Source organism: Ixodes scapularis, unplaced genomic scaffold, assembly GCF_016920785.2.
Source record: "Ixodes scapularis isolate PalLabHiFi unplaced genomic scaffold, ASM1692078v2 PGA_scaffold12__126_contigs__length_90152505, whole genome shotgun sequence".
Taxonomy (NCBI): Eukaryota; Metazoa; Arthropoda; class Arachnida; order Ixodida; family Ixodidae; genus Ixodes; species Ixodes scapularis.
Window position 1 is genome coordinate 25,197,736 of NW_024609838.1, and position 72,089 is coordinate 25,269,824.

A 72,089-nucleotide genomic window follows, 5' to 3' on the forward strand; every position below is an offset into this window, starting at 1 on the left:
TATCATATTACGGACTAGTGATCCGAGAAAAGATCATGCAGCCATCGGCCACTAGGAACTTTGTTTACTTTATTCTCCTGCGACACTATATGCTATTCCCTCTTCCGCTCTACCTTCATCTCTCTCTCTCTCTCATATATATTCCTGATATATATCCAGAACAAAAACATGTTCAAGCATTCCCTTTCTGCGTGGTAGTGTTCTGTGGCTAGCAAAAATCATTTCCTCGCTGAGCTCACGATTATGGCAAAATAGTTGCCGGAAACCGCAGACGACACTCGTCGCTAGTTCTGGCAAAACGGCCGATACAATCTTTTTTTCGCATTTCCCCGCTCGCTGTCAAGGACAAGGGGGTTCGCTTCAACCAGCAAAACATGGCCGCCGACGCCTGTTTACTGAGCAGTCATGCCTGTCGCCATCTCACTCGCTGGCGTCACGGGCGATAATATCAGGCACAAAGGGGCACACCAACCGGCAGCATTATCCCCAAATACTCGAGCCTCGCGTAAATACATTGAGTGTAAACGCTGTCGCCATGTTGTCGTAGTAAGACCGCCCCCCCCCCCCCTCCCCCAACGGGGAACTGCAGTACGCGACGGCGTACTAACACAACGGCGACGATATCGACATCGCGGGCTCCGAATTTTCCCATAGTTCTACTCCACGGGCATTTCTCGAAACGCTTGATATTGTGTACGCCCGCCTGGAAGGATTTCAGACGCGTAGTTAAGATAAGGCGGTTCTCCGCGGCAAAAGAAAGCAATTTCACAAAAGCTTAAAAGCGGCGGCGGCGCGTGTGCGGTGAACGCTTGTAGTTTTGGTGTAGACAGGGTGTGTGTGTTCTCGTTGTTGACACCAGCGGCGATAAGGCACTGCAGGCGGTAGCTCAGTACAGCAAGGGCTAATCCGAGTGACCATCAACGTAACCCCACCGCCAACCCCTCGCGAACCGGTCGCCGACATGGCTCAGGCTGTGTCATGAACCACGTGGTAGAAGCTTGGGTGCTTTCATATCAGCGCGTGGAGGGACGACAGTGCGATTCCGGAAAGTCTTTTTCGAAGGCCGCTGACCACAATTTTTTGTCTGGAGACTTTCCCTCTTTCTTCCTTTGACGTGGATCAAGCTTTGCCGACAGCCTCAGTTGTGACCTCTCTTTTCAAATGTACGTTTGCAGTGAGTGAGCTCCTCAGCCTCGGACTTGTCACTTGTGCACCCAGTAGTTCTTTCACTTGGCAATTATATGCCATCAGTTCTGGTTTAATTTCTATTATTTATGTATACATTATGAAGACGTCCTGGAGCTCCGAACGAGTGTTTTGTGCAGATTACTTTTGCAAACACAAAAAGACTATACCAAAGCAGCGGAATTTTCGAAGTGTTGGCGAGTTGGACCTAAACTCGTTGAAGCAAATTCTTCCGCCTGACTGTTCCACCAAAGTGAGTGCGACGGACTACCTGTGCTACCATTGCTTCATGCACATCACTAAGGAGATCTCGATGCGAAGCTCAGAGCAGTGCCCTGACATATTTGTGCCAGCTGAAGAAGCAATTGAAGATCTAAATCGCAGCATAGTACCTACAGATGTGTCGCCGCTGAGACAACCAAGCGTCGTAAGAAGTCGGGACAGGCCTGCCTATGTCAAGAGAAAGCAGACAGAACTGGAGCAGGTTGCTGTCAAGAATATACGCTCAAGGCTACGTATTGCGTACGACAGGGACGCACCATCGGGGTCGTCCGAACCAACATGCTCCACATGCACTGAGTGGGTGGACAACTTTCGGCAGGCCTTTGAAACCGCCACCTCTCTCCGGGAACGTTGTCAACTGCTTACACTTTTGCCGTCAGCACTGACGAAGAATGAGGTTCAAAAGATGATTCCACAGGCCTCAATGTACCTCATCAGTAAATCCCGAAAACTCAAGGAAAAGCATGGCGTGTGGTATGAGCCGGATCCTTACACGAGGTGCAAGGTGAGCCCTGAGAACCTGTCTGCTGCCCTAGAGTACTTCACGAAAGACGAGCTACAATGTTCGCGCCAAAGTCCCAACCAGAAGGACGTCATCTCTGTCATGCTCAACGGAGAGAAAACGTTCGTGCCAAAGCGCTTCATGACACGCTCAATACGAGAGGCCTTCCGTATATACAAAGACAAGCATCCCGATTCCGGCGTTGGGCTAACGAAATTTTATTCGTTGCGCCCTAGATGGGTCCAATGTATTCCACACCAGGAAGTGTGCGTTTGTGTGCGCTGCGCCAATTATTATCTTTGTATTGCCGCTCTAGAGAACGTTACAGGCTCAACATTCAACACTGGTGAAATGAACTCGGCATTTCTGTGCGACCCAGCAACAGAACTGTGCCTTCAAGGAGACTGTGATCACTGCCCAAAAGGCCAGTTTCTTACACTCCAGGAACTTGATATCCCGGAGGATGAAGAGATTGTGCTTGCAACATGGGAGTCCGGCGACCTTGTGAAAAAAACTTTGGAACCTGAGACTTTCCTAAAAGTCATCCATGTGACCGTTGGAAGTTGGGTACTTCACAACCATATCCGGCAAACGCAAGGTAAAGCGATCTACGATGAAAAACAGTGCATGCAACGCGGGAGCATTGTCTTTCATTTTGACTTTGCTGAAAACTGGACCATCGTGCTTCCTGACGAAGTGCAAGCATATCACTGGAAAAAAAAAAAAACAAGTTTCGATATTTACATGTGTAGTGACGACAAGAAAATCTACAAACAGCTTTGCCATCATCAGTGAGGACCTGTGTCACGACGCGGCTCACGCTTGCTTGGCTCTAGAAAAAGTGAAGGAGTGGGTTGAAGACAACGTTGCGGTATACTCGTACGTGACGTACGTAAGTGACGGCGCCGCCAGTCATTTCAAGAATCGCTACCAGCTTCACCAATTTGCGAAGGACGATTGCCCACAAGCCCAGTGGTTATTTTCTGCATCTGGACATGGGAAAAATGCATGTGACGGAGTTGGCGGACTCGTGAAGCACCAGGCCACGCTGAACAACCTGAGAGAACGTTCAGTAAGCGCAATTCAGACGGCCAGGACAATGGTGAGCGTTCTATCAAAGAAACTGAAAGGCGTGCATCTTGTATATCTGGACGAAAATGAGGTTGTTCGGTATCGTGAACAAAAAAAAAGAAGAGTGGCTGACGGTGCGCGCCTTCCCTGGCATTCAGTCTTGGCACGCGTGGCGGCTCAGCAAGTCATCAACAGAAGGGACCTGTGACGTATATGTAGCACGGACAGTCGGATCTGCTTGGAAGCAACTTTATTAAATGGGTACAGCGAGGAAAACCTTAGCGTAAAGTGCCGAATTTGATTTCCCAAGGACTGCTCATTTTGAAGGCAGGGACATCTTATTTATCACATTTTTCTTCACGGGGTACTTAACCTACTGTTTTTGTTGGTGGTTACTAATAATTTTTATCTGATCACTATAAAAAAAAATCCCAAAATGTTATCCTCGAGCAGGATAAAATATATCGGCTTGCCACGATTCATTCATACACCGAGAGCATCGAAGCTGCTCCAGTTAGGCACTATGGCATCCGTCACCTGAAATTGTTTGTAATCGTAAATACACAGCCAACCTAAATATCTTACTATTATATCTTTGTTTTTGTGTGTGGAAGTAAAGTTATTTATTTTACTCTAGATGTAAAATATACCGGAAGGTACAACTTCACACTGCATCATCTTTTCTCAAATCATTAGTCTCTAATATGATACCACTTTGTACGCTTATGTAAAATGCTGTATATAGTTTCTCCTCCCTTTTACTGTGTGACCGATCGCTATTTTTATCAATGACCTCATCTGAATAAATGTATATAAAAGATTTGTGCAAGTTTCATGAAACTGGAACTCAGAGTCACTTCTTGTATAGGACACTGCTAAGTGTAGGCTTTGAAAAAGGACCCTACTTTGGGGAGTTGTTTCTTCTTTCACAGTGCAATGATGCAACATGTTTTTAATAGAAATGAATGCCGAAATAGATTATAACAGGGTACCCAAATTTTAAAAAAATCGAAGGCGGTGTTTTTTTTTTATTCGCATTGGAATTTTTCTTTGTTTGATTTTTTTCCCATGTTTGCCTAAATATATTGTAACTATTGTGTCACTCAGATAACTTATTAATTTTTTCAATAATAGCCATATATTAGTAAAATAATGTCTGCAAGTTATGTAATAATGATTAAATTATTTCATGAGATACAGATTTCCAAAGTTTGCCATTTGTCGTTTGAGCAGGCATGTTTGGCAATTTTTAGAAAACTAAATAAATTTTTAATAAATATTATTACTTTATATTACAAGCAAGTTGTACCAATAGTTTGTTTGTAAAAAGTTTTAAAATGCTCCTTATTTTATTGTTTTAATTATTCACTTTCAAACTTGCCCCCTCCATCAGTGCGCGTTATTGCAACTGTCCACCTCTCCCTGCCTTACGATTTTTCTTGTCTCCAAATTTTTTTTCTGGTCAAAACTAAGTGTGGATTCGTTTATACCAGACACTAGACAATGTCATATAAAAACATCAGTTGATTTAAAAATGTCGACCAGCCACCCTTTGGTCGATCTTATCTGAAATCACCCTCCTACTGTTCGTCCAATACTGGTTTCGGCAGCACTTTGAAGCCTCGATTTTTTTTCGCCGTGTAATCAAGGAACACGACCGCTCTCACTGATGTAACGCCAAATAAACAAAAAATCGTTTGCATGTAGGCATGTATTTATTTTTGCTCGTAAGCGCAGGCGCCACAGAGAAGCATGCAGCCCGTACAATGAATTCCTGTGGGGCCCGTCTAGTGGGGGTGATGATGATAATGCAGTGCGATATAATGTGCGGCAGTGATAATGAACATTGGGGCATCACGAAGGACGGGTCTAAATTGATCGTAGGTGTGTGGGAGCTTCGCGACAAAGATGCACGAACGCCTTTCTAACCGCTTCGCCGCGGCCAATGAGAGTGCCGCATCTGCCAATCAACACGGCGTGGGACGCATCAGGAGGTAAGACGCATGAGTGTAAAACAAACAAAATAAGCCCCGTCCTACCGTTGCTTAAGCTGTCACTTATCATAGCAATGCAAGTTTAAGAGGGTCGTGGCTAAACAGATGTGTCTAACCTCATACCTTTGTGCTATGGCACAGAACACCGGATGACGACAAATATAAATCAAAGCACTGAAACGCCTAAACAGATACTGCTGTTTCTTCGCGCATGCGTAAAAAACATTTATTTTGCAGCACAGAGTGGTCGAAAGCCTGTGAAACTGTGAAACTAGTTTCTGCGTTATTTCTCACGGGAGCTACTAGTAGGTTTGACGGCTGCTAAAACAAAAATGCTGCCCAATATTCACGGGGCACGGGGGAGGGGGGGGGGGGGGGGGGTGAAAATGTTCGTAAACACAGAGCGCCAGTCAGCACCGCCGTACGATTGAAATAACCTCTGTTCGAAGAAATTGGTCCCAAATTCAATCTTTATTCGCCGCCGTTGCCCCGGTTAATCAACAGCTACCTGTCAGACACGCCATTCACGCATAAAAGACACACTGTGTTAAAAAAGAACTGACGAGGACATTAGTGGCGATAATCGTTCTAAGACTGGAAGTGGCAACCCAAGGTATTTTAAGACTGCGCTCTTCCTGCTGACCCGTGCGAAGGCTTCAAAATAGAAACAAGAATGATTCAAATAAATAAATGAATTAATTATTCTTTCCTTTGACCATTTATTTTTGTTTTTTAGGCGCCGCAATCAGCCGAACGAGCTACTGCGTGTTCGTACAAACGCGAACGTTTGCAATGTCGTTAATCAAATGGACTAATCAAGCACCTGCATACAGGGTACGCGCCTACTTGTTCCATCGGAAAAATTTCGTTTCGCTTTTCACTTACCTCTGTTCAGTTTTTTTGTGGGCGCTCTGAAACGTTTTGCTAAATATGTGTCCCCCCTCCCCCTCCCCCCCACTCTCTTCAAGCCTGGCTTTTCTCCAATCGGTGTTTTTCGCCTTTTGCGCAAGCAAAAATGACTCCGCTAATGAAGACCTAAATTAATCAAACGGGCTTGGAAAGTGGGACACGCTAACGAAGCTCTTACACTCTCTCTGGCATAAGTCAAGAGAACGAAAAGCTATTTTCTTCTTCGCAGCCTGGCGACTCAGAGCACAGGAGGTGCGTGCACCAGGTATTGTATTGCATTACTATTAATATTAAAATTACCATTACACTTACTATTGAAGCTAAAAGAACTATTAGTATTACAATTACTATTGCAATTGCTATTATTGTTAACATTGATCAATAAAATTACAATCACCATTTAAATTTGTGAAGACTGACGTCCCAAGGGATCCCCGCTCGAAACGTCGATCCTAATGAATGTTGATATATTTGATCCTAATTAATGTTGATGATAAGTTAAATATTAACTCCGAGCAAAGCGTGTCCGGATTGTGGAACTATTTTAACAAAAGTTATATAAAGTTTTCCGTCGAACACTTTGTCCCTTCGAAGAAATTAAGTAATAAACGCCACAGCCCCTGGATTAACCGAGAAATTCTTCAAATTAAGTGAAAATTGAAGCAGCGTAGAAGGCATCATTAGACTGCAACAGAGTACTTCGAAGAACAACTCGTGGTAAGGTAAATTTAGCAAAAACACATTACTTTAATGTCACGCTTCCTGAATTCATTAAAATCGACCCACGGAAATTTTGGGCGTTATCTGGGATCAGTTTTAACAAAATTTAAAGCGGATGGGTATTTTGTAACTGAGGGTACGAACACAAAGAAAATTGTTTACCAATATTTTCAATGTTTATTTAGTCCAAAGGACAACATCTGGGCACCAGGCCTTCTTATAAATTCACTCGAGGTTTCGGTAATTTAGTTGAAGATGTCTTGTCCATGTTGGGTGAACTGAAAATCAAAAAGTGTTCTGGTCCAGACGGTCTACCCAATGCGTTTTTAAAACGTTAAGCGCTGCTGTAAGCTGATTTTTTTACAAAGGTTATTTTAAAGTTTTCTTACTTACTGGAGAAGTTCCAGATGACTAGAATAGAGCTCGAGTTGTACCGATCCACCAGAAAGGAGATAAGTTATTGGTGTCTAATTATCGGCCGATATCAGTTACTTGTAGTTGCTGCAAGGTATTGGAGCACGTCGTGGCCGGTCATATTAAAATCTTCTTATCAGAAAAGGGTATTTTATCGCCTAAGCAGCATGGATTCAGGAAAGGAATGTCCACCGTCACGCAACCCTTTATGACTGTTCACGAATTTCTCGCCATACTCGATGATTTGGGGCAAGTGGATGTTCTTTTTTTTTTTAGACTTCTGTAGGGCCTTTGATAAGGTGCCGCATGCAAAACTGCTTTATAAGCTTGAACGTAAAGGACTTTCCTCTTTTATGGTTGTTTGAATAAGTGCCCATTTAAGAAATAGATCCCAATTCGTTGATGTTAACGGCCATGTTTCAAATGTTTTAGCTCTCACTTCCGGCGTGCCCCAAGAAACTGTGTTGCCGACCATCGCTATTCCTTATTTACATAAATGATCTAACCGAAGTGGTTCCTCGGTCTGTTTTCTTAAGATTGTTTGCGGATGTTTGTATTGCTTTTAACGACATCAACGTACTGCTGACGGCCATTTTGTACTTCAAGAATCTATTATCGAAATAGAGCAATGGTGTGGAACTTGGGATATGGATGTGAATATTGAAAAAACCGTGCTTCTAAGAATTACATGAAAAAAATATATATAAGTTCATTTGAGTATCACCATCACAACATTGCTATTCTTGAGATTACTAGCTATACATATTTAGGTGTTATGATTACTCATAGTTTAATATGGTCTTCATACATATCAATATTTGCTTTAGAGCGTTCGCTAAATTGTGTGTTTCTAAGGCGAAAGCTCAAAAACGCCTCCAGCAATGTTAAACTCTTCGTACACAATACGTTAATCAGGTCAAAACTCGCATATCCATCAGTCATTTGGGATCCACATACTAAAAAAGACACCCACCAGCTTGAACTTGTACAAAGAAAGGCAGTTAGGTTTATATTTAGTAAATACAATAGATTGGACTCACCCACTGAACTTATGAGGGATAACCAAATACGACCCCTCAATACACGTTGGAAAATGAGTCGTATTTTATTTCTTTACAACATCCTGACATCTCAAGTAAGCTTAAGTACACTCCCATATCTCTATCAATTAAGTTCAAGAAAAACACGGATCTCGCATTACAGCCTATCTTCGCAAAATAAATGTCTTTAAGCACAGTTTTTTTTTCTTCCCACTATTTCGGATTAGAAATTAGTGCCAGAAACCAATATTGAGTCAGCCAATTTCATTCTGGAATTCGGACGATACATTATTCAATGATTCATTTCGCAGCAGTGGTCCCGTCTTCTTTTGTATTATTGTTTTGTGTAATTTTTTCATGTGCACCCATATGTTGCATTTTTTGCCCCCCCCCCCCCCCCCCCCCCCTTTGCTTGGGCCAGAAAACAGGCCTGCGTATCGGAAAATAAAGAACTAAATAAATAGCTATATAAATATTTGTATCGATCCTACTTTCCGTTGCTTACGTGCACATCGCGGCACCTTTTTGCACGTATATTATACATTAGCCGTTCAAATTAATCGCTCGATAGGTGGCGCAGGCCGCCGCCCGACTTGAAGACTACACCATTCATCCATCCATATCTCCAGCCAAATAGTGTCACGTGGCTATTTTTCGCTACACATTGGTCGAGATCAAAGGGACTCCAAATTCAAGATCAATAAAAAAATTAAAAAAACTAGTAGTATTATTTCTTTTTTTTGGGGGGGAAGCATGTTTTGGGGATTAAAAAGTACACATGCCAAAATAGAAATAAAAAAGAATCAAAGAGACAAACAAAGAACAACGTCGCGCCCCGCGTTCTGCCGCCTTCTTTAGTCTCTGTGGCTTGCGTCGGAACCTTCCAATTATGAACAAATTTGCCCAGCTATTTCTCTCGCTAAGATCATGGATTACCAGGCCAGGGAACACCGATACATCACGTTAATAAAATGTTTTGCCCTTATTAGGATAGGGATTCGAATATTTGACTCGTTAATTTGTTATTCGCAACACGCACCGCTCATAAATTTTTTTTATTCAAATTTTGCAGGGAGGTAGATAATTAGTGCTCCCAGTTCAGCTTGACGACCGCCTGTACCTCCCCTTACACATGCATGTATATACACATACACATGCGTGTATCTCCCCTTACACATGCAGAGCTAAGCAGATTAATAAGAAGCACCTGCATAAGATTAAACGCGATTGAAAATAATGCTAGTTATTGTCCAAAAGGACCTTTTTTTACATTTTTATGAGCATTCATAAATGATATCACTCTCCACCAGGAGTTCTTTAATATTTCTTCTGAAAATTTGAAAGTGACATTGAAAGCTTACTTTGTCTTCATTTTTATTTAAAAAGGAGGTAACTTGATTATAAAATTGTTGCCTTCCCCAATTGGTTCTTACAAGTGTGTGTGTGTGTGTGTGTGTGTGTGTGTGTGTGTGTGAGTGTTTGTGTGTGTGTATGTGTGCGTTTTTTTTTAGATATTTTTCGCGGTGGACGTTCTGAGCTAACATTCTTTGGGTTTAGGTATAGGGCATCAGCTTAAGTAACTTAAAGTAACGACAATAAAATAATAGTCTCCTTCGAAGACTATTATTTTATTATCGTCCTAGTTGTGGTGCCTCATACGCACCGTTTGACTGCGGAACCTGTGACTGCTGAATCTGTGGCACTTAGTCCAACGAGTTTTATTAACTGTTTTTTTTTATTAACAAAATGGTAGACATGAATCAAACTGCTATAAATTTAATTATGACAGAAATAAGTCATCCTACTGGGTGTTCTTTACTTACTTACGTAAGCAATGAAAACCCAGTAGTTTGGTTACCTGCAATGCTTATACAGTTTCTGCTAATGTAAAAAAGCAGAAAAGAAGAAAAAGAAACAATTGTATTCCGTGTGGGTATAATTTAGGACGAAATTGTTTTGTATGAATAGGTTATTAACGCGATAGCATTTGGTAGTTATTAGGTAGTTTTACTATAGCGCACAATAAAACTTTGCGTACGGAAAGAATTGCGTCGTTGCCACTGGGCATACGCCGAACGCTAACTGAGCTTCGCGCTTTGCGCGCGCAATTTTAGCGTACGCTGTTTTTAAAGGGATTGCATACTACGCAAAGAGTCTTCGCGCTCCTCCAAGAAGTATCCGGAATGAGAAGTTGGCTAAAGCCAAGACGAGCACAATTAAAAAAATGGCGGCTCCCAGGACCATGGCTGCGGTCGCTTTGGCGGCGTCGTGAGCCCTAGGTCGACGGCATCCTCACGACTGCGATTTTCAACACCGAACGACTTTGCACTCCTACGGGAGATGAAGTCGGAAACGTTTCGGAAGACCCAGCAAGGTGGGATACGATCGCCGGTAGGCGTAAAAGGCCTCTAACACGCCAAAAAAAAAAACATTTTTTTCTATGTTAGGCGTTTAAGTGGTGTATCAGGACATCACCAAAAAATAGTTTCACTTTAGAGCTGTGTAGTTTTTTAATAAAAAAATAGAAATACGAAGTCCAACTTAAAGTGCCCGCCAGTGCCCTGTGACGTAACGAAGTACCGCAAGATGTCAGGGCGGTCAGAAGGGAGGCATCGCCGGAAGTCACGTGAGTTGTATCACTCCTCGCGCTTACCGCGACCGCGTGTAATATATTTTTTTTAAATATTTTTGTTATTCTCCGCATTTTCGCGAGCAATTCAAGCAGACGAGGTTTTTTTTTATTTACTTTTCATCGCCTAATGTTTCTCTAAAGGAAGAAGAAGAGGAGCCAGTGAACCTAGTAAAAAAAGCTCTACTCGTGTTCTAGACAAAACACGTACTTTATGCTCGACATTTACTTGTACTTGGTACACTCACCCGCTAGTATTCTCTAGATGGCAGGCATCTTAAGCCTGGAGAGCATCCGATGATTCGACGATCTCGGTGTCTGACCCTTCAGCAATGCGATCGGGGGTGTCCTATGCTAGTAACCCTAATTTCTGCGAGCGTTCTAATTTTTTTTCAACACTTGATAGTTTGTTTTGGGCTTAGTATGGCTTTGTACCATCGGATTGATGGCCTGCACTCGTACACTAGCTTGTACTCGCAACGCTTTTTTTCAATGACCTCCATCACGTCGATTCACTGATTCTTCGTCCTCAACTTTTACAGCACGGAAACTAACCGACGGTGCAGCGATAAAAAGCTAGTGGAACTGAAACTGCGTTTTCTACGATCGCTCGTGGAAAAGACCAGAATAACAAAAAAACAAAAAAAAATCTTAGGCGCGGTCGCGGAGACCACGAGGAGTGAAACTTAGTGACTTCCGGCGAACCCACTTTTAGTGACGTAGGTCGATGCGTCCCCCTTCTGATCGCCCCGACACCTTGCGGGACATTGTTACGTCACTGGGCACTGACGGACACTTTGACTTTTTTGGAGACGCACATACGTTTTTCACGGCGAAGGTGAGGCCTCTGTTGCCGAGGCGACGCAAGCGGACACGACCGGTCGACCGCTCCCGTCGAATTCTCATATTTAAACAAATCTAAAATGTTACTATGAACAAAAAAAAAAAAAACACTTGTTTTTCACTTAAGCTACAGCATTTCGAATGTGAAATAAAAAGAGTAACTGCATCTTGGTGGCGTTGCAAGTGCGAGATACTTGGGCTTTTGCGTTGAGGCGAGGAAACCCTATTTTGAAACACCCTTGCAAATACCTTGCGCTAACCCAAGCGCTAAAATTGCGTACGTTATTCTCAAACTCTTGGGAACGAGCCCGGGTTGATATGAGAAGGCTTTCCGGCGGGGCCCGATACCGCTATCGCGTTCCACTCTTAAAGGCGAATCTTAAGCGTCCCCCAATTTTTTTTTTTTTTTTTAACTTGTGCAGTTTGGTTTTTAGTGGATTCAGCAGTTGGTAACACTAATTTCCATTCAACTCGTTCGGGGGAAGCAGAGAGATTAAAATAAACATCCCTCGTTTTGTTTGTTCGCTAGAAACGTGACTTCGTCGCGTTGAGCTTCGCTAAAGTCATATTACCATTAGGGTCGTCACGTGATCTAATCACGTAGTCACGTCCCGTGAACATCGCCCGCTAAGTTTAGCGGATGCCGTCTCTTCTGTGTCTCTTTTTTGTGCCGTTTTTTTATGTTTTTTTTTTTTATCTCGCTTGTCTATATTGATGTGTTCCTACACGGCCATTGGTATAACTGACTATGTTGGGAATCACATACGACCGTCTGCTTTTAGGGCCTACAAACCGTGCGGTCGTGTGCGTTCGTCTGCTTTTCCCGCAATACTTTGCTGGAAAAGCTGAATTAGTGTATAATTAAACACCACTTGAGGCTTCTTTTCTTTCCGTTAGATGCAGCGCGGAAACCTAGATTGGTGTAGACATACACACCAATTTAATTTTCCGGCTAAATCAATCTGATGACGTCACTTCCGTGCCACTTTTTCATGTTCCTTTTTTATGTCAGGCTCGTCCAACATAGAAGGGTCGAAAAAAATTATGATCTATTTTAACATTAAGTAAATCAGATTTGTTTAATGTAAATCATATTATCTTACATAGATCTAATAATATCCTTTAAATCAGAATAATTTGATAGCAATCACTGTAGTTTCAAAATAGTGATATCTATTGACTGGATATAGTTTACAATATGGCAGCTTGATTCATAAATCCGTCTGATTACTGAAAATAATGAGGGGAAAAAGAATTACAGTAAATTTAAAAGTATGGTTTAATTAACAACTCTTCATTGAATACACCCCGCAATAGTAAAGCAATAATAGCCAGACTTGTTTTGGTTATTGAATAAACTTAATTTGCTTTTTCTTTCGCCTTTTGATTTTTTAAAGGGGACATTACTTTTCTAGTTTTTGTTTTCTTCTTTCGCATTTTGATTCACATACAGTAAGACGTTGCGTTTGTGAATTATTTTTGTGGGAAAGCTTTCGTTAAAATCATCACCGTAAAGAAGCGGGCTGATGATTTCAATTACGATTATTGATTATTGATTATCTTGATTATTCTCCGCCTTGCTACGTAGCCGTTCTTAAAACGTACCGTACTGTGCTCAACGGAACGGAACGAACCAAGCGTGGCATCGTGCATGTACTGGTATTCTAGCGATGCCCATACTCGCTTTCACCACGAGAAAAAAAAAGAAAAAGGAAGTTTTTGCTTATTGTTCATAGGCCGAAGTAGTTCTCACAAGATTTGGTTGTCGGAGGAAGGACCGATACGTTCGGACTTCGAAACGTGTACGTCTTGATAGGATGACACATATCTGATCTAAAATGCAACCATATATATCTTAATTCTCTACATAGACAGGGAAATTAGTAATGCTCAGCGCGGAACGGGGCCTTTTTAACTACGATGGACCTTTTCGCGAATATGTGCTGCCACCTATGGGGCGATGGACGAACCTGAGGCGCACTGGGTTGGAGAGTATTTGTAGAGAAAACAACTTCCACGTTAGGCTTCTTGTGTGCTACCGGTTCGTTTTCTTATCATATGCCCCTCTCTTGCGGGACGAGCTACATCGGCCAAACTGGCCGATGTATAAAAAATAGAGCAAGGGAGCACGCAGCCTCGGTGAGAAGCACATCAGCAGGACATTTGTCAGCTCATTGCCGGACCTGTGGATGCGATGCCGAGCTCACCAGCATAACCGTCCTTCATAGGAACAAGAACTCCTTCGCGCGTGAAGTGCTGGAGGCCTTGGCCATCGAAGAAAAAGGAGAAGATTGCGGTCTGCCACACCCCGTTGAATACTAGGCTAAAAGGTTTTTATAAGTGTTCATTCTGCCGTTAGACGAAGAAAAAGAGATGATCTGGAGGACCAGCGTTGAAACCGACCGAGGGCTGACGGCCGTGGACGCGAGTAGCTAAACAGTGTTGGGACATAGTCCGGGTGTGCCTTGTTTAACGCCGGCTTCCCTGCAATTGAAGAGATTTGATCATCGCCCCACTTCGCAAAGCTCTATCGCTTGCAAAAATTACAAGTCAACTTACGGCTCTCCTGAGCAAATAAAGGTTACGATTACGATTACGATTACCTGTAATAGAATGGGCGCTACATAGTCTGAACAGCTGACTCGGCTTTCTGTTCTTCGAGGGGTCGGACTTGTCAACTCTCCTGACGGCACGAATCCAGGGGTGCTATGTTGCGCTTTTTGGACTCCCAGGCGACTAGGGAGAAGGAAGTGACGTCAACGACACAGCAAACGCAGATTGAATGTTGATTTCGTTTTCTTCTGTCAACATCCAACCTGCGTTTGCTGTGTCGTTGACGTCACTTCCCTCTCCCTAGTCTCCTGGGAGTCCAAAAAGCACACGGGAAGCGAAAAAAGCTAGTTCCACAACCCGGGCGATAATAGTTCCGACAGCCGAAGGCTACACAGTTCACCGGCATGATTGCGGTGCACGTCGTAATCTAGAACGGGCGTCGTCAGTACGATGACTCGTGTTCACCTTGTTCGCAACATCAAAACTTGAGTCTCGATGGTCTCCAAGGCGCGCAAAGGCGAGAAAAGCAAGAGGGCGGTTTGTTTAGAACTAGATACTCTCGAACCCAGGCGCATCAAATACTCCGCGCATGCGCACCGCGTATTTCTACAAAAGGTCCATTCTTGAGGTGAAAACGTGTATAGAGTCATCAAAAGACAGAACCGTGTGTGTGTGTGTGTGGGGGGGGGGGGGGGGGGGGGAGGGTTAGTCTACGCTAGAGCAAGTGTACATGCGCCTCGAGCGGAACGCATGCACGGCTAGCGCTCCGCTAGCCTCTCTTCGTTTCGTTACACTGTTCTAGAGGGTGTAGTGGCAAGAGCGGCGCCCGCTTACATTGAAGCGCGTGAAGACGGTCGATGTAGATACCGCGAGTGGCGCTGGAGTTCTGTGCCCTAGGAGAATTAAAGGCACGTGTGCGATGAACGAAGAAGACGACGAGGGTGACGCGGTACGCTTCTCCGAAATGTAGCACCGTAGAACTTCTTTCGCAGCTATTAAGCCCAAGTGATAGCGTTGCTGAACGATGTGTCAGTACTGGGGGGTAGTCGATATTAATTAAATAATGTCCCTCAAAACACGGGAATATTTCAAGTAGAGGATAGCACACACTCTATAGAGGCATTAGTCTAAAGGCAGAACTACAATTTACTATACTTCGTTTCACCTTATGTTGTACCGCAGCGAAGGCTAGAAGCGCGAGCTCATAGCGTTGGCAACTGCTCTTAATTCACGAGAGCGTGTGCCACCGAGATGTGCCCCAGAGCAAAGAGCTCGCGCTGGTAGCCTTTCCTGCGGTACATTATAAGGTGAAACAGAGTATACAGATCAACATTAGCAGTTGTTTCGCACCGCGAAAAGCTCCAGTCAAACCACAATAGAAAAAACGACGACGACGACGCTTGCGGAAGGACGATCGTTCTCATCGCTCCCGAGAGATCGTAGTATTTTTGATAATCAACAGCCAACGTACCGGCCGGAACTCCTCGGAGCATCGTCCTTCGGTACTCCAAAGATTCGTCTCCACCCTTCAAGGTTCAACGGATATGAGCAACCATGAAGCACCGAAGCCAGCATCCGCCGACGTCGAATCTGGGGAGCCCACCATCACTGACGATGATGCTTCTATGACGGATGAGCCTGACGATGGAGACAAATGGACGACTCAAATGACAAAGAAGAGACGCCATGGCTCTAATTCGAGTCAATCAACCATCATAAGTCAGCCAGTTCCAAATCTAACCGTCATTGTCAAGCCTACTGACCCAACAAAACTCGTAACCAACCTCAACCCCTTGGTTCTGAAAAAGAAACTGGAGGACGTCGCCCCTGACGGCATCATACAGATTAGACCGAACTATCGTCTCAATCTGCTGGCCCTCGACACACGTAATGTGGAATCCACAAAAGCCCTACTCCGACTCAAGAGCCTAGGTGCGGTTCAAGTTATGACGTATGAACCGCCTCCACCATCTGCTTACGTTGGAGTCATTCGCGGCGTATCCACTGAAATCGCAGACGCTGAACTTTGCGCATCTCTACGAGAAAAAGCGCCTGTAATTCAAGTAAGAAGATTTGGAACTTCGGAGGCAGTAAAGCTCAGCTTCTCCTCGGGAGTGACATGCGAGCACGTCTATATAGGACACACTCGATATGAAGTCTTCCCATACTTGGAAAAGCCACGACAATGTCCGAAGTGTAACCGCTTCGGGCATATTGCAAGTACCTGCTCTGAAGCGCAGCGCTGTAGCCGATGCGGAGGCGAACACGACATCAGCACGTGCGGAGCAGAACAACCTTAGTGCACGAACTGCAGCAAGCGCCATGACGCCACGTCACCAAGGTGTCCAATCTACAGGGTGGAAAAACAAATTGCAAATCACAAAAGCTCAAACAATATGGACTACACTCCAGCAAAGTCAGCCATCATCAGAAACCAAGAAACCCGCGGCGCAGGAAAGTACTGGACACCTCGGAGGCGTCCTCAACGCACAAATGAAGACAAAGGGATCACAATTCCATTAAACAGTGAGAATGAATTCCCATCTTTGAAGAAGCAGCCAGCCACAACGACGCCAAAGACACCAGTTACTACTGTAGAGCCTTCAGTATCTTCAAGCGCTGAGGAAGCTACTACGACCCGTCCTCTGAAAGATAAGCAAAACCCAACTAGGAAGTCCAGCATACAACCTACCTAAAAGAATTCAAGATCTGACGCAGCACCTAAGCCACAAAGCCTCGGGCATGCGCTTTCCACACTTACCACAATGCTGCGCACCTTCCTGGCTTCCCTACATTCTCAATTTGCACAATCATTAATCACAATAATTGACATTGTTGTACCACTCATCACCTCCTGGTGTCATTAGACTGCATCGGTGAGAAATCAGCCTAAACAACGGAAAAATACATGTAACAAGAAATAGACTTCCGTGCCCCTCGAAAACGAACTTCATCCCATCAATTATCCAGTGGAATGTTAAAGGAGCTGTGCAACGATATTAAATTGGAATGTTTTTCTCTCTAGACGAGCTTACCGGCACACCTGGGACTCAAGGATACTCACACGCAACGCCATTGGCCAAGAAACTCCTTTGTTGCGGTGTAATTTCAAGGACAAAAGCGATCATTTTCATTCAATCTCTCCTTTGCAAAATTTGATGACGTAACTCGGGGATCGCAGTACACCCAAGTGACGATATCTGAATGCGGTTCATAGATTGGACCCGAGCATTACGTGGGCACTCGACTTGGGCTCGTGACAATTGCTAGCTCGAGGAGCATTCGGGTTGTGACCCGTGTCCAATCGCTGCAACGACGACAACAGCCGAGCCATAACAATGTCTGGAACTCAGCGCGTGTCCTGCGCTTTGCCAACCCCAGCGCGTGGCTATGATCCACACTGGCGGCATATAATCGGCTCCAGATCATGTGGCCGCCTGTTCTGGCTGCGAGTTGAGGGGGTGAACGCTGCTCGTTTTTCTTAAATTTTTTTCTGGGACTTCTATTGCGTGGGGTGAAAAACGAACGCGTGTTTCATAGGTCATTAACGTTAGGGATCCGTTTTAAGCGGTATTTGTGCACAGTACAAAAATTGTTGCACAGCTCCTTTAACGGTCTCCGGAGACGAATAAACGACTTAAGGCAGCACCTACAAAGACACCAGGTCGAAGTGTTAGCGCTACAAGAAACTAACATTAAGCTGGGAGAGATCCGACTATCACCATAAGTCATATACAACAGCACGCCCCGAACAACTTCAACATCAGCAGATGTACCCAAGGCATCTTTGTACATTCACCGGAATTTACCTCAAGTACGAGTGGATCTTTCTGATCTCTGCGACCACAGAGCTGAATACGTGGCCGTGACAATCAACAAGGTAATTCAAACCTAACCATCGTCACAGCCTACGTACGGCCTAACGTTTCCTGGGACCCTACGATATTAGGTACAATACTCTCTAGGTGCGCACCAGTCGCGCTGCTGCTGGGGGATTTTAACGCCCATAACGAGACCTGGGGAGACAAACAAACGTCAGCACGCGGCAGATGTCTGGAAGAGTATACCACAGTCATTGGTCTCCGCTGCTTGAACGACGGAACCGCTACGTTTGTACGCCCAGGAGTAGAGCGTAGTGTACTTGACCTGAGTTTTGCTACCAACTCGATACGCGCAATATGGTCAGCGGAACCCGATAGCTGGGGCAGTGATCATATTCCTATAAAGATCACTTCCCTATCGAGCGCACCCGCCACACACAAGGCTTGCACGGTGACGAATTGGGACAACTATCGGATGTACTTTGAGCAGCTAATGTCTCTTGACAATGTCGATTACATGACAGCAATAGCTCAGGCCTTCTCCAAATCAACCCGAACTGTAACCATTCCAATATATCGACCAAACCCAGACCTGACATACATCAAGCTCCGTGCTTTGCGCCGAAAGCTACAGCGACGCGCACTCAAAACATCGCGACAGGAGGACATTTAACACTACCGGCGGGTCGACGCTGCATTCCGTAGACACACCAATCGCTTGCAACGAAGACAGTGGCAGCAGCGGTGTGAGACGCTTCAAACTCCTGGTGGTGGACGACGAGCGTGGCGCATGGCTCGTGTCCTAGCAGGGCATGCAATTCCCCGCTCACCTGCTCTTGGCATTGTCATCGCCAAGAACATCACCGTGGCTCAAGCGGCAGAGCTGCTCGCCGATGAATTCACTTCTGCTCCTATAACTCCTCCTGACTTTGTCACAGGCAGCACGACCTCCCCCCAGTCACCACCTTCGTCCTCCAGCGACTCGGATTTCACGCTACGGTAGCTTAAAAATGCTCTTCGCTGCACCTCTCGCAAACGGAGCGCACCAGGTCCTGATGGAATTACTTTTCAAGCACTGCGGAACCTTGACACTACGGCCCCCCCCAGTACTCCTTGCGTACCTAAACAGCATCTGGAGAACGTCGGTACTCCCTCCCGCCTGGCTGACATCTGTGGTCGTTCCAATACACAAGTCAGGAAAACCCACATGTGAAACGAGCTCATACAGACCAATCTCCCTCACTTGCTGCCTCGGAAAGATTCTGGAGCGAATGATTCTGAGACGCCTTGACTGGCAACTTGAGACCTCTGGTGCACTACCTCACCAACTCTGTGGTTTCCGAAGACATCGATCTACAACAGATGCGAATGGCGACCTCGTGTCAGATATGGAACAAGCTAAGGCGATGCGCCAAGCCACCTCGGCCATCTTTCTTGACATCAAGAAAACGTTCGACGCTGTTCCTCATACAACCATCATTGCTCAACTTCTTAAGTTTGGAGTATCTGGCCGGGCGCTGGCATCCATACGTGTATTCCTAAGTGGGCGCACAATGCGCGTTCGCCTAAACGGAACGCTCAGTTCACTACGCAACGTTGCTCAAGGCGTTCCCCAGGGCAGCGTCATAAGCCCATTTCTGTTCAACATAGTCATGGCAGCTCTCCCAGACGTCTTACGACGCATAAACAGCCATTCGCAGATTATCAACATGGCAATTTACGCTGACGATGTTGCCCTTTGGGCTACAGCTCCTACTAACGCATACAGCATTATGCAGAGAACGCTCCAGCAAGGCTTAACAGCAGTAGCAAACGAAATATCAAGACTAGGGCTTACGCTTTCCGCCTCCAAAACCGCAGTCCTTCAATATCATCCGACGGCCAGATCATCTATCAACAGGGTCTATACCATCAACGGGTCTGATGTGGCACGAGTCCGAACATACACCTATCTGGGGTTCCTGTTAGACGACCGCGTCTCCTGGCGCCCCGCGGTGAAGACAACCATCATAAGGTGTCGCCGGCATCTCAACGCCGTCAGAATGATTATGGGCAGTCGGTGGGGAACACCACAGGCCATGATGATGCAGCTCTATAGAGGGCTCATCCTCTCACGTTTACAATACGCCTTGCCGCTGGTCCGCACCAGCAGCACCCAATCCTCGGCTATAGAGACTCTTCAACGAGTCGCAATTCGTTTATGCTTGGGCCTACCAAGATACTCCCCTAATACCCCAACGTTAGTGGAAGCCAGGGTCAATCTCGATGAAAATCACGGCAGGGAGCTGACACGTTCGGCACATAGCGAGACAGTCATCTTGTCAATCAACAGGTCCACTTCTAAAGCGTTTTCATCAGCGTCCACTTTCGCACCTCGGACAACTGGCAGCACAATTCAGAGCACTCGTTGGTGACCCAGACATCATCTACATGACACCACCACCGTACGCTCCACCACTAAACATCAATGAGTCTGTTCCCGCTCTCAAAAGTAAACGGAATACAGCCCAACCTGTAGTCCGGAGCCTTGTTGAAGACCTCATGGAAACGTCCTTCGCTGGTTGGCTGCGGGTATACACCGATGGCTCTGTGCTTCATAGCCGTAAGTCGTCTACTGCTGCCATGTGTATCCCAGAGCTCAACATGACCGAGTCCAGGAAGCTAAGTTTTTATACTACGTCGACAACTGCCGAACTTGTGGCACTTTGGCTTGCCCTTGACTCACTTAGCAACCTCCCTCAATGTGGCAAAGCGTTAATCCTCACAGACTCTAGGATGGCGCTGCAACAGCTAGATCGTCTTGAAGACGCACCGCAATACGCTCGATTTGTCTCGCACGTAGCTAGAAGCTTACAAGCAAAGGGCTGGCAATTAACCTTTCAGTGGTTGCCTTCGCACACTGGCATCTCGGGCAACGAGGCCGCTGACCAACTCGCTGCTGCGGCTCATCACCTTGATGTCCCAGTGGTAACAATACCTAAAATACACGAAGCCAAACTACTTATACATCAAGATATAATTCTTAATCACCCGGACCGACGGGTTTCTGGCGGAAAACCTCCTGTACGTGTCCCACCGAAGCTACAACGAGCCAGCGCATCCTTGCTGCACAGGCTACGACCCGGTTGTGCCTTCACGGCGAAAGCCCTCCACCGCATAAACTCTGCCGTCGACCCCCTCTGCCCAACCTGCAATGTTCCTGAAGACTTCGACCACCTCCTCTGGGACTGCGCGGCGTTGACGAAAGAGAGAAGATCCCTCATCGACGGCCTGCAGTGCGCCGGCGTCGCACATGCCACTACAGAGGAAATTCTTTTCCCCCCGGGTCCGGCCGGGACCGCTTCTAAAACATTCGCACGTCTCCTCACATTTTTAGAAGACATAGAATTATTCGATCGCCTATAAACCACAAGTACCCGACCTTAAGTGCAGAGTGCCAACAAGGGACAGTCATCCACCCCTTCCTTTTGTTTTATCTCTCTCTCTCTCTTTCTTTTCTTTTAATCTGTCTCTCCCCTAACCCATTCCTAAACCCTGAACCGACTCGCCCCCATTTTTAGGAGTGGCCAACTGTCCAGGTTTTCCTTTCCAATAAAACGCTTACTACTACTACAAACCACAGTAGTAAGCGCCGAACAGCGCTGATGATGGGGCTGACGTGGGCGCGCTTCTAGGGCACTAGGGTGCCTACATGTCTGTCTGTCTCAGGGTGAAGACATCCATTGTTGCCCTGAATGTGCCAGCGCGTGACGCTCTCGCGTTTATCGGTGCGTGACTGGGGCGGTAAAATGGCGTTTATGCATTAGCCAAAGCTACTCGCTCGAGCTCAGTGACACCGGATTGCACGCACTTCAAAATGCATAAAAAAACAATTGGGCGGAAAAATGGCTCAGATGTCACCACTCAAGCAAAAGCGCGTGTGTGTATGAAGGCACTCTATAGGGCACAGAACAGCAGCGCCATGGTGTCGTCTACGCGCAAAATCTTCACAAAGCGGCCGCCGCTCTTGCCACTACAACCCCCTCTAGAACACTGTAGTTTCGTTCAGTGCTCGCTGTACGTTAAAAAGCGGATAGGACCGTTTGCTAACTTCTTCTGGCTTATAACCGTTCCCGTGTTTGTTTCTTTTCCCTTTTTTTTTTTTTTTTTTGAGACCTGTTTTAAGCTAGCCGTAACGGGTAAGCCCAAGTGTCGTATAATGTAGCCCGTTACGCTAGGGTCGTTGTTTCTTCGCAAAGTAAAGGATAGCAAAATAAAAAGACGAGGCTGGGGAATAAATCGTGATTAATGGAAGCACCTCGCGAAGCACGCGGGCGCGTGTGCACTGCGCCCGTTCCGCGAGTGTCGCCATTGTACCATGTTGCTTTCTTTTTTTTTTCTTTCTCAGGCGAGACAGAAAGTTGGGCAACAGAACGGCTTGCCGCTCACGCGGCGCTATCCCAGCTCCGAGACAAAGAAAGAAGAAAAAAAATGTTCCCCATGTTTTTCCAGAGTATGCGACGACACGGACAACAGCTTAAAACCCCGCGGGTGCGACGGGGATGGTGCTCCGACGAATAAACGGAGAAAGACTGGCAGAGATCTGTTTCGTGCTACGTATAGGAAGTATTCACTGGACGCCATATTTGTGGGCGCTGTTTACAGCGCATGCTCCGAACGAGCTCACATTAATAGCCTGCTAAGACCGGCAGTCTTGATGGTGCGGAATGCACGCTCCAAAAGGACTGCGGAAGCTCGCTGTCAGCACGCGCTCAGCAGCAGCGCTCACGGATATGACCGCCTGTGAATACTCCCTATACAAGGCTGGAAGGTAGGGTTTACGGAGAAAAACTGGGGGGAAACAGGACGAGATGAGATCGTACGGAGACGACAAAGCGCCGCGTTCTGATTGGAAGGATAGTAAGTAGAGGCAACGTCTACTGCTACCTCTGTCCCTTTAATACCCACCGTTCGAACGCATTCGGACGCCGAACGCTGGCGTCCGGCGTTCCAACGCGAGACGTTGCAGGGAAGAGCAGACAACGCTCTCGTTCGCTCTGGCCGGAGGAAGACGGTGAGTGGAGACGAAGGCTGCCGGCCTTCGCGTTGTCTACCCCCTATTCCTTCCAGTCAGAGAGCTCGGCGCTCGGAGACTTTCCCGCCACTCTCCATCTCCTGCTTTTTCTCAGTTTTTCGCCCTGTGTTCGTCTGTGTCCTTTATGACCGATTTTTGTGCCTGTGGGTTCGTTCGCTAGTTTGTGTATGTGCGCTCGCCCACGTACGTTGGTGAGTGCGTGCGCCTAGAGGGAGAAGTTTTTGCACATGTTCCCGACTTTCCTTGAGCCACCCGTGCCGATTGAATCCCTTTGATTTCTTCTTAGCGCGTTCGTCGTATACGCCATTGATAATAAGGCTAACGTTTCGGTGGCAATTTAGTGCTCTTCATACGAAACTCGAATCCGCCGCTTTAGACTCCACTCTCGTACTTCCGCCAAAAGTGTAACGCGAGCACGTACAACTTCCTCGGTTGCTCGGCGGCTAACGGCTTATCTTCGTCGACGTCTCGCATAAGCAAAAGAGCGCTGGATTGCGTCGCGACCTGTTCGAGAAAGAATGTTTGTCAGATTCGCCGCCCCAGCGTCAAACGGCGGCCATTTTAGGAATTACGTTGTAACTCCTAAATTCCAAGAAGCACCATTCACAGTTCCCGAGGAGGTGACGCCACCTAGCGGAAAATACGTATAGGAGAGAAGCGGGGATCTGCCTTCCATTGCTTTGTACGAAACTTGGTCCCCGCTGTATACCAGTTGACGGGGCTGGAGACCCGTCAAGCTGCTTTGTCTGCTTTTTTTTCCAGCTCCCACCATATGTGATATGGTGAATAAAGTTAATATTATATTATTATATTATCCTTGGTTCTGGCCCTACAAAAACGTAACCGTCAGAACACTTCAGTAAACACAGGAAGTCGCATTTCTGAATTGTAACTATTGCCAGTTGCGCCGGCTCTGCGCTAGACAACAAAATGGCTACACCAACTTTACAGTCGAAGAGTGTCCATATACTCTGAAGCATAGCTTGTTTTGTGTCTCAAGCTGAAACCAGTGATGTTCGCAAGCAGGGAACGCTCTTTTTAACGATAGTGAGACCACATGTCAATAGTAAATGGCAGGTGTCACCCTTCCTGTTTGGCTATCTCTGTTCGTACTAGTGTTTGGCAAAGTACATCTAAAAAGCACTTGAAGTAAAGCGCAAAGTAAATGAAAGGTTATGTACTTCAGGTAAAGTAGTAAGTACGCTGGGCACCATATACTGGAAGACTATAATTACGATGTAGTTTAAAAGTAAAGTGCAAGCGTTTTTTAACAGTTTTCTATGGTTCCCTTTCATTCCCAAATACAGTGTTTCTTTTTTTTTTTTATCTCATATGCATAGCTTCATGGCTATGGGTAATGCGGGGTGCATCAGTTATTTTCGGAAACAGTTGAGAATATTGGATAAAGTCATGCGACCACAAAGTAGTTGGTTGTTTTACTCTCTCTGAAAAACTGACGACTCAAAATACGACAGCGCGTTTTAACAAGACAATAGAACCTTTTTTTTTCCTTCTTTTTTTTCCAAACTTGTGCAATGTATTTTGTAGTCGGGAGCTATACTTTCCTCGGAAATTACCACAAAAAATACTTTGAGTACACGTACATACTCAGAGGGTGTACTTCAAGTAAAGCACAAGATTTCTAAATCAACCTGAAGTGGTACTTTAGTCACAATGTGCTTAAAGCACTTCACAACACTGGTTCGTACGTACGTGCGGGAAGTGCTCGCAGTCATTTAGGCTGCACTACATGAAGTTCGTCATACGTTTCATCAGTAAAGCGTTTGAAGTGTCAATTTTGATTCCCTGCTTACTACTTCATACGTACAGGAGTTTCAGTGTAAAGACGAGCATCTTAGCAGTAGTGTATCTAAAGGGACACTGACAGGATATTTATGCTCGCCAAGGTTTTTATTTGTACAGGACATATGAGAGCCCAACTACCCAGAACGCAATTGGCGGCTCGAAATTTGTTTTCTTTCAGCGCCGATCGAGAACTGGCCGGTTAGACTCGCCCTCACTCTCTTCTCGGTGGTCACGTGCCATTTTCTATAGTTTAGAAACAACCACCGAAGATAGTCAAATCGTGGGTCATCAAAGGCTCTCACTGAATACTAAGAATAGACAAAAATATGATATCCATTTTTTTTGGCTTCTCAAATACCGCAAATACGTTGATTAAAAAAAGAAAAAAAGTCGTACAGTCACGTCACTTTTGGTTGCTCTCCCCTCCGCTATGATTCGTCTTCTCCAGGCCAGTTTCGATTTCGGTTTCGAGCAGTTAGCTTTTTTTTTTTTTTTTTTTACTTTATTAAAAATATATGTTACGGTGTAGCAAAATATTGATTGGATAGCCTTCTCGCACCATAATAAATCGCCTGGCAAAACAAAAACAAAATTTTTGGGGGGTGTCAGTGTCCCTTTAATTTAAACATAAACATGTATATCATATACTCCTACGAACACCCTTCGCTCGATAAACATTTCCTTTGAAGTAGCTCTGTGCCACAGTGGAACAAGCAATTGAATACTTTCGACTGTGTTCCCAGAATAGGTCCACCGAATTGGACTTCACGGTAAAGGGTAAAAACACGAACACGACATAACCTTAGCCACTCGTAGCGCACTCGGCGTTCGTTACTTATGCATTCAGACATTATCAAGGTGCGTGTGCGTGTATCATCGTTCCACTAGTCTTAAGGGCATTACGTTTCTAGCACATTCACGCGACGCATCCGGGGATTTGCAACGCGTGCTTGCAGATTCGTGATCCCCGTCGCGCGTTGAACCGGCGAGGCCCGCGCGAAATTCGAGGAACGGGATTACTCTTTTTTTTCTATCCCCGTGTTTCACGCTCTCGAACTTGGGGTGATGATCTCAGTCCGTAGGAACTGCGGGATTTTAGCCGCCCCTGATACGATCTCTAAAGCTTCCGTGTTTTCTTTCTTGCGGAATACCGACTTGAGAACTCTTCCTGTTCTCGCTAGTTGCACGTATAGTATCGTTGCTTTCACTACGACAACGGTCGTGTGCGTGTACGCGTGTTCGTCCGCGTGCGCCGTCTGATACCGCACTACTTTCTCGAACTTGCGCTAGAACCCATCTGAGTTTTACTCAGTATTGAATCTTTGTTACGCTACGCGATGTGATTGTCAGTGATTGCCAGTTTGTGTGTGTGTGTGTGTGGGGGGGGGGGGGGAGGGGGGAGGTCATGTGTTTGTGCGCACGGGCGCGCTTCAAGTGTGCGTGCGTGCATGTGGTGTCTGTATGTGTGTGTGTGTGCGCTTGCTTGCTTTGTGTGTGTGTGTGTGTTTGTTTGTAATTATTTCCTTCCTTGATCCCCAGTTTGTCCCTTGTTCTGGGGTTCGTGGAAGACTAGTGATCATTAAGTGCTGGTGGTTGCGGAGACGGTGTCTTGAAGGGTCCGTTGTAATTAGCGAGGTTAATTAAAGTCGTGTTTTTTTCTTCTCCTACTTTTTTTCTTCTAATTAATGGCGGAAAAGCGAGGGTGTAGTTTGTTTTCGCACCTTAATCAAGAGAAGTTCTTCCTACTGGTTTCATATCCGAGGCGCCCACCAAACTTCTCTTTTTTTTTCTTCACTCTTTTTTTTTTCGAAAATGGCTTGCGGACTTGCGGGAAGTTCTCAGAGAAGAGGGCTTTGGAAAGTTGTGGCTCTGAGCGGAGGGAACTCTGAGAAATGGTCGCGAGGCTTGAGCCTTGCGCAATTGCCCGTTTTCCCGGCAGTCGTTTAATGGGAAAACGAAGGCAGAGTAATATATTTTTGTCAAATTACTTCTTTTTATTTTTTTTAACGTCGGTTGTCGTTATTTCCCAGGGTTTCCAACGAATACCCGGGTAGGCAGGGTCGTGGCGCTCCGCTCAATGTAGCCAGGAAAAATTTGCCCGCCAAGTTTACTGGAAGAAAGTTTCCCGCTATACTTCGCCGCGAAAATGCTACATACATTTTTATGCTACATTTAGCGGGGGAAATGCACAAATGCTGTCTATGTGCAGTAACCTGTGAGGCAATGTCTGCAACAGTGTGCGCAATGTGTGCAAAGCGAACTACGGCTGTCAAGGCAAGGGACCGGTATTTTCATTTGTCACTTTTGTATGACTTGTTTTCTTTGCTTTTGTTTGCAAGGCCGGGGGGGGGGGGGGGGGGCTATATGGATCTGGCCAACAGCAGCACCTCGATTAACCCATACCTGTGTTGGGTTTGGGTCTTTAATAACTTTCAGTAAAACTTGAGCTCTAGCCTGGCTGCAGACTTGTACGTAGTTCAACAACTCTACTCAAATTACTGTAGTTTGACTAACTTCCTGAGTATTTTTATAACTTTCAATTAGATTTTTATTTTCGTATTTTTTTGTAATTGGTAGTTTACTTTAATTACTTTCACCGAGTAACTTTTACTCAAATTACAAATTACTTTCAAATTTAGGGGTAGGTTTGCTTATAAACATGCAATCCTGCAAAAAAAGAGATACGATGTTTGAAGATCAGCTGATATTTGCTAAGTGGGGGAGCATGCTAAAAGGTTGTTTGGGCTAGTTGGTTGATGAGCACCTTGGTTTAAAACAGCACGACAGGACAAGGACAAAGCGTGTATTGTAGGCAAGGGGGGGGGGGGGGGGGTAGTGGTTTGGTAGGGCCGAAACTCCCCTACAATTTTCTTCTTTTTAGGGGGTAGTGGTTTGGTGGGTCCGAAACTCTCTAAAAAGTTTCACGAGCCTCCCACTGCAACAACCCCATACGAGGTGCGGAAGCGGACATGCCACAAATGAGGCCGAGTTACTGTGGGGTTAGCGCCGACTACTAGCCTTTCTTGCCGTCCCGAAACTTGAGACTTGACGCATTTGAAGAAAGGACTTGTCCCCGCTTCTCCCCAACGTTGGAACTCTCGCCCACTAGAGGAGGCGTACACACTGCATCCTCACTCAAAGGAGGCAACAAAATGCAGCACCCGCTCTGAAACTCATCTGGAACCCCCGTAGTTTGTGTACTACTTGAAGAGTCGCGTGCTAAAGGGCAACGCAAAGGTGACCCATCTGCCGTGCCTTTCCTCACAAGACTCAGAATATGAGGGTCTTCCAAGATTCGAAGATCGTTCGAGAAACCTTAGTAATTTCCCCCTACGTGTTTACAGAAAAAAATAATTATAAACAAGCAGTGTTGAGAAGTTAAGTACATGGTACTTAATCTACTACTTTTAGAGTGTTTAGAAAACTTGTACTTTGCTTGAAGTACATTCTCTGAGCATGTAGTACTTTACTAAAGTTTTTTTCCCGGTAGTTTATGAGGAAAGTGCAACCCCCGACTTCAAACCACAATTCCCAAATCTGAAAACAAATAAAATGGAGTATCGTCATGTGAAAACGCGCTATCGTCTTGCGAGACGTCATCTGGTCATTTCCTTGAATGAAGTAATGGCGGCTATAAGACCGATACAAATCAGTGCCTTAAAATTTGATTGTGTTAAATAGTTTGTCAGCTAGATTAAAACAGCTACCCTGTGACGACTTCATCTAATATGTGTCGCTATTCCCGAAAAAAACTTGATGCACCTTCGATTACCCGTAAAGCAATGCGTACCAGTAAAAAAAAACAAAAAAAAAACAAAAACAACAACAACATTGTATAAAGGACGAAATGGTATCTAGAAATGATAGAAATATTGTGTTAAAATGTGCTTGTATTTTACTTTGACAGTTCATTGTATTTACAGTACCTCACTTCAGGTACATTGCACCCGGTGTACTTGAAGCACATAACCTCTCATTTACTTTGTACTTTACATTAAGTACCTTGTAACTGTACTTTACGCAACACTCTATACAATCAAACACTTCCTGCAAAATTAAGCTCAGACAGTGCTAAACCTCAAAGTATAAACGATGCATCCGCAGCACATCGTTGTCAAAAAAAAAAAAAAAAAAAGTATAAAACTATTAGGCATGCGAGCAGAAGCAGCTAGCAAAGCATTTCTGTCGAAACACAAGCCGCTTTATGTTTGTGTACTTTCTTGTCACCATAAAGAAATATAAAAGGAACTTCAGAAGTGATTATCTACTGTTTTACGGTAGTTAGTAATTTACTCAGTTACCTTTCATTTGAGTAATTTCTATTCTATTTCTTAAGTAATACCTGCGCGTCTACTTACCCGCAAGACACTCGAGGAGCCAATCTCTGCAATCTATATGAAATCAGCTCAGGGAATGATGAGGCGGAACATCTGTTTAGACCTTTAAATGAAGTCTGCGCTGTGGCATCACGCCATGCAAAGCGTCATGCTTGCATTGCGTAATGCCACAGCGCAGACTTCATTTTTAGGTTTAAACGGATGTTTAAACCTAAAAACCTAAACCGCCTCATCATTCGCTGAGCTGATTTCATAGATCGCAGAGATTGGCTCTTTCGGTGTTTTGCAGGTAAGTAGACGCTCAGGCAATGCTTCGAGTGTGCTCAAATTACTTTTGAAGCCAATACTAACTTGACTTAATTACTTTTTCTCAGTAACTTGCACATGTCTGCCTGGCAGTAACTTTTTCTTTCTTGCTTTCTGTTTCTGTTTTTTTACCTTCTATTTTGTGTATAAAATGCAAGGCTAAGAGCTTCATTTGGGGGGGGGGGGAGGGGAGGGGTAATAATAAAATTAGGTGTCACACTTCACTGAAAAGTGTCACACCGGATCCCGAACGTTTCGTAGATCGTTCAATCGAACTTCAGTCGAATTTGTATATCGAACTTCGCGTTACAAATTTAAGAGAACGTCGAACCCGGTTCGAACTCGATCCGTCAGCAAGTTCGCGACACATCCCTAAAGTTATCGACACCTTACGAAACGCAGAGGTGTGGCGAATCCAGGGATCTTATTATCCTTCGTCGGTCAATCAGATCTGTGCATTAGGCGAGGATAATTTCAGAGAGCCAATCATGATGCGAGGAGCTTGATTATAATAATAGGCCTCACCCTGAGCTTCTCAAGCTATCGGTGAATATATTGTCGCCGATAGAAAAGGATCGACGACTGTGTTGTGTCTTGATAGTTATATTTTCATCAGTTCAGTTCAGAAAGCGTTTATTGGCATTTGGGGGAGGGAGAATGGGGCTGAGATCGGTGGCTTACAAGCCTGGATCTATGGCCAAGGGAAGGGGTTGAGGGGTTGAGGGGGGTTATAGATAGGCGGTGAGCCCCGCATCGTGGATGAAATCCACGAGCGTGGTCATAACTGCCCGACGTTTGTCGGGAGGGCCCTGAGGATGGACCCATTCCTCCATGCTGGATACGTCTGGTGGTATGTGTTTTCGGCGAATCTCTTCCAGCTCCGGACAGTCCCAGAGTAAGTGGCTTTGGTCGGCAAGAAGGCTGGGGTCTTGACAGAAGCTGCAATGGGGTGATGTAGGTGGCTTGGTCCAATGCGTCCTGCGTGCCGGTGTGCATGTGGTGTTTGTGATTATCCTCCGGAGCAGCACCGTTGATCCCCTGCCCATTCCGCTCGGGAGCGGATTTACGCAGGGGGTCAGGGCTGCCCTCAGGGTCTGTCTTGAGGATTCTTTAACGAGCTGTTTTGCCTCCTCAGGGTCGTAGTCTGGGTCTTCGCCATCGTCGCCAAGCTCAGGCGGGAGCGAGTACCCGTGTTCTTGTAGGTGACTTGGCACACTACTCGGCTCGCGGGGGGAATCCAGATGCGCGCGGGCCATGCAGTGAGCTTGTACGTTGCCCTGAATGTCTGCGTGGGCAGGTATCCAGGACACTTTGATGGTTGTACCGGCTGCAATTAGGTCGGAGGCCATCCTTCGGATTGCCTTAACTCGCTTGTTCGGGGAGTGGCGAGAGCGACATTCTATTAATGCAGCCGCAGAGTCAGTGAAAATCTGTAGGTGTGTCGGTCGGATTTCCTTCTCGATGACGGTGCGCAGTGCCAGTTGGATAGCTCCAAGTTCTCCGCCCTTGACCGATGTGCCGCCGGGCAATGTTTCGGCCATGGTGATTCCTAGGCGGGGAATCACAACCGCAGCGGAGCAAATCGGTTTAGGGAAGGAGACGAAAGCCGCATCAGTGTATACTGCGAGCTTCTCATTGGTGTCCGTCCACTCTTGGACGAGTTTGCAGTGCTGTCGCACTTGGCAAGCTTGCTTGCCAGGGCGACTGGGCCCGGCTCCCCTTGGTACTGGTCGATCGTCCACGAGGCACACATCGTCGCTCCATGGGGGGTCAACCTCCGGGAGAGGGGGAAGGGCTCTGATATCTGAGCCGATCATCTCTAGGATTTGTCGTCCGGAGGCTGAGTGTTGGAGTAGCTCTAGATGAGCTCGTGCTCTCTCCTCTACGGTTTCTCGAGCCGTGTTGAGCTTCGCGTGTGCCTTGAGCTTGTCTAGCGGTGTATATCGGGGGAGGCCAGTGACAATTCTAGCTGCGTTGTTGGTAAGGATTTCCAGTTTCTTCCATTGTGTGTTGGTAAGTCGGTAGTGGGGGGCACCGTAGCAGATGCGGGAGACGATGAGGGTTTTCACCATGCGGCGGGCAACTTCCTCGTCAGCGCCTCCTCTGGTGCCGCTGATCCTTCTAATGACGTTTAGTGCTGCCTGGCACTGTTGGGTGACCATTGTTAGCCAAGCCTTTGCGGTGCCATCCTCGTGGAATTGTAGTCCTAGGATGCGTACCTCAGGTGCTGATCTGATCGGTTGGCCCGCGAGAGTCAAGTGAAGAGTTGAGCTGATGTTCGCGTCCCTTTCCCGTCTGGGGGCTATGACTACGTAGGTTGTCTTATCCGGCGAGGCGGTTAAGCCTACGCTTTGGAGGTGACTTGTCACGACGTCGATCCCCCGTTGAAGGATGCGCTGTTGTTGCGGAACGTCGCCGCGCACTGTCCAGAGGGAAACGTCGTCCGCATAGATGGTGAAGTGGAGGTTGGATACCTGTTGCAGTCGACCGGGGAGACGCGCCATGGCCAAATTGAAGAGGAGTGGGGACAGAACTGACCCTTGTGGAACTCCTACTTTGTTCGGTTTTGGCGCTGCCAGGTGTTTGCCGATCCGGACCGCGAAGGTGCGAGTCTCGAGGAAAGACTTGATGAAATTTAGGGCGCGGCCTTCAATGCCGAGGGCGCGCGCTTCTTGGACAATCGCCCAGTGTGGGACTATATTTTCATATATCTGAATAACTTCGTCTTCTTCTACGCTATGCGTTCATTCACTTACTTCTTCCTCATCGTCATAATTTTGAATAGTCTCATGAGAGCAGCGCAGGTGATCGGACGTTCCTTCCCGACCCGCCGGGTCCGCTGAGGACTCCATGTTCTTTTAGCGACGAAGATGGACGGCGGATTCGGCGTCAAACCTCCTCAAGACTTCTTGAAGCAAAACAAGGAGGCCGGAAATTCCCTGGGAGCGATGGATTTCGCTCTTCGAACGTTTCATGGGGGCATTTGGCGCTCACGCCCTGCCCTCGGAACGTCGCCGATACCTGCTCCGCCGCTGCCTGGGGGTGGAGGGTCAACAGGTCTTCGATACGTTGCCTTCCTCCTGCGCTGCCGCTGTTCCGTCGCCAGCAACGACGTCGGCGGTAGCCGCTTCTAGAACTCCGGAGAACAGGCGTCTATCAAGAGGCTGTTGGTATACCCGTAGCGCGCACTTCAAGAAGTCGTGCAACATCGACCAGGAGCGTCACCGGTTGCGCCGGCGCTATCAACTGCCCGAAGGTTCATTCCATGGTTATTTGGCTGCCCTACGAGACTTGGCAGTTCCGGCCTATGTCGGTCCTCAACAGGACAAAACCATCCGGGAGAAGCTCACGGCTAAATTTCTGTCCGCTAACATTCGAGAGCGGCTGCTCCTGGCCAGCAATATTCCTTTCGAGCAAATTATCGATATCGTCATATACATTGAAAGGACCAAGATTAAAGCTAAGGAGCTGACCATTTCCACGGAAAACCAACTGACCTGCAACGTCACTCACGCCGCTCAAACGGTCGACCTCCGTCGACAGTCTTCACTTAGAATATCCTCTTCCCGTCAGTCATCGGGGCTGAAATTGTTCTATTGGCATGTTAAACGGCACATCATACCTTTTCACCAAGCCTCGCGTGAACGTTCTTTTCACCTCAAGTAAATCTTCCTACCCTGCCCAGTCGTACAATGACCAGCCATCGACTCCGTCAGGAGTAATGACTCCGGAGCATCAAACGTTTCGCGCTCAAACGCCTAAGCGGCGTGAGGCGACTCTTCGCGACGATTGGCTCTATATACGCGAATTGTTGGTTTTGTGTCGACCGCTGCCAAAGCTACGATACTTGTATGGCCCGAGTAAAGACGTGCAGTGGTTGCGGCCGATATGGACACTTCCAACGCACGTGCGGCCGCAGGCATAGACCCCTTTACCGCCAGAGCCATGTGCGAATTCAGGAAATCTTCTCGGGCGAAGAGAATGACGAAGAGGACGTCTACCACGCATCTGCGCCTTCCCGGAAGGGAATATACAGGGTGTCACAAAAGAAAATTTACACGGTATTTTTGACGGCAAAAATAAACTAGGCATCGCCGAACGCTCATTTTCCGCTCAAAGGTAGAGCTAAAGGTCACAATCAGATGCCAAAGTTTCAGCCCGATCCGATAACTTAATCAAAAGTTATCAGTGATTTTCTGAAAATTTCAATGGGAAAATGGAGTCCATTTTTGCCCGTTTTCGGTTTCTGGTGCCATAGAGCCCCATGTGTTTGAAAACTCCGTCAGCCGCCATTTTCCCATTGAAAATTTCAGAAAATCATTTATAACTTTTGATTAAGTTATCGGATCGGGCTGAAACTTTGGCATCCGGTTGTGACCTCCAGCTCTGCCTTTGAGCGGAGAATGAGCGTTCGGCGATGCCTAGTTTATTTTTGCGGTAAAAAAGACAGTGTAAATTTTCTTTTGTGACACCCTGTACATCAACGTTAATATCGACGGTAGACGTCTTCAGTTTCTTTTAGATAAGGGCTCCAAAAGTACTTTGGTAGCGATGCAAAGACCATTCCACCGCCGGTGACCCTGCTCAACTATTCCCGTCAGCGCATCGAGGTACTTGGAGCCTTCCACCCAACGGTGCAATTTAAAACTCGGTCAGCCAAGATTTTGCTTTGCATCAATAATTCAATAATACTGGAACATCGTTGTTGGGAATGGATGTTGTTAACAATGAGCTGCTATTACATGTAGGCTGACGATCCTGCAGTTGCATACGCACCAGGGGTGCTATGTTGCGCTTTTTGGACTCCCAGGAGACTAGGAAGAGGGAAGTGACGTCAACGACACAGCAAACGCAGATTGGATGTTGACAGAAGAAAACGAAATCAACACCCAATCCGCGTTCGCTGTGTCGTTGACGTCACTTCCCTCTCCCTAGTCTCCTGGAAGTGCAAAAAGCGCAACATAGCCCCCCTGGCTCTGACAGACACGGCGTGCATCTGGACTTACCAGTTACGAATCAGAGTTCTACAAGCACCTCTCAGCAGCACCTGGAGCCGACGACATTGCCTTCAACGGCTGCCGCACATGTCTCAGAACGAGACAAGTCGTCGGAGGACATCGAGGATGCATTGAGGTGATGCATGGTTCTCCAGGAGACCTTACCGTCTGCTGGATCATTGATACCAGCGACGGATTCTGGTTTTGACGGGAAGAAGCTTACACAAGTTCTACAAAGCCTTCTTATGTCTTTGACTAATTTCAAACATTTCTTCACTCTGGAATTCAAAAAGTGAAGATCCGGAGATTAGTGCAGCCCGTGAAACACAAAATACGTCGCGTACCACTGATGCCACGAAAACCTGGCTTCGAAGAAAGTAAAAGCCTTGTGGCAGCAGAAGCAATTGAAGATATGAGTGCCTCGGAGTGGGTTTCACCGATTGTTGTTCTCCAAAAGAAAGATGGATCAATACGGATGTGTGTTGACCTCCGAGATGCGAATAAGACTGTCGTCATTGACAGCTATGTTCTTCCTTATGTTGAGGAACTTCTCAATGCCGTACGGGGTGCAAAGCGCTTTTCTAAATTGGACTTGGTGTCAACCTATGATCAAGTCACACGACCTAAACACGTTCATAACGCACGAGGGCCTATTTCGGTTCAAGCGGGTTTGTTTCGGCCTCGCATCTGCACCGGCAGAATTCCAGCAGATGATGGCTACGGTCCTAGAAGAATGCAAGGGAGTCCTCTTTTTCCTAAATGACGTCGTCGTATATTTGGGAAGTCCAGAGAGAAATATCTGGAGCACTAGCGTCATGTTCTGCAGCCTACCGCTGACGCTAAACAAAAACTGAACAAGTTTTTTTTTTTTTTTTTACGTTGCCGAACTCTCTTTTCTGGATCATCATGTCAGCGGAGAAGGAACTGCTACGCTGAAACATAAGGTGGGCGTCATTAACGCGGCCATCATCTCGACGGACATGTCATAACTTCGTTCATTCTTCGGAATGTGGGAGTACTACAGCCGTTAATTGTCCCTCGCTTTACAGCAGAAGCCGAGCCATTACACAAATGTTTGCGAAAAGACATCCCTTTCATCTGGGATTCTGAAGCTGACAGAAGTTTCAGAAGGATGAAAACACTGCCGCCTTCAGCAAGGGTTCTGAAAATTTTTGATTCAAGCCTCCCTATAATCATGGCTGCAGATGCGTCTGCGTAAGGCCTTGGTGCCGCTCTCCAACACGGCAATGGGAAAGAGATACAGCCGCCGGAAATATGAAGGTGAACACCTTACCTGGTTTCTTGCCTGTTTTACGGCTCCCTAAAGCTATATTAACTCTCAACGTCTCAAATGGTACGTGGCTTGGGTTTCTGAACTTTGCGTTCTAGCCCTCTTCTGGAACGGAGTTTGTTGCAAAACTTTCAGAAGCTTCAAAAACGAGAAGAGGGCCCTTCACTTTCATATCGCTCACGGGTGTACAGGGAGTCGCTTTTGCCTCCCGTACACGCTGCAGAGCGGAAATACTCCGTGGGTGAAGGGAACCACTCGCATGCTTGTGGGCGTGTGAACGATGGCACAACTACCTGTGGGGCCGACCTTTCACTTTTCAAATTGACCATCAAAGTTTGGTGACTCTGTTGGCAACGCGTGGTACAGGCCATCGACCACTTCGAATCACAAGATGGTGGACACGTCTTCTCCGCTTCAACTTTCAAGTTGAAATTCAGCACGAACCTGAAAATCAAGTGACTGAAGCACTATCTTGCATTTTCATAGTCGTACAATAAAGGTGGCACCGAATTTCACGAAGAAATAATTTCCTTTATTGCATTGCATAACGAATGCATCACCAAAGCGCAACTAGAGGCCACAGCTAACGACACAATCTTGACTGCGGTAATGTCGCACGTTACACCGGTGTGGCCTCCGAGACGCACCTTATCCTCCCACGTCACAATATTCTTCGACGTGAGGGATGACCTTGCCGTGGACGACAGCATCCTCCAGGGCGACGAACGGTTCGTCATACCACAAGAACTTCAAGCTCCTCTCTCCGCAACGGCGCGTGAGGTACATCCTTGGATAGTAAAGACGTGCACAACGAAGTGAGCAGACCATGAACAACCAAGTGGAACAGGCCACCTATGCCTGTGACATCTGCCAAGTGGCTGACAGAAGTGCTAAAACGTACACTACGACACTGCAACCGGTGCCCTTCCCAGAACGGCCATGGTCGAGGGTTGGGATTGACATTTGTGGGGCCATTTAATCGTGGGGACTCATCATGCCGCTACGCTATAATCTTAGTAGATTATTTTTCCAAATGGCCGGAGGTGCGAATCTGTGCCGGAGTTACAACCGCTAGAGTCAGTTTTTTTTATCTGATCTTATCTAGATAAGCTTTTCCAGAAAGCATCGTCTCGGAGAGCGGCCCGCAATTCATATCAAAGGAATTTAAATACTTCGTTGACTCCCGTAGAATCAAGCACCATGTGATTTCCGTATATTGCCCGGAAGTCAACGGGCAGGTTGAAAGATTGAATAGAACTCTCAAAGCCTCCTTCATCCAATGTGTATCGGGATTGATTGACAAAATTCATTTATACATAGATGGGGTTCGGGGAAAAAGAAAAACGGAAACTAAAATCAGCAGTAGTCGAATATTTGAGAATTTATAAATGTTCACCACACGCCTCAACAGGCCTCTCTCCCGCTTTGCTACTTCATGGATGCAAACCCCGGACTAGACTGAACATCTTGGTCCCGTCGTCGTCGCAGTTTCTGAACAATCTATTCGAAGAAGTGCTAAACGGCGCGTAAAGCGTTGGAAGGAGAGGCCAAGGAGTACACCGACAGGGGACGAGTGACAAGAACACGGAATTGCAAAGTTGGACAACTTGTTCGTCTAGAGAAGCCTGGATTCGTCCCGAAAGGATCAGCTGCGTTGAGCAGTCCACTTTGGATAGTGGAACGCGTGGGACGTTGAATATTTCGACTGAAAAACGAAAAAAGTCTGGTTCGGTTCTTAGCGTTTTCTGCAGTCGGACTGAACGTGAAATGCGGCATGTAGTCCTCCTAATCGAAAATGACGGTCGCAAACAAAGAAGGAGCGTGAGGTCCCGCGGCCGCGAAACGGCAGCCACGACTCCCCTTGTGTGGGGAAGGAACCGGTCCTTGTTGAGAAGATGCGTCCGAGAAGGGGGGAAGGGGGACGTCATAAAGGGGTGCAGCCGCGCGTCACGCATGCGCACTGGTGCGCCTCGTTCCGCAGCAGCGATATTGGCGAGCGTCATCGACCGTGCTGCAACGTGAACAAGCCTTTTGCGGACACCCCCCCCCCCCCCCCCCCCCCCCCCGCCCTCACCTCCCCCTTCCAACCCCGGGGCCGAGATCGAAGCAACTTGAACGAGGGAGTGAGGAGGAATATTGAGGGGGGGATGGGAGGGGGGCGAAGGGGGGAGAAAGGGCATACATTCTTTGTTTTCCACTTCCCCTCCGTTCTTGACTTCACGTTGTTGCAGCTGCTCGGCCGAAGCCGCCGGGTCAACGCGCAGAACGCGAAACTTTTTTTTCATTCGGAATTGCGGTGTGTTTTGGTGTGCATAACTTCCATAAGACATCGGTATTAAAATCACGAAATATAAGGATAGTGGATGGGCTTCTTGTGTACTAATTAAAGAAGGCATTGTGATTTCGAGAAAAGAGTCAAAGTACAGGCTAGCTGGTGGAAGTCAACCATTTTGTCGTTTACCCTGAGACTGGTTTTTTTTTTTTAAGAGCAGAAGTAACAGAAAAAACAGACAGATCTCAAACTCAGCTGCACGCTTATTTCAACAACTTCCTCTTATATAGTTCGTTCTCGTCGTCATCAACCAATCACATACGACTTGTCCTCTGCACCGTGACTTTACAGGTTCCACTCTATCACAAAAGAAGCGGACACTCCCAACGTTTCAAAGTGAAAAGTTGGAGTTGGCTAAGCATCTGGAGGAGTGTAGAAACTGCACAACGGATTGGTCTGGAATGGATGTAGTTGTTAAGGAAAGCAACGATGTTAAAAGGGTGGTAAGAGAAACAATTAGGATTAGATCGTTGGGAAATTGCATTAGTCAACCTTCCATGCAAATAGGGAACCGCTGCAAGCAATTTTTACAGTTTTAAGTTTTTTTTTTTTTTTTTAGTCATCCTGAAAGGCTTTTTTGGTGTGTATTGTCTGTGGTGTGTACTGGTGTGTATTGTCTGTTTTCTACAATTTTGGAGGTGACCAGTTTTGAGTAGGATGTTGTTGTGGGCTGTTGTCCTGTTTATTGTGAGGACACAAAAGAGTTGCTTGAAGTCTTTGTGAGGCATATCTTCTGCTAGAACCTTTTCACTTGGAAACGTTGGGAGTGTCCGCTTCTTTTGTGATAGAGTGGAACCTGTAAAGTCACGGTGCAAAGGACAAGTCGTATGTGATTGGTTGATGACGACGAGAACGAACTATATAAGAGGAAGTTGTTGAAATAAGCGTGCAGCTGAGTTTGAGACCTGTCTGTTTTTTCTGTTACTTCTGCTCTTCAAAAAAAAAAAAAAAAACCAGTCCCAGGGTAAACGACGAAATGATTGTGATTTCATAGCTCAAGAGTATTCTAGCAGATCCGTTCCTAAAATACATGCTGCGGAAAAACAAAAATGCCAAAAATGAGACTTAAATCTTCATAGAGCTAGCGAGAAGACGTCCTGCCTTTGAGGTTGCATGAGCGGCACTAGTTTACACTGTAGATAAAACTTTAGCCAGTGCAGTACGACTGCAAGCTTGGGTTTTTGAGCGTGCATCACACAGTATATAATACCCGTGCCACACGGGCAACTCGAATGCCATTTACAACGAATGACATTCGTGTGATCAACGAATCCGCTAGCGATCTCTTTCGCGCGTGGAACGCCCCACGCATGGAGTGTCGCGCGCTGATTGGCCGATCGTTCAAATGTCATTCGTTGTAAAGGGCATTCGAGTTGCCCTTGTGGCACGGGTATTAGGGCATCTTGCATAGTATATCACCCCATAATCACCCTCACTAGACGGGCTACCGCGGGCCTCCTTGGTACGGGCTGCCGCCTTTCTGCAATGCCGTGGCTTTCCTGGGCCATTGAAAATTAGTTAATGGGCTGTGCAATGATATTGGGTGGGAACGTTTCTCACTTTACAGTCTTACCATCTTACTGGCACTAGCGGGCACCAAGAATACTCGAACGCAACGCCAGTGACCAAGAAGCGTCTTCGTCGCGGCGGAATTCCAAGCATAAAAGCGATCTCTTTCTTTCAGTTTCTCCTTCGCTAAACTTGATGACTGTGTTGTGGGGACGATGTAAAAAATGCGGTCCCCAGGGGTGCGTCATCGTGCTGCTGCGCGATCCCCGCCGTGACGATAGTTAGATGCCGCTCATAGACTGGATACGAAGTCTGACTAGGCATTCGATTTTGATTCTTGACGGTCAATGTCTCGACATGCATTCGGGCGGTGGCTCGTTCCTGATCGCTGGGATAAAGGGTATACCCGAACTTTAACAACGTGTGGAGCTCTCAGCGCGCGCCCTGTGCTCTGCCAACCCCACCGCGTCGCTGTGTTGAAAACATTGGTGACATATTATCGGCTACGATCAACATTGGCGGCATATAATCGGCTCCAGATCACGTGGCCGCTTGTTCTGGCTGCGAGTTGAGGGGGTGAACGGTGCTCGGTTTTCTTTAATTTTTTTTCTGGGACTTCTATTGCGTAAGGTGAAAAACGAACGGGTGTTTCATAGGTCATTAACGTCAGGAATCCCTTCTAAGCGGTATTGGCGCAAAGTACAAAAATTGTTGCATCGCCCCTTTAAGTCTGCAATCCCAAGACTTTTTTCTTTAGAAGGGAAAAGGAGGGGGGTGGGGGCTTGTTTCGGAATAAGGTGTTTAGGAATAAGGTGCTCCGAAATAAGGTGTTTCGGATTGAGGTGTCTTGGTATAAGGTGTTTGGGAGTAAGGAGCTTATTCAGAAATATACTTATATTTCAGATTGACGTGCCAAAATATGAAAGTCGGTCGTAACTCAAAATGTTTCTCGCAAAATAATTATAGCGCTTACTTTTTCTGTTTCTTTTTTTTTTTATTTAAATGAAGGTTTTTTGTGGCATATATTTGGTTTCTTGATACTGGAAAATGTAACCCTTCTTCAATTTACCAGCTTTTCATGGGGGAGGGGGGGGGGGGACGTATAAACAAAAGGACGCCTTTCCATCCTAGATTTTCGTTCCAGTTCGGAATATATAGGAGCGTAAACGTTGGCGAAGAACAAACAAGCTCAGCAACACAAGCCCTGGTAGAAAGAGAGACTGGGAAAGTCCATTAGGATAAATGCATCCCGGTGTCATCGAGTTGTCAGGGAGACGCGCCCGCTGAGTCATGGCGCGATCGGCCAGAGGCTCCGATAAATCGACCGCCAAATTGGCTCCAAGACCGGCTTCGGATTGGATACGGATCGACCGCTGGCGTGAGAGAGCGGTATGTGCTCGAGGAATGCGAAACAATCCATCAACATCCGGCCGCGAACGCGCTGCCGCTACGATGGAGGCTTCGTTTCCGGTCACTCGGACTTTTGGCTACCCAGAGTCCATTAAAAGATTCCTCTGCATTGTTTTGTTGTTGGTGTTGTTGTTGCTGTTGTTTGTTGGCCTTGTACTTTTTTTTTTTTTTTTTGCTGCTACAGGTGCTGCTGCTGCTGTTGTAGTTTCGGAAACCGTGTCTACTGCCAGGTTCATGTGGGAACCTTTGGGACGCCTGCGTGTTTCCGCAAATACTTTCAAAGTAGGAACCACTATTGTAGGCCTTTCGCAAAAAGGTAATAAAAATAGGTTCATCGATCCTTGCCCGTATAAAAGAAGGTGTTGGATCCCTAACTTTCCTCGGGATAAGAACAACGCGATAGTGTTACCTTCCTAAATATAAGGAAAGCGTTACTTTGTAGTTTAATTTTGGATTCGTGAAACAAATGTGCTACAAGTCCTTCATTACAGTTATGCATAGCTGCAATTTTTATCGCCGGTTAGAATTGCAGGGCTCAAGGCGGCGGTCCCACCGCGGCCATCTTGAACAAGCCATTAGTTCCACTACTAGATGGCGGCACTCATCCGTGTGGCCAGAAAACTGGGTCGTGCCACTGATGTTCCTCCTCTGCTCTTAAATTCCTCCTTTCTGCTGCTCGCCCACGCACGTTCAGCGCTCAGCGCGTGCTCTCGCTGACACATCTGCCAGCAAGCATGCTAGTAATGCTGACGGTGCTCAGCTGGCCCAGAAGCGGAGCCCAGCTAGCTCATCTAACCGAGCGAAAGTGTCAAGTTGGGCAAATTTTGTTCTTTGATGATAGTGATAGTGATAGTACTTTATTGCACTTAAAAGTTTGTGGTGCCGTTCGGTGTGCAGGTGAGGAGGGAAAGGCGTGCGCCCATACACATATTGTGCCCCTTTCACCAACCGGACGGCGCTATGAAGACTATTTTAGTTCTTATAAAAACTAATCTAAAAAAAAAAAACCAAAAAAAACACGTTTTTTCACGCACGCACGCACGCACGCACGCACGCACGCACGCACGCACGCACGCACGCACGCACGCACGCACGCACGCACGCACACACACACACACACACACACACACACACATCGGTGATTATGCTATTGTCCGAGTAACTGTTCTACACAACTCGCGGATGTCGTCTCGGTTGCAGGGGATTGACTCCGTGAGGTGGTGTGGGAGTGACCTCCAAACTTCTGCAGCACGCATTAGGCACGATGTCTTGTGGCGCAAAGTTCGCGACAGTGGAGGTTGTAGTCGGCCAGTTCGCTTGTTGAGGCGAGGTGGGGAAGGCACGTCAGGGTGGCCAGCACCCATCATTAGGCAGAAGAGCCTGATCGAGGCTACGTCTCTGCGGTGTTGCAGAGTCCGCCACTGGGCGTACTGCAGGAGTCTGGTAGTGGAAATATCTCTGGCGGCAGTGTGGTGCGACGAGGGGGAATCTCGTCGGTACAGCGTAAGGGCTGCCCTCCGCTGTATGGACTCGAGAGATTTCTTATGCGTTGTTGAGGGGGGGTCCCAGATAGCAGAACAGAATTCCAGCTGCGGGAGTACCAGCGACGTGTATAGGTGCCTGAGTGGTGCGGCTGGCATGCCGCGCGTAACTTGGGTGACGAAACCCAGTGTCCGCCTCGCACGTGAAGCAGTTCCCTGGATGTGGCGACTAAAATCGAGGCGCTCATCGAACGCGACTCCGAGCAGTTTTGTGTGAGTGACACGAGAGAGTTCGGTGCCACCTATTGCAAGGGGTGGGGAGTGTGAGGGCTTAGCCAAGGACAGGCTGACTGTCATGCTAAGGCATTTTGTAGGGTTTAGTGGGAGGCTGTGTGTTACGGACCACCTGTAACAGGTATCGAGGTCGTTTTGAAGGGAGGTGACTGCGTCCTTAGAGATTCCTGGTTGTATCAGAGAGAGGTCGTCTGCGTACAGTATTGCCTTAGATTTCAGTCCATCGGTGATGTCGTTTATGTACAGCGAGAAAAGTGTAGGGCCAAGCACACTGCCCTGCGGCACACCGGCGAGCACAGTACAGGGTGACGAGAGATGACCGTGGAAGGCAACTCGCTGGGTTCGATTCCTGACAAAGTCCATTAGCCAGTTGGCCAAGGAACCCTCAATCCCCACTTTCTGGAGTTTTTTAGGGAGAAGTGCGTGGTCGATACGATCGAATGCTTTTGAAAAATCCAATTGTACTAGTTGGCAAGGGATGCGCTGGTCTAGGTGTGAGCTAAGCATGTGAACTGCTACTGCCAAGGCAGTGTCGCAGCTGCGTCCCCTTCGAAATCCGTGTTGTGCCTGATTTAGCAAGCCATTGTCCTCCAGGTGGTTCAGGATTTTTGTATTTACTATTCTTTCCAGTGTGCGGCTCACGACTGAAGTGGAGGCGATGGGGCGATACGAATCAATATTGTTGGTGTCAAGTCCATTACCTTTGTGGATGGGTGTTATGATGGATCTTTTCCATTGAAGAGGTACGGTGCCAGAGTCGACTATGCGTTGAAACATGTGGATCAGGATGGGCTTGATCAGAGGGGCGGAGAGCTGGAGAAAAGCAGGATGCACTCGGTCTGGTCCAGGGTTCTGTGCTGGGCGAAGGGAGGACAGTGATTCTTCCAAGTCTTCTTCGGTAATGGATAGGGATGACAGAGAGGCTCCAGGTGGAGGGGACGACTCGGGATTAGCTGGGTGGGAGGGGGAGGCTTGGGGAGGTACGAGAGGCATTCGGGGTAGAGGTGAGGCGGAAGTCATGTGGGGAGACCAAATTGAGGAGAAGTGTTCACTAAACAGAGAGGCTATAGTGGGGGGGTCTGATACAAGTTTCTGGTTGTGTTTGAAGACTGGGTGGCCAGGTGAAGAGGACTTTCTTTGGGATTTGACGTAGGCCCAAAACAGCTTGGGCTCTTTGGCTGCTCGGGCTGCAATGCTGGTGACATACTCCTGATGAGATATGTGTACCAGCCTCTTTATGTCTTTTTGCAAACTTCTCGCTTCAACGTAGCTAGATGTACAGTGTCGCTTTCGAGCACGATTGAAGAGTAGGCGCTTTCGTCTTGCAAGTTTTACAATGTCTGTGGTGATCCACGGAGGCCTCTTTTTCTTCGAGGCTGGCGAGTGAGGAACGCATTCCGTCTGGATTGCAGTCATAAAGTCAGTCCAGAGCTCGTACATTTCGTGGGTAGAGGGTTCAGACAGCACCATCGACCAGGGGGCAAGGTGAAGGAGCGCGCGTAGGTGGGAGAGGTCCGTCTTTCCATACCGGTATATCATTTGGGTGAGATGTCCTTGGCGGGGGAGAGACGTGTAACATTCAATGTGTATAGCCTTGTGGTCGCAGCCGACCAGACTTTCCTGTGCGTAGCAGTCCAATACAAGGGTAAGGTTTGTAGTGAAACAAAGGTCAAGTTGTGACTCATTGCCGGCAGCTGACCGGTATGTGGGGTCGCTGCAGAGCTGGACGAGACCGGCAGTCTCTACCATCTCAAGGAGCTGCTGGGATGCTGGGTCAGCAGCTATAGGCGACGATAAGTCTCTCCAATCAATATGCACATTGAAGTCACCTAGTAGGTAAACACTTGCATAGGATGTGCCGAGTTCCAAAAGTCTGTCGATAGAAGTCTGGAGAGAACCGAAGCTCGAGGAGTGCGTGTTTGGGGCTATGTAAACACAGGCCAGAAGGAACTTGCTGCGGGGAGTCCGCAATTCTACGAAGACAGCCTCAAGGTTATCCTGCTCCAGGTCGGCTCGGCGCCGACAGATGATATGAGACGGGGCGAGCACCATGACTCCGCCCCCACGGGAGGTAGAGCGGTCTTTGCGAAAGATCTGGTACCGGGTAGTGTCGGCAATTTGGCCGTCGCGTGTCGTTTCATCTAACCACGTTTCAGTGAGGGCGAACACTGTGTCGTCTGTGGACTCGAGCATGGTGTTAAGTTCAGGCAGCTTGTTTTTAATTGAACGCACGTTTGAGTACCAAAAGTTTAGGTGCGTTGCACGCTCTCTTCGTGGCGTGGACGGGCTGCGGTCATTTGTTCGCGGGTTCCGAGGTGTAGTAGATAAGGGAGCTGCGGGGGACTGTTGGGCTACTGTTACGAATAGCTCGTCCTCAAAGCGCGGGAGCTGGCATGTGCCGCAATACCATTCCTCGGGAGATGAGGAGAGACGGCGGTAGGCCGAAAGCGGGAGGTACTCGCATTTTCGGTGCACCCAGAGTTGACACTTGTCGCACTGTAGTGCGGCCGTGTTGCCCTTGACGGCCCGGGCGCAACGAGGGCACGAATGCCTTGGTCCGGGGTTTAGGGAGATGTCTCCGGCAGCAAGTAAGAGCCAGACGACGTGCGGTCGGGCGGACGTGAGGTGCGGGCTTTTAGGCCTAGTGGCACTTGAGGCTACGGCGTAACCGACGGTGGTGCCGACGTTACACAGGAATAAGGGCCGGCAGTTCAGTCTCTGGCGGAGCCCGGAGCATTCACGTTGAGAGGCGTCGGTGAGAAACAAGGCACGCAGGCGCGAGTAGATCAAAAAAGCAACAAGTAGACGTAGCCAAGCGCACACCGTGCCGGCGGCCATCGCAGTGATCCAGCTTTGTTCCGCTCTGCAGGGTTGGCAAAGCGATTTCGTTAGAGGCTTTCGAGTCAGTAGCTATCGCTTTAACTACTCAGTAATTAAAAACATATTCAATCAATCAGTGAAGAATGTTATCAAACGATAAAGCACATATATATGAAATGTCTTGTCAGCGTTTTGTGAACGAAAGAGCTCTTGCACAACATAAACTTTTAAATTCATTTTCGCTGTAAGTCAGAGCGCGGCCGACATAACAGGTCAATGAGGCCAATCAAGCAGAGCCAAAAAAAAAAAAAAAAACACCACGTCACTGAGTTTGACGTCTTTTAGTGTGCTTGTTGTCACCGATTAAATCAATCGAGCGCCAACCATGCACCGCGGCCATGAGCTTTTAGTAGGCGTGTTTGTGCTTGTGTATCTTGTAGTCTTTGACTGCATTTTGATTTATGATAAAACAAACAATAGGTAAATATGTTTTCAAGATGGGTGTTCACAGAGGCGCTCTATACGACTCATCATTTTGATGATAGATTGAATAAACTTGATTACTGATTATCTGACCTTATAAATAACCACCCCAATAGTTTTGAAATAGTTCGCCAAAGTCCAAGAATCCGCATGTTCAAGAAAAGAGTAAAAGCATACTTTTTAGCCCTGGTGACCTAAACTTCAAAATTGTTCCGCAAGTGGTAGCAGATTTCGAAGTCTTCTTTTTTATAGTGCTTTTGATCCTTTTTTTATTGATAATTAATTGTATGGATAACTTGATGTTGAAAAAAATATACCAATCTCTTTCGTGTATCTTTACGTATATCTTCTGTTTGAATGCAACAAAAATGAAGAATTTTAGATTAACGCTGACATTGTTTGGTAATGAATGTGATCTCAGTAATGTCAATGTAAATGATTTCTACTATTTAAAACTGTTGATGACATGGATATTAATTATTGTTATTACGATGCTTAGCTAAGGTAATTTTGTATATTTTTTGCATAATTGCATTTTTAGAATTACACTTATCCTACACACCGGTGACGGCTGTAAAAAGGGGCTGATCGCCTCGCCAAGACTTTTAATGTGAACAGATTATTTGCGCCATTACGCCGAAGTCCGGCGTCGTACGCCAAAGTCCGGCGTCGTCAGCGGCGTGACCGAGCGATGGTAACAAGATAACCGACGGCGCAAAGAGCAATACGTATACGTAAAAAATGTTCGGGTTGAGGTAAAATTTCTCGCGGAGGTTCCTGTAAACAGAATAAATGATGGTTTTGAAAAGAAACGTTGGTACATTTCGGTCAGGGTGGGAATCGAACCTGGGCCTCCGGGGTGCGAGACGGGCACGCTTCCCGAAAGTCACGGCGGCTCTTTTTTTTTTTTTTACAAATTCAACAATTAATAATAATTTCAATGATAAAACCTCGTGCAGAACACATAGAGCTGGAGCATGAATGTTAAAATGCTCTCAAGTTCTCTAGAGCGCCCAATATAGGCACCCAGTCGGGCGGACACTCTCACGTGGCGTACATAGATTTCAGCCGGCGAACAGATTCCGTAAAATACAATCGAACAGGCCGCGCGTCCACGGCAGCATGCCTTACAGCCATTCTAGAGCACCATATTGCATGCGGGCCCAGAAGCATGAAAAGGTCAACCGGAATATCGCTGTCTTTGTGAACAGGAGGAAACCTGACACCAAGCGGGCGTTAAGATAAAATCGTTTTTAATAGTTCTCTGGAGGGCGTCCCAAAAACGAAAGGCGTCCCAGCAGTTTAAAAATACATGTTTCGTAGTTTCGGGCTTTTTGCACAGAAGGCAGTCAACGTCACGAGGGACAAATGTTTTTTTTTTTTTTTTTTGATGGAGCCACGTTTTTACTGGGAGAGTGTTTTTGTGTAGCTTAAAGAAGAAAGTTTTAACAGAAGGTGGGATTGACATTTTCTTAACTCTAGATAACACGTCCTGCCCTGGGCCAGCATGAAACATAGAACGGTGAAGAGTTACAGGAAAGGCAGCGTCAATAATATCTCGGGTAAGAGGTTTTCGGGTGACACCCGACAAGTATTCAACAGAAAAACGTAGTCAAAAACCGGCAAGCATCAATCACATCTCGAAGAAACCTACCAATCCGCCCTTTGCTTATAGTAACACGTAGAACCAACGAACGAAGGAACTTCCTCCGCAACTCTGAATGACAGCACAAAGAAAACGATTAGTTTGCTCTCAAAAAAACAAAAACCGCGATACAACTTGCTTGACAAATAGATGTCGTAAGGACAGCCCACCTTTCTTGACGCAGCGAAACAGATTATCGCGACATACTCTTTCCCACCCAGACCGCCAAATGAATACAGCAAAAACACGGTGTAATGTTTGTACATTTACTCTAGCGCAAGCCTAAACTTCAAGTGCATACCAACATTTTGCAATTAAAAATATGTTACAGACCGGCACGGCGTGAACACCGCATTTATCCGCTTTCTCTCGCGTCTCTTCAATTACCGTTGACCAGTATTCATTTGATATTTTATAATGTCGCAGTTGAACATCGAGATACTCAGTTCGCGTTAAGGTAAAACAGATATCTTCAAAGACCTCGGGCTTCGCGGCCCATGCCCCGTGCCAGAGGCCGCAGCATTTTTGCCAATTAACGGCAGCGCCTGTCAGCTCGCACGCAGCACTACACGCAGCACTTCGACAATACTTCTCTTATTTTTCCAAAAAAACAGCAACAGCCAAAAGTTTTACTTCTATATCTTGTAGAGAAAATTCATTTATGAGTCTATTTTTAATTATGTTTCTACAAAAGAGCTCGAGTTGGGGGGGGGGGGGGGGGGGGGCGGGGGGATATATTGAATAGCAACGGGGGCAGTGGGCAACCTTGCCTGACGGATAATTGTACACAAATAGGCGTTGTCAGCTTCCCGTTAATTATGAGCTGGGTAGTACATCCTGTATATGCCATGCGAACGAATTTTAATACTATTTTGCCTACTCTAACGTGTTCTAATAGTTTATACAATACATTATGCTGTACACGATCGACGGCCTTCTCCAGGGCGATCTGAATCATGGCAACTTGATCTAGTTTTTCGTCACATACCTCTGACATACTTGGCGCAATGTGGACATTCGTCAGAACTGAACGTCCTTTGGTGCTACAAGTCTGATGCTCACCTTCAAGTTTTCACTTCGAAATAGTTTCGTAGCGTTGTTTAGGTTTGAAGCCGAATGCGCTAATGAACATGCGCTTGCCTCGAACAGAAGTTGGAAGAACGATGGCCGGGCTAGACTGAACAGGCGCGATCTCTTACGGCCTTTGCACGGCGAGTAGTTGTTGTAAACGTAGAAATAAAACAGCGCAAACGAACACAAGAACAAGTAGAAGAAGGGACACAGTGACACAGCGCTGTAGTTGTACACACGTCGCATGCTACAACTACAACTGTAGTTGTAGTTGTAGCATGTTGTAGTTGTAGTTGTAGTTGGAGATGTAGTTGTAGATGTAGTTGTAACTACCTCCAACTACAGCGTCTACAACTGTAGTTGTAGACGCTGTAGACACGTCGCATGCAGGGAGTAGTTGCTCCCTGCATGCGACGGGAGCTCGAAGGGGTCGCTGTAACCCTACCGCACCTACAGCGCTTTAATTCCTTATGGGAGGCACTTCCTACTCACCGTGTTGTAGTCTTTGCTCCGGTGTTGAGTTGGAAACGTTTCTAGAGTAATTAAACCAACAGGTTATGAGGCCGTCTGCCTGCAGGAACGTATGCAGAATATCTCTTTCTCTCGTTTTTTTCAAGAAGCGCATTTGTATTGACCAGCATTTAATTACCGTAAGCCAAAACTTATTTCAATCGGCTCACTACAGTTATTTCAAGCAAGTATAATTGCACACATTTGCAATTGCAGTGGTCGGCGATCAATTGTTCAGAATGGCTCAGGCGGTGTTAGGCATGGTGAGGGCATGGTATACGGTCGCAACCCCACGCGGCTAAAAACGTCCCATCGCTCCTAGGCGAGAGTGAAGGCCATAGGAAAAACCGCTCTCTTGCCCGGTCATAGAAGAACATGGCAGTTCAGCACTGAGCATCTCGCTTGATTTCATCTCGCAACACTGATTGCGGGGACTCCCAAAAACGAAAGGGGGGGGGGGGGGGGGGGGTGAGGAAACTTCACGAGTTGTGATCGTGGACCGGCTTGCTAGAACAGCGTCTCAGCTGACACGGAGTGAAAGAAAGCACTGCAAAGGAAAAGGGGGGGCGGGCGGAGGTGCCTTGAACGCGGCGTGTGTCCCGCTCAGCTCGGGCGCTGGCTTTGCAGTGTTTTCTTCCCCCAGTCTCAGCTGAGAACCACTGTTCTAAGCAAGTCGGCCCTGGCTGCTTATCATTTGTTGCGAAGGGCAAGCGTTATCGTTGGTGTAAAGCGCAAAGTGGAAGCTTGGATTCCTTTCATTATTGAACCAATACCATGAAAGGTGATCGTCTGACATTATTCTTATTTTATTAAATGAAATAAAAAGTAATCCAAAGAAAGATGACCTAGGGAGGATTTCGCCCATGTGCAGCGCTTTTGATAGCGCAGTTAATGGCGAAGGGGTTTATTAGACCCTTTTCCTGAGCCTCAGATTTCAGCCACGATGACCAGAGCCCGTTTGCTCGAAGCCGGAAAAGTTAACCATCCTTTCCTACTAGGTACCCAGAAGTACCTAGCCAAGTTTAACGAGGGCTAAATGAGCGATAGCTCCGTGTTTTATTATGGGGTGGTAGCGGGTGTCACCTACTGGTTGTAGCTAATATAAGTGGCTTCAGTGGAAAAGTTCCCGAAAAGGCAGAACCCGAAAACGCGCACCACCGGGTTTTTGCGACGCAGCGCGGCCCACATTTGAGCATAAGAAACCTGTTTTGTTGCTTGTGGTACAGATATTGGGTAAGCTAAAACTAAATTAACCGTTGTTTGAAAAATTTCTAAATATTTGGCTTTCTAAAGTGAAGGCAAGTCTCGTTGAAATTTCCTTCCAAGTTGAAATGATGACGACGAAGTTTAGTAAATTACTCAAGCCCCGAGGAGAACGCTGGAAGTATATTTGTAAGATCGGCACGCTCTGCCCTTCCCCTTATAAAACATTCGATTTACCGTACGCGCGTGCAAGGCAAAATTTGTTTTAGGCGTTTTGCTTTAGAACAGTTACTACTGCAGACGCCAGCAATTGAAAAACGCGCAGATATACTCGTAGCAGCACTTCTTTGCTTGGGAAATTTAGCAAAAGGTATATTGGGACGCTGTCTGCTTTTGTGTGCTATCAATACCCGGCCGATTAAGTCAAGGCAATCCACTTTCCAAGGACGTTGCCATGCCGACAATTATCGCGTTCATTTAGGCTCAGGGATGGCCAGAATCGAAAGACTATCTAAAGAATGCGGCGAGGTCATTGCTTATGCTTTGCGATTGAAGTGAGGTAAAACAAAGCCAAAGCCTCCTGCACCGTTTATTGCTTACTAACGCGGCCGATATTGCAGCTAAACGACGTGTTAGTTCCAAAGCGAGTGGCGCTCACCCACCGTGGCACCGCCATGTTTCCCCGCCATCCTTACTCTGCCGGTCACGTGACCTAAAATTGCCCCTCGTTGGGAAATCCGGTTAACTTCTAACCGCGGTTAGAGTTAACCAGCTTCGAGCAAACGGGCCCAGCTGTTTGTCGCCTTACGTGAGGCCCAGTCGCTGTGGTTTGGACAAAACACTCTCCCTAAGTTGCCTACGAGTAATGTAACGTTAAATCTGAAAATCTCAAATTCCTGCACAATGGCGAACAAAATAGAACCGTCGCGGTTGGAAAGCTGGAACCTTAAAATATTGTCTATTCGTTTATCTTAAAGTGAAGGAAACAAAATTCCCCTACGTCGTCGCTATCATATGTAGTTCAATCTTCGCACCTTGCGGGGTATCGGAACATGCCGGGCAGCATTGAAAAGCTTATTTATAGCCACTAGATGTTTTCGAAAACTAGCTCGTGACCCTTGTGACGCGCTTCTCATTTTTTTCATTCTCGCAAGACACTGCAAGAACGAGGAAGAAGCGTGAGGAAGTATTTCCGACGAGAATCCTTTGCGTCAGGGACAGAATCAGCGCCACTTTTCCTGAACTTCTCAACCTCGAATTTCAGCCACCTTTCAAAAGATGGCGCAAATGTCTGCTACAACCGTACTCGTTTTGCGATGCATCTCCTAAACTTGTGTGCCAGCATTGTCACATGGCCGAACCTGCGACAATGCTGGCAGCGAGGCATTCTACAATTCTTTCGGATATGCCGTCTTTTTGCACCGCAGCCACAGGGGTGCCTGTCCGGGAGCCACAACTAGGACGCTTCCGCCACAGACTTTTAGTTGTTGAGGCGGACTATCGATGCTGACGTCCTGTTTCAGGTTGAGGCGAACCAGTCTCGTGGAGGACTGTATGCCTTGAAAGCCGTCTGCCCTCCATGCGTCGCCGGCGATTTCTTGCACCTTTCCGTACCGCGCGAAGGCCCTCCGAAGCGTGTCGTCAGGAACGTGGGAAGGCACCCAGTGCGCTTTCACTCGTACCTCAGAGTTGTTCCGGCCGAGCGCAAGACAATCCTTGTCTTCACGCAGAGTTTTCATGCTCGCACTCTCCGTTTCTTGGCCGCCGCATTGTGAAGCGTCAGTATCCACAAATGATACATTTCGTACTTCAGTTTCTTTCATGGGCTCTAGTCGTTCCAGTTTGTCCTTGAAGTGGTCCACTCGGCAAGGTCGACCGGTCACGTCGCAGTGGAGGAACACGGTATTTGCAGCGAAAATTCCAGATTGCAGAGAGGGAAGAACCTACGCGGGTAATTATCAATCTATACAAAAACAGGTAAGCGCCGGCCAGACTCGGCCGTTATCACTGCTCTGATGGAGCTAACCATTCTGCTTCCGTACGGCGCGAGCGCCCCAAGTTGAATGCACTGTAACCATTCGGCCACGGGCGCGCTTGGAGTGAGTCGCGCGTGGCGATATTCAGAATATGGCGTCCTGGCTTTAGCCACTGCGTTCCCGTGTGTGTCCATTCAGCATACGCATTGTTGCCATGGTGACGGTGACTGTAGGAGACGAACTTTATCGTGCGGAAGGAGACGGCGGCGTGGCGAAATCAGGTCCGCGCTCCGGCTTTTTGAGCGTGCTTTTCAATTTGCGCAGATGGCTGTTTTTTTTTCTAAGGCCTAACACTTTGAAGAGCCTTACGCGAAAGGCACACTTTTCTAACCATCCAGCGGCCGTTTTGTTTTTTGTAACATTAACTTAAAATTTTAAAGCGCCCTTTAGTCCAGATAATTATAGTAGACTACCTTTCCGAACCTATAAAAGGGCTGGTCGATAGCTACAAAGCATTCCGTATAGAACGTTTAAAGTTGTGTTACTTTGAACTTGCTTTTGGCAAGAAAACAAAATAATGATACCATGCTGCTAGAAGCGCACCTACATAAAAAAGTAACGTTTCTACTTTTCCTTTAAAATATTTTCTTTCATTATACTCAACGGTTTCGTGTTTCACAAAGCAATGGTGATGAGAAGAATATGGAGGACAGCGGGCAACGCTGTCTGCTTCTGTAAATGCTTCTACAGCGATCAGCACCCCCTCGCTCTCTAGCGATTGGAGCCTTTAGCCCCAGAGCCCCTAGGACGATCATTTGGCAGCCCGACTGCAGTACGACCCTAAGACCAAACCAGCGAATACAATAGTGCCTGAAATAAACGCAAAACAAGCACATCAAAACGATTCCCAGCATCCGAGAAGCGGAAAGGGGGGGACCTTGATTTATATCGGCCACCGTCTCTTCTAGTGCTTCCCTGCCGCACTCATTGCCGGCGGCGCAACCAAACGACCTCATTGAACCCGAACAACGACGATCGAAGCGAATACGCTTTCCTAGCTCGTCTGCTTTCCCCAACGGTCGCCGCCATACGGTGTCGCCTGCGACGTACGAGACAATTTTGAGCAGACGACAACGCCTGTGTCCCAAAACGACCCGCGTCGTCGTCATCTTGCCTGATGGTTATTACCGGTATTACCGTTATTACAGCCCGGGAAGTATCGTTCAACGGTAGCGTGTGACGCTAGCGGAATACGAAACTACGGGCGAGGCGTGCGTGGTCGCTCTCCCCGAAACGATCGTCCGCCAGGTGGACCGGAAGTTATCCGACGATGGCGATGACGATGGGCAGGCTAATGTCGGCGATAAGAATTGATGCCACCATCCCTCCCATCTTCTGGTATTGTGGTGTGTTTCAGTGTTGCTCGCGGGAGATGACAGGCTTGTGTCGAAGGTAGCTGGCTAAGGCCACCAATACGTGATACGTGGCGACTTCACTTAGTATGAACAGAATCGTTTAAAGATGCTTATGCTTTGGTCGTTCAGACGGTTCCAGTCTGCACATTTGTGGTTTGGAGTCATAACGTTGAACGCGAATGGAACAAACTGTTTGACACAAAATATTGAACGCAAATTATTGAACGCAAAAAAAAATTAGAGTCGTTATTTAAAAAAAAAAGTTGTACAAGAGTATACACTGCATTTCAGATGTACGCTACGCTGTAAAGCAGTTTTAAATTATTTCTAGCTCATGTTGTACATGGGGAATTCAGTATCCGCATATACGTTGTGTGTAGCAGAAGCATTTCGCATAGCCATTGTGTGTAGCATTGGACCTTCTTTTGTAATGAATGTCAAATTACATGAACACAACGCTATACAAAACGTTCGGAGCCACAGCTTTTTTTACAAAAGTCCTGAAAATTGAGAACACAGGTCCCCTCCGTGTGCTGGTGAAAACAGTCGCGATCACTTCATTCCCAGCGGGTACGTCTGCTCGATCTACCAGCGCGCGAGCGAAGAGAAATCTGATAAAAGTCGTGTACGAAACGGCGTTCCTGGAACTCGTTCATGTTAGGAGGAACGATGAATCGCCGCCGTTCCATCTTGCATCGGTGGAACTGGAAAGGGAACTCCTTACGTTTTTACGAGAACAAACAAAGAAACGGTGTTCCTTTTTTTTTTTTTGGTCGAGTGAGGTAATTTGTATTATACTTCTGAGGTGGGATACTAAAAGGTATAAAAACAATATATATATATATCAGGGTGTCGAACCGGAACCGAACCGAACCGAAAACCGGAACCGAACCGGTATTTTTTCCGGAACTGAACCCGAACCCGAACCGTTATATTGTTATCGCGATGAACCCGAACCGGAACTGAACCGGAAAAAAATAACGGTTACCGGCTCATGTCAAAACGGTTCGGCCACGCGCTGTTGACAATGAATGTGCTATCAATGCCGTTTGTTTTTTAAGTGCCGTCAACTGACACACACCTCGCTTACATATTTTTCTTCTCCACTCAGTCTTAGTAATATAAACGCTGCATCCATGAATCTTGACAAACGCTGCATCCATGAATCTGGACATAGGAACCAGTATTGCGCTGGTCACGGCTTGCACAAAAGAAAGAGAATTGGAAGGCTGTGCAAAAAAAAAAAAAATCGCGTCACGGGATTTAATTTTTCTACAATCTCGTAAATCCTAAATGCTGCTGTGTGCTCATTTCATAACACGTTTCTAGAACGCGCGAGTTCTTGAAGCTTGCTTCCATCGGAATGAGAAAAGAAAAGGCTGTGGAGTTTGATAATAATGCATCCGGTTTCGTATAGGCACTTAGAAGCTAACATATTTGTGAGACAGCGAACTCTTCTATTTTAATATTTATCCTATTACGTCCATCTGGCGTTGCGTTCTGTGAAATGTTTTTCATATTCCGTATCTTGTTTAATGAAAACTTCTTTAAGGGTCTAATTTGAGTTACCGAAGGCTAGTTCAAATAAAGAAAGCTGTATTTTCTTCCCACTGTTCCTTCAATTGCTTACACGCCGAGGTGGCGGGATAGTTAGCGAGTTCTACTTGTAAGTGGGTTTGTAAGGAGTTTAGTGTAAGTGGGTTTACAAAAAGCCGTGAAAGTTACATTTATGCGGTTTGCGCAGGTGAGTTATACGGCCAAGCGGACATCATGTGAGTGACTAATCTTTGCGATAAGTCGACTAATCAATTACAATTCGTTAATTAACTTTTTAATTATTTAAAATAGAAATATGGGCGGTAGCTTGCGCCACCTGGCAATGCAAAACGTTTGTTTATTTTATGTTCATTAAACGCTCCATTGCCTCTCCTGAAGTTCCGCAGTTCAAATGAGATGCAAAGATGTTTAAACGCAGAAAAAAAAATGAAAGAAGAGAACGACAACCAGTGGCTTCCTCAGTGCTTTGGTTGCGCTTGCCTGCGTGGTCACACTTTTGTTAGCAAGGGCAAAATACTCAGTGCTGAAGACGGAGCTTCGAGTCCGAGCTTAAGAGTGAACGAAGTACTAGGTGACGCACGCTCCCTTTGGAAGGCAAAATTATATTATTACGCCTAAATTGCTTTACCGCCATAACCTAGAGAAACGTTAATGACATCTATCCCACATGTTGCCAAACATGAATTTCACATTTATGCTCCCGAACGTACGTGGATAGACCTGTACATTAGAGGGAAGGGGGGGGGGGGGGGGGGGGGGGCGCCCATTGGGCTCGCTTGTTTACCTGCCGGCTATTACACACTGCGTACGTACGTATACCGACAAACGCATTGAAACACTGGGGATCCCTAAGCAAGCTATACGCTATGGAGTTACGACACTTGGGCCAGCTCGGTGCACACAAGCTTCGTCTTACATCAAAGAAAACGCTTTTCCTTCCTTCAGGAACGTTCAATGTCGCCGGCCGCTGTCCTGGCTGTTTCACAACCACGGTGGCGGGTGTGGCACACGCCTGATCTGCAGTGGGTCGCTCTCCAGTGTGACATTCCATGGAAGCTTCGACAGCCAACAGTTGGGATGCCGCGACGACAGCGACAGTCGTATTCTCTCGTGCTTTTCTATCCCCCCCCCCCCCCCCCCCCCCCCCGAATTTTTGCGCTTAACCGCCAGGATCGTGACATTCGACAACCTGACACACCGGCTTTTGTGATGCCATTTGTCGCCGCTCCGGGACCTTTCCCGTTCCGCTAGCACGAAAACAACCCATGCCTGCCAAAGTATGCTTTTCCGCATATGGGCGGAATATCGTGGACGCTAAACACACCAGTGCGAGACGCGTTCTACACACTATAGTCATACAAACATCTATACGCGAACGCGGGCATACTGACGTCCCCACATTTGAGACTTGACATCGAGTTGTTTCCGAACTGAAGTATACTCGGAGGGACGCCCGCTTGCGCAAATATTTTTACAACACACACAAGCGCGCGTGCACGCATATCCAGGTGCGCGCGAAAACCCGACAAACGCCTTCGCAATTTCCACTTTTAGATGCCGGAGATAAAATAGAACTTGTCACGTAAACACGGCAAAAAAAAAGCAAAAAAAAACTCGCTCCATATTACGGAATTTTCAAACGTTATCTCTCCAAACTTTGCCAAGGGAGCGTCGGCAGCTCTCTTTGTATGACGATGAGGACGACGATGCACCTATGAATAATGGAAGCGGAGGGGGGGGGGGGGGGGGGGAGAGGGGGGGAGGGAGAGAGAGAGGGAGGAAGAGGGGTGGCATTATGAAAAGATATGTGGAAAGCCCTAATGCAACACAAAGAAGAAAGTACAAGCGGGACATAATCGGAATAATTGATTCACAGTCGGTTGAGCGCGAAAATGGGTCCCTCCCTCCCCCATCTTTTCCTCGTTTCCCTTTTCTGGCGTTTTCGCTGCCTTCCCCATTTCCCTAAACATACCCGAACTGCCGGGGAGGTCTCATCTCTTTGTTTGTCGTTCTCTTTTTTTTTTTCTTTTTTGCGTTTAAACATTTTTGCATCTCATTGAACGGCGGGACTTCACGAGAGGCAATGGAGCGTGTAATGGACATAAAGTAAACAATAATAAAGACAGTGCAAGTCAAGAGAGGAAGGGCGTCGGCGATGTAGTTGACTTTCGCGTTTTGCTAGCACGAAAACAACCCCTGCCTTTCAGAGTATGCTTTTCCGCATTTTGTTTTAGATCCTATAAACGGGAGAAATAAGGTCGATACCTTATTTGCTCTCCGATGTATCGTGCTTATTTTTTTTCCTTTCTGTTCCTTTTTGACGCCTAAACGCCACTCTGAACTTGGATGCGTGTGTGTTTTACCGTGATAGTCGGTTCTGGTGAGGTGTCGCAGCGGATTGCGCGGTGTGTGCTTCGTGTAAGTCGCGACACGAAGTCACGGTGTCGCGTGACGGCGTCGAAACATTCTCCGCTAAATTCAGTGAGAAGATTTCTGCTCTAAGCTGCTCAGAGAGGAACACTTTTTGTTCATCTCCCTGTGGGCTCCCTCCGCCCTGGCCTCTCACTGCAAGAAGACAACCTCGAGCGTTCAAACGTAAAAAAAAAAGTTGTCTGATAACATAACGACTTCGCGTGATGTCACGCGTGCGACCTCGCGTGATGTCACGTGATTTCATGATTTCACGTGACGCTGCGACTCACCACGATGCGATATTGTGGTGTCACGACAGGTGACGCAATCGCGTCACGTGACAGCGTGTCGTCACATGACCTTATGGTTAGTGTGCAGTGCGATTGCGCGTAGACCATGAGCAGAAGAATGTGCAGTGCGTCGGCTGTCGCCGTAGCCTTTTTTGCATAACACTGGAAGGAACCAAGATTTTTTGTAAGGACTCTGCGGACGAGAAAAGAGGTGGTACAGTTTGCTGCGAAAATTTGTAATGCAAAAGGCCGCCCTTTCAGAAACCTTCTCTTTCACTGTCACATTTTCCGTGAACGGGGACGGACGGTAGAGAGATCTTCGCAACCTATACAGCGTATAAATTGGGGCCGCCCGTATGTCGTTCCCGCTAGAAAATTGCCCCACATAAGGTTTATAGCTCTGTGTATACCGTGACGTTTAATTATGCACATTCTTTGTGTCGTTTTGCCTTTTGGGGTCTTCCGACTGCGCCAAAACCACCGGAGCGAAGCTCGAAATTCAAATTAAGAGGATGGCCAATGCTTTCCCTCCTATATGCGTCGCGGAAGCCATTGAACGAGAAGAGGGATAGGTCGTCTCGTCGTATATATATATATACACGCGCTACCACACGTATGTGCGCTCACATGCGCTTTCAAAGAACCCGGAAGGCCGTCGCCGTGATCCATCACACGAGGAAGAGACAAAATAAACTCTCCGCCGCTCCATCAAGATATTCCTCGGGCCTTCTCTTGGGGGCCATGATATTGCGTCGCCCGTAGTGAACAACGCAATCCCGGTTTCCTTTTATGCTAGGGAATCTTTCTTTCCTTGTTTTCCCGAGCAATAAAGTTTCGTCTTGATCACGATTATAGTCTGTCTGCTTTAGGAAAGCGAGGATGGTGGAGTCTATAGACCAATGAAACCCGGAAAACAAGGCTTGCTCCTAGCTCGCGTCAGCGTCGCCGCCGACGCGTCTCGCGGCGTCTCACAACGAACGCGACGCCAGCGCGCGCGGCGACGCCGAAGACGAACGCGTCTGCCGCGTTGCGGCGATTGTCGTCAAGCTTCAGCGCGTTTGCCGCTAGGGGCGGGTCGGGGAGTCACTGGTGATGGCGTCATTGTCACTGACGTCGCTGACGACACTCACGAACGCAGGTGCAATCGGTATTTGAAACTCCAACGTAATGTATTCAATCCCCCCCCCTCCCCCTTTTCTTTTTCTGTTTCACACATTGGTAGCCCGTGCCAGTTGACGCTGCACGCTTGGATAGAGACGGTGGCTCTCCTCACTTCTCTCTTTCGCGACTTTTCCGCTAAGTGTCGCTGCCTGCTCTGGTGTTGCGAATACGTCTACGCCTGTCGTGGGAGAGTTTGAGGACGGGAGCTACAACATTTTGAGTGATGTCTGCTGCGATGGGCATTCCGTCGCCTTTTCTAAAGTTTTCCCGGTGTTTTTTTTTTTTTTTTTTTTGTAAGTATATTTTTTGTCAATGGGCCTACCGCGCTTTGCGGGCCGCATTGCTATGGCTTGTATGTGGCACCACCTTCCCTCAAATTTTTGTACAACTGGTTGGGGGGGGGGTTGGCCGCCCGACGGCGCCACGCGTATAATAGCGATAGAGTGCCTTGATCCACACGTACGCTTTTGCTTGAGTATTGACATCTCAACCATTTTTCCGCCCAATCGTTTTTTGTGCATTCTGAAGTGCGCACAATCCGGTGTCACTCAGCTCGAGCGCGTAACTTTGGCTAATGCATAGACGCCATCTTACCGCCCAAATCACACACCGAGTGCGCGAGAGCGTGACGCAATGGTACAATCAGGTCAATAATGGATGTCTTCGCCCTGAGACAGACAGAAAGTAGGCACCCCAAATAGGGAGTTTTCGTAGACCGCGTTTCCCCCTCCCGGTAGGCTCTCCTCAACGAAGAAGCCGCTACTGCGCCTGCGCGCCGATAGCATTGACTGTAGAGTTCCGGGTACCATAGTGGGTTGCGGTCTACGAAAACTCCCTAATATTTTCTTATACGGAAAAAGAACACTCGGAATGTCGAGCAAATCGTTACCGTGCTACCGTTGCCGCGGGGCGCACGCTTAAAAAACAGGCCTCAAAGGCTCTAGTAGTGCGGTACGCGGAACACGGTAACGGTTTGCTTAAAGTCCCTATTATCAGGGGCGGTGCCGTCGTTTGTGGCATGTCGCCTGCATGCCTTGCCAGATTTTTTGCGGAACTATTGGAGTTCGCAGACGTGAACGGCACTCATAACAAATGATTAAATTACTTGTAATCGTATAAAATTATTCGAAACCGTTACCATATTTCCCTTATTTCTCTAATGGCGCAATTTGTCTTCTGCAAGTTACCTACCAAGATATCCTCAAACCAGGTCTCCGACGGGAGAAAGGTTTACCAATATAAGGGGATTGAGGAGATGAGGAGTTTGTAATTTGGCGATTCTAATCGAAAACGGAGCGCAAGTTCGTCTGCTTTTTGTGCAGGAGTTGTGGTGACGTCAGAACGATGCCGAGCTCTGATTGGTTCCGAATGAAGGATAGTGGATAGACATCAAGGGAGCTTGCTTTGAGGTCTATCCATTATCCTTCAATAATGAGCCAATCAGAGCTCAGCTTCGTTCTGACGTCACCACAACTCCTGCGCAAGACGCAGACGAATTTGAGCTCCGCGTAACGAACTAAGAAAAAACCCGTTTCCAATCCGAGAAAAAAAAATGTTGTTTTGAAAATCGTAAGTAATCGGAAAAGCAACGGTTACTTTTTCAAGTAACGGCCAGTTAATTTTTTTGTAAAGTAATAAAGTAATCTGATTGAATATTTTAACTAATAATAATTGTAATTGTTTTCGATTTTTTTTAATAATGTGTAGAAAAACTGGTGTAGTTGCTAAATTCCCCTACCGGGACGCAAGCCGTATATCCAGAGACTTTAGTGATGGAGGTCAGCATTCGCCGCTAACTCGTGTTTTCAGTGATCGAACTTTAGTCACGGCCCAACAATGACGCATCACTTCTTTCCTTCTGGGCCTTGTTTTTTTTTTTTAGTGGCGAGGCCGAAAATCCAGCTCAACGAGCTTTGCCCGCATTTACAAGGTGTCGCTCGAACGGTCCTTCAAGCATGCTTTCAGACGACGCCCCGCCTCGCATACGTAGTAGCAGACGAGCTCTTCCGAATGGGCCGCCATTTTTTGCGACGTCGCCCAGACCGCGCGGACCATCTTTAACCGGTTACCGTCAAGCTGCATCAAGAGCCTTAAAAGCGACAATCCGAAAGTATACTGCAGACCGTTGTGTACTAAAGGCCGGTTCACACATACACCGCCGCGCTAAATTATCGCAAGTAATAGAGCGGACTTGAGCGTAACTTAGCTTTGATGTAGCGCTAGCACTGAATTAATACAGTGATGTCCTGCTAATATGGACATCTCCGTCCTCCCCTAAAAGCGTCCATAATGTGAGTTGGCCATAATAACGAGACAAAAACGCATATATGAACTCCGTTCGTCCCCGGAAATAGCGTCTATATAGCAGAGTATCCATATTAACGGGGCTCATATGAAGGAGACATGATTGCAATATAGCGCGAACTCACCGCAGCCTCATCGAGCTAGGCGCTTTTTTCAGCGCTGAGTATTCACTGGACGCCATATTTGTGGGTGCTGTTTAGAGCGCATGCTCTGAACGAGCTCACATCAATAGGCTGCTAAGACCGGCACTCTTGATGGTGCGGAATGCACGTTGCAAAAGAACTGTGGAAGCTCGCCGTCAGCACGCGCTCAGAATTCGCGCACACAGCTATGGCCGCCAGTGAATACACCCTATAGGGAGTATATTTCACTGGCGGCCGTAGCTGTGTGCGCGACTGCTGTGTGCGCGCTGATGGCGAGCTTTCGCATTTCTTTTGCAGCGTGCTTTCCACGCCATCAAGATTGCCGGTCTTGGCAGCCTCTAAATGCGAGTTCGATTTCAGCATGCGCTCTAAACAGCGCCTTCAAATATGGCGTCCAGTGAACACCCCCACCGCTGTGGTAGTGCTGTGGTGCATGTGTCAGGAAGCCTAAAGCCGTGGTCACACCTGCTTATACATCATACAGAAGACAGTTTGCATACAGATTTGAGCGCGAGTCACCGCGAGATTTGTACGTCGAATGCCGCATCATGGCAATGAGTTTGAGGAGGAAACTTTGCACGCGGCATTCGAACCACGGATATTGTGGTAACTCGTGTTTGCAGACCGCCTTGTGTATGACGTATTATGCCCGAGTCCCACTAAAGCGACAAACAGAAACAACCGACAGCGACAAGCCTCAAACCAGATTATTTCGCTATTTGACAGGCTTTGTAGAAACATAACACGAGTACCCCTAAGACTGCTAACGAGTAGGAAGGCGAAAGCCAGTCAAGGACAACGTCTAGGACGACTTCTTGGAAGACCTTAAGGACGTCGTCCATAACCACGCCTAGAGAACGACGTCAAGGTCGACCTCTAGAACGACGTCAAAAACGACGTCTATGACGACTTCTAAGATGACCTCCAGGACCAGGTCTGGGGCAACTTCTAGGACGGCCTCTAGGACGACCTTAAGGACGACGTCGAGAACGACGCCTAGAGGAGGACACTTAAAGGAGGCTGTGGCGTGTCTTGTAGACGTAGCCGCGGTCGCCTCACAGTCCATCGCACGAATCACACAACGAGCACAGATGAAGTTCGAAGCGCACCGTTTGCACATGGCGCTCCGGCGGTGACATCACGCTGATGGCGTATGATGGCGCTTGATGATATCACGCTGATGACCCTTGGTGACGTATTTTTAGGGCACAACAACGACGCCGACGCCGCTTGTTCTTCACGTACTGTGACAAATGAGGTTGTCTTAGAGGTCCAGGACCACTTCTAGGACGACCGCAAGGACGAGGGACATCCTTGAGCATGCGATTCAGAGTAGCGTGTGGCTCAGTCGTATCTTTATGGCCATCTACTCCGATCTGTCGTTCAATGGGACAAGCAAGGCTTTCACCCTAATAAAGGAGGCAATGCTGCAACACGAGCATCATGTACGCGAGGGTATCTTTGGCACGCTTGCAATCACTCATGCTTATACTTCTCGAGCACCGAACGACTACACGCCTGCCAACGGTACAATAACAAGCATGCTGCATGTTTTAGAGGCTTGTTCGTGTCGGTTGTCTTTGTTTGTCACTCTAGGGAGACTCAGGCATTAGCAGCGAGTGGGACAGCAACTTGAGAGGTAACATTTTGTGCCCGCCAATAATGCCACTTCAAAGTGTAGACAACAGAAAAGATCCCACGTCGCGTTCGCGTGCTAGGTGTGCCGCGCTGTGAACATGCCGCTTCGTGGAAGCTGACACTACAAATTTATTATTATAGGCTTGTTGTTCGTATCATAGTTTATAGCTACACTATTTAGAATGTCTAACCTTTTTTTTTCCGCTATTTTGTTAGTTGCCTACTTTCCGTTTTGTGCTATTTATAATGTCCACTATATTTGTTCGTCCGCTATTTTTAACGCGTGCCAGTTTTGCTGTTTGCCCGGCTTGCCCGTCTTATACATTGGCTTTTTTTCTTCTTTTTTTTTTAAAATAGCGTGCAGACGATTTAGCACAGGGGTTGCCAATGGCTTTTCCTCGTTAGTTTCAGGGCCCTAAAAGCTCTCTCTCTCTCTCTTTGTACACAGACGATGTGGCGGACGGCCTGTCAAACGCACGCCCTGTTCAATCCGTCTTTCGTATACCCAGCCGTTACTGTGCTTCGAGGTTAGGTCGCACCGCTGTGGAAGCAATGGAAGCGCGGTCTTGCGGCTCCATTTTTAGAGCCGCAAGACCGCGAGAAGGGAGTGTTTGATCAACTTTATATCCGCAGGCATAACTGCTCATACATCATACTGAAGACATTATGTTCGCTGGAGACATGATGAGAGGATTATGCACGTGTAGTGTTGGGGTAAGGCGGACTAATCCGTGTAAGGTAGTTACCTATTCCATGTAAGGTAGTTACGTTACTTGTTACCTATTCTTCCCAAGTCTTAAGAAAAAAAATTACACTTCAATTTTTTTTGTGTGTGTTTTTAGTCGCCAAGCCGTATAAATATTTCCGTCTTTCGCGTTTCTCTTTGCACTTTTTTTTCTCGTGAGTATTTAGGAAGGACCGTAAAAAGAGATAAGGTAACTATGTTCAGTTTCTGGATGTGCGTGATGTATCTTAAAATCTGGCGCTTATGCACACCTGTAAAGTCAAAAAAGTAAGACGCGTTCATTCATAATAAAAAGAAATAACGCTAAAGTAACGCGCGTTACTTTTTAACGGTAACGCGTTATTTTGTTTTGATGTAATGCAGGCCTGTAGCGCGTTCCTTTTATTTGCAAATAACCAGCGACGTATTTCGTTTTTTTTTGTTTTTTTTCGGTAACGCCTATAGGCGGTTTTAAAAGGATACCGAAACGAAAGTTCGGCGCTTATTTCTCGGTCTATACGCGTTCCGGAGAGCAGTCTCACATCGGACACCCCAATTTCTCGTGGAAAAAGGCAGCACGAGAAGGAATTTTAAAACGAATTCGACGATTAGCAAATGGCACCTGGTGGATGTCGCCAAAGCCTCGTTTGTAATGTCCGTTAAGGAACTCTGACAGGTGTAGTGACGGTGCCCGTACCGCCTAGAACTATATCTAGCCTCACTAGAGCCACTGTATCTGCCAGAGTAGTGCCACCCTTGTCCCAGTGCCGCCTCTCACCGTCATGGGTCACACGCGGTACCATAGCAGTGAGCCGAGCTGGCACCGTGCCCATAGCAACCGAGTGACGACTCGTCACGTGACCTCGCAAGAGCCGTGATGTCACCGGTAAGATGGCAGCGCCCAGAGCTGCTGGATGCGAGTTTGTTCGGTGCGCAGTAGTCGTAATGTGCCGCTGCTTGCCGACGATTTCGGACTTCTTCGTGCCCTCTGACGCAAGTATAACGTGAAGATCTCAAAATGTGAGACTTTATACCTTTTCTATGCAAGATCGCTCTGGATATTAGCACCTGTGCGACAGCATCAGTCATATCGCCGAAGCAGGTGCTCGGATTCCCGGATGTGTTCGAGGATCGATAAGACTTTTAGCAGGCAATTTTTGCATACTCTTAGTTTTGTTTGAACGTTGGAGTGTCTGAGAATCGATGCGAAATGTATGCGACGCATGTTGGGCCTTGGGGAAGTTGGTTCAGCCCCAGGCAAACGTATAATCAAAGAAAGTTTTAGCGAGGAAGCTGCGACCTTTACGTTTTGTACTAATCGACAATTTTACGATATAGCTTTTAGGATAAAATTTTCGCAGTTTTTTTAGCTTCCTTTGAAAGTTTGAATTTCTGAGAATTGAAACGAAAGGTTTCGTGTAGGAAACGTGTAGGGCCTAGGGCAAGTTGTTTCAGCCCTGGGTCACCGAATAATCACAGCAACTTTTAGCCAGGAAGCGCCTGCGATCTTCAACGTTTTGTGCTAATCCACGATTTTACAAGCTGGCAGTTCTGAAGACTGGTATAACGTGATTTCGTTGCAATAACTTGCATTTGATCGCAATGTGTGTTTTTTTTTTTTTTTTTTTTCAAGTGACAAGCTGGCTTTTCCTCAAATGACGAATCTGAAATGACCTGCTATATAAGAATGCATCAACACATACTATTAAACTTAGATGCTCAGAAGTGTGTTCGTCTTTGTAATTAATAAGATACAGACATACTTATTTCTTACGAGTGATTGATTGATTGAACATGTTTTATTAATAAAAAAAGAAGTAAAACGCGTACGACTCTCTCTAATCAATTGTCCACTGACATCGGAGAGAGAAGGGGGTGGGGGAATGGGGTGTGGATAGGTGGGGGGTACCAGAAATGTCTCTATTCAGATGGAGTCCTGGATGCTTGCTGTCGCGACAAAGTCAAGAAGCGAGTCTAATATGGCTTTGCGGTGCTGCGGTGCGCCCCTCGGGTGTATCCAGTCCCGAAGGCACGCCGGCCGCAGCTTAGGTTGCAGTTTTCGAATGGCTTCTTCCCGCGTCCGGCTGAGCTCTACACAGTCCCATAAGAGATGGGCACTTGTGGCTTGTTGTCCAGCTGCGCATCGTCTGCATGATCCATCGTCGGCGTGTTCTCTTTCTAGATCTGTCTTGAACGCACATCTCTCGAACTTAGCCCGGACTGCTGGGGAGACGGCCGTTCCGGTTCGGAGTCTCCGAAGACGCACTGTAGCCCACCGACCGTACCCGTTTGGCAGTGGGTCATCGTCTTCAGGTAGCTTATTGCGCAGGACCCATCTCCGCTCGAGGCGGGCAAGGGTCGCCTCCTCGTCCCAGTCAGGCTCCTCTTCGTCATCAGAGTCGTCTTGAACAAGTGCGGGCGGAGGGTTGTCGAGAATCGCACTTTGGCCTGTTGCGGGGGGGTAGGGAGAAGGAATGAGCTCCCGCGCGGCTCCGTGTGCTCTCTCGTTCCCCTCGATCCCGGCATGGCCCGGGACCCAGGAGATGGTGATTTTAACTCCTCTGGATTTGAGGGTCTTTGCTCTAGCTTTTATTTTTTTTACCGTTTTGCTGGGGGAGTTTCGCTTCCGGCAAGTGGCTAGGGCCTCTTTCGAATCCGTGTACACCCGTAGGTGCTTGGACCCCTCTGGAGTCAGGGACTCGTCTTCCACGGCGAATAATATGGCTCTTAGCTCTGCTTCTTTGGTCGAGTGTTTCTTGTGAAACGCAAAGTTTGCCTTAGATTCTGTATTAAGACAAAACCATGCAATGGCTGTGCCGCCTCCGTCTTCTGTGACAGCTGCGTCGGTGTAGACGTGTACTGTTTCGGAGCCGGGACGGACGTCCTGTACGGATTCCGCGTGTTTTTTGGCTGCGTTGTTCCTTCTGCCCTTCTGGTCTTTGTCTACGTTCTGCTTCATGGGGCGATGGTCCACCACTGCCTCGTCCTCCCACGGGGGTGGAGGAGGAGAGATCGCGAGGCGGCCCATTAGCTGATACCCAAGCAGCTGGAGAATGGCCCTTCCGGGTCTGGTTCGCTCGAGTCTCTGGACTTGTGCGATGCGATGGATTTCGGCCCTATCTTCCAGAGTATTGATTTTGGAGTGTTTGTGGAGCTCCTTAATTGGGGCAAATCTGGGGAGGCCGGTGACCACCCTCATTGCCTCCCTGTTCAGCACCTCTAGTTTGCGCTTTTGTGCTCCTGTGACACGTACGTAGTTTATACCGTACATTGCCTTGGACGTGAGGAGGGCATGTACTAACATGCGGAGGGTGCATTCGTTTGCCCCCCACGATTTGGAGGTGGCCCTTCTGATGAGTCCCAGGGTCTGTCTCCACGTTTTGGTGACTTGTGCAAGCCAGGTGCTCGCTCCGCCGTCCTCGTCGATGGGGAGTCTTAAAACACGGATGCTGTGTTGACATTGAATGGGACGGCCGTTGAGGCATAGGTTAAAGAGGTTCTTCACGCCCTTTTTCCTGTTACTTGCGTCCGCCACCACAACGTAGGTCGTCTTTTCGGGAGAGGGAGTCATTCCGACTTTTCTCAGATAATCCGCCACGGTGTTCAAGCCATCCTGCAGGGCTTGTTCCTGGGCGCCTGGTGGGCCGCCTGAAGTCCAAAGCGTAATATCGTCGGCGTATATGGTGAAGCCGATACCCTTAATTTCGGCCAACCTCGCTGGAAGGTCTGCCATCGCGAGGTTGAATAGCATCGGTGATAGAACGGCCCCTTGCGGGACTCCTATGCCGTTCGTCATTATTGTGCCCAACGTAGAGCCCACTCTGACTCTATAGTGACGTCCATCGAGGAACGAGCGAATGAATGCGATGACTCTGCCGCTGAGATTGCTTTTTTGTGCTCCTTCGATTATCGAGTTGTGCGGCACCGAATCAAAAGCTTTCTTAACGTCGACTGTGACGACTACCTTCGGATCTAGTTTGGGCTTCTTTGCTAGGACGTCCTGATGCAACAGAAGAAGGCTGTCCTGGGTGGAGAGGTGGGGTCTGAAACCCGTCTGGCGTGGGTCCAGGACGTTATTTGCCTCTACGTACCACTGGATACGGTCCAAGACAAGCCGCTCCATTAACTTGCACAGGTTTGATGTGAGAGATATGGGCCGCATGTTGGCGAGCTCCGTAGGGGGCTTTCTGGGCTTTGGTATAGGCACAACCCAGGACTCCTTCCACTCCTCTGGGACCCGGCCTGTTTCCCAGATTTCGTTTATCCAGTCCAGGAGCTCATGTTTCCGGTCTTCGGGTAGGTTTCGAAGGGCCGTATTTGAGATCCCATCTGGTCCAGGGGTTCCTCCAGCCTTGGCCTCATGGATAGCCGAGAGCAACTCCCCGAGCGTGAAGGGGGAATCCATGGGCGAGCGTCCGGAAACTGCACCGCCCTCCGGTCTTTCAGCCTCGATGTCCGGTCCCGGTGCTCCCCTGTTGGTGCCACTTGGTTGTGGGAAGAAGTGCGCTCCCGCTACGATGGCTAGCTCTTCTTCCGTAAGGCCCATTCGGATTGCCAAGTTCTGTCCTGCCGTGCGTGTCTTGCCACGATTTTGCATTCCTCGGAAGGTGCCCCAAAGTCGAGCAAGTCCGGTCTTGACTCCAAAGGAGGTGCAGTGTTTTCTCCACCTTCGTCGGCATAGCTCGAGGGTGTACCTTTTCGCTTTCGCCGTGGCGCAGTTTAGTTTGACTCGTAGCGGCAATGTCTTACCGTTGTTGCGGTACCGCTGCAGGGCTTGTAATCTTGACGCCCAGAGGTTTAATAGGTGTAAGTCGGGGGTCGGCGTGCCCACCTTGATTTCCCGGGTTTCTGTCGCGAGGCCAACAGCTGCTTGTATCCGTATTGTGAGGCTGAGCTGTTCGTGCTCCCGCTGATCCTTTTGCAGTGCTTCCCGAAACAAGTCCCAATTGATTATATAAGTCGCTCGTTTCGGCGCCTGGGACCTGCGCAATGCGTTGAAGGTGACTTCAATGGGTAGATGATCGCTACCCATAGAGTCTGGTAGCACCTTCCAGGTTCCCTGGAGCTTCGATGAGGTTCATGAGAGGTCCGGGGAAGTGTCATGTTGCTTGTTGTGCGTTCCAATCCTGGTACAAACGTCATACTCGTTTAGTAGCTTGAGCTTGGCTTCTGATGCGGCTCGCGCCAGGTTGACTCCCCTAGGAGTATCCCGAACGTAACCCCACATAGTGTGGGCGGCGTTAAAATCACCCCCTATATAAATGTGTTCATCCAAGGGGATCGCTGAGCAGAGGTCTCGGAGCCAGTCCGCTTTTTCGCACTGCTTAACCCCGGGTTTACAGTACACTGATACAAGATTAATCTTCGTCTTCCCAACACTCGCCTTAACAACTACTACCTCCCTGCCCGGATTGCAAAGGGGGCTGTGTCCAGTTGTGCGTGAGGTACGTCTTTATCCACGACGATTGCCGCCTGGCCCTTGATATCTTTAACCGGTGGTTTTCCTTTTCTGCGAACCCCTCTTCGGGTTCTGGCTATCATAGGTGCAGTGTAGGTGTAATACCCTTGCAGTTTCATGGCGTCATTGTCCGTCTTTTGGAGGAGGAGAGCAAAGGGTTTGCCCTTCGGTGTCTTGCTTGCTCTCTCGAGGCGGAGTCGAATTTCGGCGAGGCGGCCGGTGAAGCCCCTGCAGTTCCATTGCAGAATCCACGTGGGCTTCCCTACGCCACCTCGCCTGCGCCTTCCCATTTTGCTACACTGCGCCGTGGTGTTGGTTGTTTCTCGGGTTACTGTCACCACCGCTGTGACGGCGGGCGAATGCCATTTGCTTTCGCGTGAGGTTTCCCGTGATGGACTGACTTGTTCCCGATAGGCGGGTTATTATCAGAGCTTGCTGTTCAATCAGCTGCTGCTGTGTCTGTACTTGCTGCTGCATTATCGCCTGTTGATCTCGGAGTGCGGAAACCTCTCCCAGAAGCGTTTCGATGGCGATCGTGAGGTCTCGTAGAGAGGGCTGACACCTGGTCCCCTCTGGAGGGGAACTATCCTTTGGGGGCCCCTTTCGCCGTGCTGAAGATTTGACCTTTTTGGCATATGTCTGGTCCCTCGCCGCTTTGTTGTGCTCGGCAACTACTGAGCCGAGCGTGGGCGCCCTCTCCGAATCTGGACGTCCAGAGTTGAGTGCGGGAAGTCCTCCGCACCAAGTAGGGGGGGGCGGCAACGTTTTTTCTTTCGGGCGGTGTCGACCTTGAAAACCCGACGTTCTTCCTTGGTCGTGTTGATTCTTGTCGGGTGCCCGGTCCCGGGACTGAGACCTGGGAACCTCCTTAAGCCTTCTGTTCTTGGGCTTTAGTTTCCGCCGCATTTTTTCTGTAGCCTTAACTGTCTTGGGACACGTAGCATCGGTGGCCACGTGTTCACCCCTACAATTTCGGCACTGCGGGGTCTGGTTCTGGCAATCAGGCATATCTTCATTGTGAGGGCGCCCGCAGCGTCCACACCATTGTGAGTCGTCAGGGCACACATCCATTTTGTGTCCTATTTGGTGACACTTGTAACAGACGACCGCCCTGGGTCGGTATGGGGCAACTTTGCATACCTTGTGGAAATATGTGACTTGGTATGGAATCTTGTTGCCCTCAAAAGCGATGACTCCGGTCTTGCCGCTTTTTCCTAACTGTCGGGCTGATATGATCCCGTGTGTTCGGCACTTCAAGTTGGCCAAAATTACTTCCGGCGATTCATCCAAGCCAGACGTGTAAATGACGCCCCTTACTTGGTTTGGGCCGGCGGCTTCATAGGCTTGAAAGCCCACGGAGCTCTTTCCAACTTGGACGAGAACGTCAGTCGCCGCGAGAATTCTGTCCGCCAGGGCAGGGTTCCAAACGTCGATGGCGATTGTATTGGCGTCCTCTTTGGTACGAATTCGAAGGTCCAGTGGAAATCCGCCGCTGTCGACTGCCTTGTGTACAGCTTCCAGGATCTTCTGAGGTGCTATTTCGGCAACGTGGACACGTTGCTGAGGTCTCAAAATAAACGTTCGACGCTGTGTTGTCACGTTCTGCTTAAGTCTCCTCGAGGGCTTGCTCGCGGTGCCGCCAGGGGGGGGGGGGCAAGCTTTTTTCGTTTCCTCCTACCCACCAGTGTCCAACCGTCGTCTGTCGTCATTTCGAATTCCCTGGACGATGGGGAATTTTCCATAACTTCGGTGTGGCCGCCATTAAAAAAGGGGCTTCCTTGAGCGATGTCAGCCATAATGCCCTCCACCCCGTTTATAGGGGCGCTGATTAGTCCCGCTCCGGTTTCGGACGGTTTAACTGATGAAAGCGTGACTTGCCTTCGGTCCACTGAGCTGCTGCGGGAGCCTGCGTCACTGGCAAGGTCCGAAGCTTCTACAAGCTCTCCACCGTGGCTGTAGGGATGGCTCGTGTCATCGGCTTTGCGGCTGAGTGCTGGAAGGTCCACGGCACCATGGGGCGTCTCCTCCTTGGTAGTGTTTCGTTGGTCGCCGCATTGCGGCGGGGTTGAACTGGAACCTGCTTCCATGTTCATCGGTCTCTGGTTGCCGTCCCAAGGATCAGCCCCGATCCTAATGAGCCGGCTTGCCGAAGTCGCCGTTAGGCTTAGCGCGGCCGCCGCAGCGGAGCCGCACAAAGTGACCTGTCTCCCGGAATTCGGGGGTGACCACGGTGGTAGCGGTCTCTGCGTTGACCTCTTACCTTGCGGCGTTTTCTGGTACCAAAGTTTGGTACGTTGATCTCTGCTTTTATGGTGAAAAACAACGGGTAACGGAGCTCGACGTCAAAACGTCTTACTTCCATGCCTCGTCTTCTTCCTCTTCTTCTTACGAGTGTAATATTCATTTTCTGTAGCTGGGCCCGTTTTGTGCTCAATAATGTCTGTGCGCTATGATGTTATCATCAAGTGTGTATGGTTCT

General features: G+C 47.7%; 1 protein-coding gene across 1 annotated transcript; it reads right to left on the reverse strand.

The window, feature by feature from the left end:
* Positions 1-30,139: 30,139 nt before the first annotated feature.
* On the reverse strand, positions 30,140-32,061 carry LOC121835340. Its single transcript, XM_042289464.1, has one exon. It carries the CDS (start codon positions 31,988-31,990, stop codon positions 30,215-30,217), a length of 1,776 nt encoding a protein of 591 aa, XP_042145398.1. The 5' UTR covers positions 31,991-32,061; the 3' UTR covers positions 30,140-30,214.
* Positions 32,062-72,089: the final 40,028 nt, after the last annotated feature.

Excerpts from the sequence above, each read along its gene's own strand:
- LOC121835340 (XM_042289464.1), bottom strand. The coding sequence starts at position 31,990 with ATGGCGCGTCTCCCCGGTCGACTGCAACAGGTATCCAACCTCCACTTC.